At 61.6% G+C, this 60948-nt stretch overlaps 1 protein-coding gene across 7 annotated transcripts; it reads right to left on the bottom strand.

Moving 5' to 3' along the window:
* Positions 1-13978: 13978 nt before the first annotated feature.
* On the bottom strand, positions 13979-60641 carry Kcnq2 (potassium voltage-gated channel subfamily Q member 2). Of its 7 annotated transcripts, none has more exons than XM_077799676.1 (17): positions 60346-60641; positions 46663-46753; positions 44797-44923; positions 43529-43704; positions 42558-42683; positions 40399-40509; positions 39715-39810; positions 36658-36752; positions 35594-35623; positions 32875-32943; positions 29705-29734; positions 21310-21533; positions 20658-20766; positions 20195-20326; positions 18429-18536; positions 15410-15533; positions 13979-14852 (listed from the first exon to the last, which is right to left on the bottom strand). In XM_077799676.1, the coding sequence occupies exons 1-17, from the start codon at positions 60639-60641 to the stop codon at positions 14139-14141; spliced, it is 2658 nt and encodes an 885-aa protein (XP_077655802.1). In that variant the 3' UTR covers positions 13979-14138. The 7 variants fall into 7 exon arrangements, with proteins under 7 accessions (XP_077655802.1, XP_077655803.1, XP_077655806.1 ...); XM_077799677.1 differs by lacking the exon at positions 18429-18536 and adding an exon at positions 25123-25176; XM_077799680.1 differs by lacking the exon at positions 18429-18536 and having other exon boundaries at positions 20658-20763; positions 21310-21497.
* Between the last annotated feature and the right edge of the window lie 307 nt (positions 60642-60948).

The following is a 60948-nucleotide window of genomic DNA, read 5'->3' on the forward strand; positions in this document are numbered from 1 at the left end:
GCATGGGCTCAGGCAGCCCTGTGAAACTTCTTGGGAAGGAAGATTAGGGTAGCTTCATTGTGTGCTCATAGGAAGGATCAGGGAAATCCAGAGGGTCCTCCCGCTGGTGCAGTAGAAGAGGAAGCAGCCTCCCCAGAATGAGTCCAGACTCCGCCCCATGGCCTGGGGAGGCAGGAATTCAGTCCATGGGAGGGGAGGACACTGCAGCTGGGGGAAGGGAACAGGGAAGGGGACCCTGGGAGTGGCACTCCCCTAAGACAAGCTCACTGAAATGTCAGAAAGCACTCCCCACCCTCTGCTTAAGGCAAACAGGGACCAAAACACACAGACAAAACAAGACAGAACCAAGGGGAAGAGCTGAGGAATGGGAATGCCATCCACACCCAGACACAGCCCTCAGCCCCAGCAACTCCCGAGCTGGTCAACAAATCTGCTCTCAGGACCTGGGGAAGGACGGCCACCTGTCACCAACCATGCAGACTGCTCCCTCAGCCTAACGTTCCCCACGAGACCAAGAGCCACGAGGGGCAGGGAGGACACTGCCGAGAGGCAGAGCCATGATCAAACCAGATCGGATGTGGCAGAGGACAGAACCACCAGGAACGGAGCTCAAAACAGCCATGAGCAGTGCGCCAGCGCTCATGCAGATATGTGACAGTGTGCAGATATGTGACAGTGTGCGCAGACAGGTGACAGTGTGCGCAGATAGGTGACCGTGTGCACAGATATGTGACAATGTGCAGATATGTGACAGTGTGCAGAGATAGGTGACAGGGCACTCAGATAGGTGACAGGGTATGCAGATATATGACAGTGCACACAGACAGGTGACAGTGCGCACAGACATGTGACAGTGCGCACAGCGACAGTGCACGCAGGTATGAGACAGTGCGTGCAGATATGTGACAGTGTGCGTAGATATGCGACAGTGCACACAGGTATATGACAGTGCACGCAGGTATGCAACAGTGTGCGGGTATGCAACAGTGTGCGCAGGTATGTGACAGTATGTGCAGGTATGTGACAGTGTGTGGGATGACACGAGAATTTCAGCAGAGAGGCAGAAACCACAGATCCAGATGGAAGTTCTTCAAACAAAAGCCCAGCAGAGGCCGGAAGAGCCTTCAGCACACAGTAGGTAGAACCAGCCACCCAGAGAGCCGAGAACCCAAGGCAGACCAGCAGCACAGCACCCAGCACCTGAATTTTCAGCACAGCCCAGAGCCGAGGGAGAAGGGCAGGGACTCCTTCCAGGAAGAGTGGCCAGGCGGCTTCCGAAGTCAGAGACAAACAGCAAACAAGAGATGGAGGAGACCAGAGAGGCCGGGGAGGGTGAGCACCAGACAGGATGTGCAGGAGCCGAATCAGGCCCACCAGGCCACACCTCAGACCCAGGGCATGAGGACCACCCAGAGCCCCTGGGGTGGAACCAGCAGAGATCAGCCCGGACTTGACAGTCAGCAGAATTACCCCACGAAATACCAGGATGACCTCTTTCTCTAAAGACCTGCTCCCACGTGCTCTAGAAGGTGACCCATGGTGCAAAGCAAGAGCAGAAGCAACCAAGAACATGCAGGGACGCGGCTCACAGAGTCGTGGAGGAGGCACAGAAGGACAGAAGCAGAGGCCGAGGGACCAGCAACGGAACCAGCACCATGCTGACCGGTGCGACCTGTCAAGGCAGAGACAACAGTGGGAAGCAGGAGATGGCCAGACCAGCTGCGAGCCCTGAAGACTGTGATTCTAAAGTCAAGACAAGAGCCCCTCGGGACAGGATGGAGGAGGGCACTTGGGCCCACGTGACCAGAAGTCAGGGTCGCCCAGACTCCAGAGTAGGGCATCAGCAGGCAGGGGCCCGCACAGTGTGCGCACCTGACCTGTCTCAGGACACACAGGATGATCTCAGGAGGTCTGCGGCAGGGCTGACAGATCTGGCTGTGGCCAGAGAGTCCAACCTCCAGCGTCAGGTGACAGGACAGCTGTCTGGAAGTTGGTGACACCCAGAGGACCTGAACTGGAACCAGCCTGACCTGACTGCAGCCAGAGAAGGGCAGCCACCGACCCCCAGTGCACTCCACAAGACGCACAGGTCACAAAATAGACCTCAGCCAGTCTAAGAGGACAGAAATCACACTAAGGACGGGCTCCGGAGTTAAGGGAGTTAAAGTAGGAAATCAAACGAGGTTAAGTAGCAGCTTCAGGATAAACCATGAAAGGAAATCTCAAAAAACATTTGAAAATACTTGGAACTGAACTGAAAATGAAAAGAACAACATATCAAAATCTGTGGGAGGCGGTGAAGCGGTTTATAGAGGGAAATTTGTAGCTTTAAATGGTCACATCAGGGAGGAAGTAACGTTCCAGAGAAGCTGAGCGCCCGTCTAACGAAACTGGAAGACTGAAGCGGAGAGGAAGCTGCTGCGTGTGAAAAGCTAGAGGAAAGGGCTCGTGGAGAGACAGGAGCCAACGGGCAGGCGACGGGCAGACCTGGCTCTTTGGAAAACAAATGTGTTAAGCCTCTAGGTCGGGGCTCTGACCACTGTTTTAAAAAACACAAATATTAGAAATGGTGAATTAGATGTCACCATTGACACCATCATTACGGGGAGAGCAGGGGAAGAGGGACCCTCTATCAGGGATGGAACGTGTTCCTTGAAAGACCGACGCTCTGAAGGAGACCGAAGTCGGACTCGCAGTTCAGAGCCTCTGAGAGACAACGCGGGTCCATCTTGTTTTACTGGTAATTTGTAAAGTACAAGGGAGAAAGCACACCAACGTCACCTGCTGCCTTCAGAAAAGAGAAGAGAAACACTTTCAACTCACGGCCTGATATCCAGCCTTGACCCAACAGAGCAAAATTCAAAAGTCCTCAAAAAAGTTTTAGCCTATTGAAGCCAGCAATATATACAAAGATGACATGTCACAAGGATTCCACTGGTTAAACTTCAGAAAGCATTCGAGGTGATTCAACACACCAACAGACCAAAGAAGAAAAAATCATCTCTCCATGATTTAGAAAAAAGCATCGTAGAAAAACTGAAACCCACTCATGATCCAAGCTTTCAGCCACCTGGGAGCCCTCTGCCTACCAGCTCTTAGCACATGGCACAGACCAGCCTCAGAGAGAAGGGCAAGCTGGCCCAGCCCTGCCAAGCAGCTGCACCCAAGGGCTGGGATTTGCGTCTCCCATGGATCGGTGGCTGTACCTCTGCAGCGCAGCAGCTACCCTAAAGCCCTAATGGCTTAAAACTGACGTAGCTCTCAGGTTCTGCATGTCAGGGGTCTGCACAGAGCCCCGGAGAGACAGCTAGTCTCTGCTCCCAACATCCAGGGCCCAGAGGACCTGAAGGCTCCTTCTCCATGTGAGGTGGTTGGCACTGGCTGCGGGCAGAGACCTGGGCCTGGACAGGAACACCACACCGCTTCCAGCAGTGTACTCCAGAGAAAGCGCCAGACAGCCCCTCTGCCCCCCAGGACTTGGAGGTCAGCCAGGGCCTGCCCAGGAGGGCCACCCAGGCAGAGGGGAAGGAAGGCAGACCCCACCCACCTCATAAGGCCAGTAGGGTGAGTGCTGGCTGGCAGCCACACCCCTCTGTCCTGCTTCTCACCTGGGGAAAGTACCAGCAGGGGGTTCAGAGGACAGCCTAGGCCAATCCCTGGCAGCTCTCTGAGCAGAGACCCCATCTATGGGCCCCACCTCTGGAGTACCTGGCTCACTGGAGAGGGGGGAGACCCGTGCTGCAGGGCCTTGATGTGGAGGGCCACAGGGTGCATTGATGTGGAGGGCGTGGCCTGTGCTATGGAGGGCGTGGCCTGTGCTGCAGAGGGTGCATTGTGTGGAGGGCGTGGCCTGCGCTGCAGATGGTGCCTTAATGTGGAGGGAGCGGCCCTGCTGTGGAGGGTCGGGCCTTGCACAGAGGTTGGGGGCCTTGCTGTGGGACAGAGCCTTACAGAGAGCAGGCCTCTGCATTGCATTGCAGAGGAGGAGTATGGCATCTGCCCCACACGGCCCCCTGGACTATTTCTGGGGGTCTAGCACAGGGACACTGAACCCTAAACCACACTGAGTTCCTCATCTCAACCTGCATCCCTGTGGGTTGCCTAGCTGACCCAAGGCCACACCTGCAGGCATGGGTGGCCAGAAGGAGGAAGGCAGAGATGGCCAGAAGATTCCCTGCCCCCCGCCACACTGACCTATGGACCCCAGGACCCTGCCAGTCTGCTCTTCCACGAAGAGCACCCAACCTTCAAGGTGCCGTCTGAGACTCAAGGTGAGCCCAGTAGACAGGCTGCAGCTGGCTCTGCTTCCTTGGCACGGTGGGGGTTTCTTAACCTCGCAGCTGCAGGTCCTCTCCTGGGACAAGGAAAGAACCAGTTTTCTCAGGGTAACATGAAGGGCAGCCTGATGTGGGGGAGGAGCCAGGGGAGGACAGGCCTCGGGGGATGGGCAGGATGGGCAGGCCCTGGACTCAGAGGCTCCTGGCAAACCCCCAGGAGCTGCAAGCAGCCGTTGGGCACTCACTGCCTCATGCAGGGACCAGGGCACACTTCGCCTGGCCCTGGGGCCTGACAGACAGAGAGGCTGTGCCTGGGTCACATGGTGGCTCACGATGCTCCAAGGGCTGGGCCATGAGGGCTGGTGGGTGCCAAGCTGTACTGGTGCTGGTGCCCAGAAGGGATCCAGGCAGCCCTGCCCTGAGGGAGCCCACACAGGTTACTTCTGTGATTCAGCCAGGAGCAGAGCCTGGCTGGAGTCCATCAGGAGGGGGCCCAGTGACAAGGGTTGGCCAGGGACACTTCAAGGGGGAAGTGCCACCCAAGCAAGGTTTTGAGCAGGAGAGGGAGCTGAGCCCCTCTGGGCCCAGCAGCCCCAAGTCAGGGTGAGGGCCGAGGTTGGGGTGGGGTGAGGGCTCTGCACCCTACCTGAGCCCCCAGCCTCCTTCAGCAGGCGGGCAGTGACATGGGCCGTCCTGCACCCGCTACCTGAGCAGTGAGGACCTGGCTCCCTGCCAGCAACAGGGAGGAAGTGGCACAAATCCATCTGAAAGCAAATGCCAGGCTGGCGAGTGTGCACAAGAAGCCTCCGCAGCTCTGAATGTCAAGGGGAGCCGCCGCCGCTGTCTAGCTCCACGGTGGAGCGGGCCGAGCTGTGTTCTCCAGCTCCTGGGCTGGACCACAGCCACTGCATGGGGTGCGCTGGGGCCGCTCAGGGGTAAGGGGAGGGCCCTCAGCAGGGCCTTCTGCAGGGCTTTGGGAGGTGCAGAAGGTGGGCTGAGCCCTCCTCCCAGGGCTGAAGGTGGCCGAGGAAGGGATCCAGCAGCCACACAACACAATGCCTGCCAGGCGGAGCCTTGCCTCCTCCCTTCCTCACCCGCTCCCCACGCCAGGAAATGCATGCAGCAGGTGCTCCTGTATGCGCTCAGCCATGATGGAGGCCTGGGTGCTCTTCTCCATGCTGACTGCAGGCCTGGCAGGTCCCCGCCCAGGGTGGCTCCAGCCAGTTTCCCTTTTACAGCGCTGAGGACTGAAACCAAGGTTTCATTTCATTTTCATATATTTTCACGTTTTATTAAAACAGATATGGCTGCCACTGAGTGGAGATTCTCAAGGACCCAATGCCTGGATTCTAGAATTTCCCTGGTCTTCCCCACTCAGCGAGTTCCTGAACCTGGGAGCCCAGGACCTGGCCCCAGCTGGAAGGATGGGGTCACACGCAGAAAAACCCTCAGAGAGGAGGGAGGGGTCAAGGAGAGCTGCAGAGGGGGACACAGGGTTTGAGGTGAACCTTGAAGGAGCAGGAAGATTCTAGAAGGAGGTAGGGAGGAGGGGAGGCGTGGCAAGGGATGGCACATCTGGATATGGGTCGAAGATTGGGACTTTTCCCTGTGGGCAAGAAAGAGCCACCGAAGGCTTCAGAGAGGGAGAGTGTCAGAGTCCCAGGAGTCACTGAAGGGGACCCTGGGGACGTGGGAGGAGGGGAGCTGACCAGGTGGAGGAGGACCCAGAAGAGACTGGACGGAGACAGCACGAGATGTGGTGCAGAAGGTCAGCTCCTGCATCACAGAAGAAACCCAGCTGCAGCCAAGCCAGCGAGGAGGGGCCAGCCTGCAGGTCGCAGCCTGGGGCCTTCTGCTCATCCCTGGAGGCCTCTTCTCCTCAAAGTCCCCGTGTCTCATGGAGGGCACACACCTGCTCCATGGTGCCTGACCCCACAGGGTTCCAAGGACCTGGTGGTACTCCGTGTCTGCCCAGGAACAGAGAGCCAAGACGCCACCCTGGCTCTGGGCTTCTGCCCACACTCGGCCTGGGCCCAGTCACTAAGCTTCTCAGACCTCAGTTTCCTGTTCCTTAACTGAGCGATGGGTGCTGTGGCCTTTTCTACGACTCAGTTGTACTGCATCATGGCAGCTGCAGGAGGCAGGTGCAGAGTGGCAGCCGGCCCCGTGGGCACAGAAGCCGACTGCAGGGCTGAGTGCGCAGGCGTGAGCCCAGCAAGCACAGGAGATGACCCCAAGACTGCTCAGCTGTGAGGGTGAGGGAGGCCTGGACCCTAGACCTCCCTCCGTTCCCAGCCCCGATGGCCTGCGCGAATCCACATGGTCCAGAGGTCTATGGCACTAGTCACTTGGTGGTGGGGGGTGCCAGTAGGAACATCCCAGAGCTGGGCACGCGGTGGAGCAGGGCAGAGGGTCCACAAAGAGGACAGGGTCGAGGTGGATAGAGTATCCCAGGGCATGGAGTGGGAAGGAGTGGCCCATGGAGAGAATGGGGTGCTGACCCCATATAGAATCTCTCAGCACCCCTGCCCACCTCCACTCCCATCCCACCGCACCCCAAACTGATCCTACAAAAGAGGACTCCAGGAGTAGGAGCTGGGTCACCTCCAGGCTCCTCCCGAGCAGGAACGAGGCCTTCAGTGCTGAAAGGCCGGCAGACCAGGTCAGCTCAGCTGCCCACTGGCCTTCTCCAGGGATCTGAGCTGGGCCAGGAGGAAGTGAGCTTCTGGAAGAAACCATCAGCATTCCCCTGGGCAGCAGGGCCTCCGAGGTCACAGGACACCTCGATCCCTCCCCAAGTTGGTCCCCGTCCTTCTCCAGGCTGAAGTCAAGGTACGGCTGAGGACAGGGCTGCCCCAGAGACGCGGCTGCTACCGTCTGGAATCAGGCTGGCCTCACACGGTGCCCTCCTGGACCTGGCTCGTGATGAGGCAGGCTCCCTGCATTGCACATTTATGGGCCTAGGTCCATTTGGGATTCTGAGGGTCCAGGTTCAAGACTGTCCTGAAGCCACAGGAACCCCACCTTGTGAGTCTGTGAGCCCGCCAGGCCCTGGGCTCCTCCTCTGGCCCCTGGCCCTGCTCCAGGTTCATCAGTGGTCAGGAGACGGGGCCCTGAGACTGATCTGTGTGGATGTCCACACCATGCCCACCTTGCTGAGCCAGCTTGAGTACCAAGAAGCCGAAGGTCGTGGGAAGGCCAAAGCACCGCCTCTTGGCAGGGCAGGTCCTGAGGTCTGCTCTTGGGAGAGCCCCTCTGTAGGCAAGCACTGCCCCCTGGTGGGGATCCTGGGCATGGACTGAGCTCCAGGGGCCCTTCATCCCTGAAGAAGTTCCACGGGCAGGTGACTCCTCTGTCCCTCCTGCCCACCCCTGCTCTCCCAGATGCTCACAGGCGCCCGTGGACCCCAGGTCCTCTTCAGCCTCAAGCACTTTGGAGGCATCTGCAAATGTTCCCTGTCATAAAGGGGCCCTGGGACAAGTGCCAGAAGTCCAGGTGAAATATGGGGTCACAGCAAGAAGGGGCAGCATGTTTGTGCAGACAGATACCTCGGGCACCCAGGAGCATCCATGTTACCACGGAGCTCACATCTTAGGTCCACCAGAACCCAGAGGGCTTGACAGGGGCCACATAGGAGGGAGGGGCATGGCAGGCAAGAGCACAGGAAGACTGGCCAACAGGCAGGAGGTGTCCGTGTGGACACAGGGCGGGCAGACAGGCTGAGGGGCGGGAGGTGCCTGAGCAGAGCATGGTTGCCTCACCCAGTGGTCCAGGCTCATTGCTGCCCTGAGAAGAGGGTCTCTGGGCCTTGATCCCCCAACATCACCCCTGCCCTGGGCTCTGTGAGCCACCTGTTTGTTCCCAGTTGTCCAGCTCTGACACAACAAGCTCTGGCCTTTGTTCCCTATGGCTGCCTAAAAGAGACAGGGAACAGCAAAGTGTGACTGCCTGGGGGGGACCAGGGTCAGGAGGACCCAGGGACAGACCTAGAGACCCACAGGGGGGGGGCAAAGCATGGTCAGCCCCAGGGGGCTGGCAGGATGCAGCTCCTGCCCTTCCCTACTGACCACCTATGCCCTCTGTGTTCTGCTCAGTGGCAGGGGTGGCTGCTATGGTCCTACCTGACGATGGTGGCATGGAGCAGGGAACTCTGTGCAGGCACCCTACAGCCTGACACATAGCTTTGCGGCCAAGTGCAGACCTGGGGCAGCAGGAGGCCTGGGCACCTCAGGAGACCAAGGTCAGCAGAGGTCATACCTCAAGCAGGGGGCAGATGTGGCCCCAACTGGAGGAAGAAATCCTTCAATTCTGCTCTGCTGAGAGCTGCCAGCTGGCTGGCTAGCGTCCACCTCCAGGCCATGTGAGCCCTGCTGTGTGCAGAACCCTGGCTGGGGGACCACTGAGTCACAGGCTGCTGGAAGCCCCACCACGCTCCTTAGCCTCTTAGTAACAGACTACAGCTTTGCAGGCACACGGTGCCTGTTGTAAAGAATGTTTCCTGGTCTTACAATATGTGACAAGTTCCAGCCGGTGGGATATAAGTAAAAGTGGGAGGTCTCACTGCAGAATCACGACCTACAGAAACTTCTGGACACACAGAAGTGAGGCAAACAGCTCAAGAACTGCAGAGGGGAGTGGACAAGACTGTCCTCCCACTGCATGTGGGACTGGATGGAGACAGGCAGTACCACTGGGATCCAGGTTATTCACCTGTGCTCCTCCAGGGCCCTGTGGGGTCTAGGTCACAGGCAGGAAGACTTTTAGAAGCAGCCCAGGAACAGGGAGTGTCATGGTGACTCAGACCTCTGGCCTCCAGAATGCCAGGGAATAATAGCAACCTGGTTTGTGGCATTGGAAGGCAGCCCCAGGGCTTAGGGCCGAGGGCTGGGGAGAGGGCTTCCTCCCAGCCATGTCCCCAGCTCTCCAACCAGCAGCACAAGGCAGGAGAACAAAGAGGCCACTCAATCCAGGTTGAATCACTGCATTTATTAAGTGCACAGGCCCACTGGGCATCTGGACTTGGCCCCATGGCAGCAGAACTTTCCAGAACTGTCTATGTGCATCCCTGGCGTGGGATTCTGCACCCAGAGTCCCCTGGGCAAGCCTGAGCTGGCCCATTCATGTAACACAAGCATCAACCTGTCCGTGCTGAGTTGGCGTCTCGGCTAATCCGTTAGAAGACCAGTGCTTGTCCCCTGGTGTCTGTCCCTAGGAGATGGGGCACAAGCTCTAGTTCCGAGTGTGCAGCGGCAGCACATTCACAAACGAGCAGGGTGGAGGCCGCGGTCCGTAGGTGCACGCAGTGGGCAGAGGTGCGCGTCAGCACAAAGGCATCATGAAGAATTCTTTGGAGCATGAACAAAAGTGCAAAGGCGGCCGATGGCGGGAGGGTGCGTGGGGAGCTGCAGCCACCCTGGCCAGACAGACTGCAGCGCATGGGTGCGGGCATGGGGTGCACCAGGCTGGCCTGGGCGGATGGCAGCAGCAAAAGGGACAGCCAACGCGAGCGCCTGTGCATGAGGCAACCGAGAGACCTCTGCTGCTCGCGACTGCCCCATGCTGCCTGACCCAGAGGCGGGGCCCAGGTGTCCATGCCTGACAGAGGCCAGGGGTCTGGGCTGACCTCAGGGAGTTTCTGTCAACCATGCTTTTAAGGCAACGACTTTGTATAACCCAGTCCAAGTTAGATGTGCGGCGTTCAGCCATGGGCCCTCCTGCCCAGGAGACCCAGGAACCATTCCCTCCTCTCGGCCCCAGACAGAGGGTCTGACACTGCAGAAGTCTGGGGCAGGGCCACTGAGACTCAGCACCCTGGGTCTGCCAGGGTATAAGGCCAGCAACAAGTGCTCACTCAACCCTGCTGTGGGCACCAAGGTTGCAGAACTGCAAGGGCTTCACCTCCCACGGAGCACCTTCCCTCCGCTGCCCTCTCCCTCCCCCTCCTCTTCCTGAGCTGGTTCTTAGCCCCACTCACAAGACAGCAAACCACGTCCCCCTTCCTTCTGGCTCTGGGCACACAGAATAACTGGTGTGCAGTTGGAGGAGCTCAATCTCAGAGAGGGGAGAGAAAGTGGGGTCTTGCCCTTGAGTAGGGAAGCCCCCACCACCACCTCCCCTCCTTGGTGGTTCTGGGCCTCAGCTGGGGCCCAGGCAGAACCAGAGCAGCTGGCCTGGGCAGCAGTTCTGGCCTGTGGACCCTGAGGCCATGCCCAGCCCTCTGTACCTCACAGCTCACATCCCATACATAAGCAGGTAGCCCAGGAGGTTGGCACAGGACAGGCAGTCTGCACCATGGCTGAGGGTGCTGAGGGCCGTGCCAGGTCTGCCCCAGCCATGTGCACTGGGGCCCCACAGGGCCATGGGCAGAGCCTCTCACTCAGAAGCCAGCCCGCCCTGCTGGGACACAAGACGACCCAGACCCTCTAAGTCTACTCTGAATGGGCTGTGCTGTCCACCCCCACCATGTTTGCTTTACAGGGTTGTGACCATGGAGGGCAGCTGAAGTGTCATCTGCTGGCTGTGCAGGCCCAGATCCATCACAAATCCACAGCCTCCACTCTGCACACCACTTACAGCCGGGGTGGCCCAAACGCACCCCAGTGTTTCCAAAAGGCTTCCCAGCCCTCGGCCCATTTTGCCTTCAGGAAGCATCGGGGACGATCCCCACCTCCCCACCTAAACAGGTTTCCTGAGAACCTGGTGTGGCCCTGCCACCTTCCCTGCCTAGAGCAGGAGGTGGGAGAAGGTGGCCTGCCCTCCAGGTGTCCCAGCCACTGCAGATGGGGTGGACTTCGAAGTCTGTGACCAGGGGGACAGAAATGTCATGGTGGACATGCAATACCTGTTTGAGACAGGACCTGGGGTGACGAGGCCAAGCCATGTCTAAGAATGGCACAGGTGGCCAGCACAGCTAAGCTGGAACAGGTCTGGACACCAGAGGGTGCTGGAACCCCCGGTCCCCAACAGGTCTGGACACCAGAGGGTGCTGGAACCCCCGGTCCCCACCTGGCTTCCCTAGGCCTTCAGCAGGCCACAAGTGCTGGACAGCTGCCCAGCCAGCCCAGGGAGAAGGCAGCATGGGGCCCTTAATGGGCTCAAGGTGGCCCCTCTGGCACTGGTCCAGGAGCCTTGGACAGTGGGAACCCCCACCTAGTGTTCAGCATTCTAGAACCTTCTGTGTAAAGTCATTAATTCCTGTGGCTCCCTCCCTGGGCAGCCTAAATCAGGAAAAGTCAAAGAGAAAAAGGCCAGAGACAAAGGGCAGCCCAAGTCGGAGTCGTGGTGGGTGTGTGCATGTGTCTGCACACGCGGACTGTGCGCTTACATGTGCATGTGTGTGAGCATGTGTGGGCATGATTGTGTACTGGCCACATGTGGTTGTATATGTACATGTGCTGCCTGTGAATGTGCTTTATATGTGAGTATATGTGACAGTGCACCTGCTGTGAGCTTGCACTTGTGTGCACATGTGAGTTTTGTGTGTCCATGTGAGTGCACATCTCCTGTGTGTGTGAAAGTGTGCATCTGGCGTGCGTGGTCTGTGAGCATGCAGGAGAGTCTTATGCAGACCTGTATGTGGGCACGTGGGCACATGGGTATGCATGCTCTAACAATGTCTTGTCTCAGGAAACGTGGGCCACAGGGTGGCCACTGGCCCCAAGAAAGTGCACACCTTTCTCACACAAACCTCCAGCTTCCTTCTCTAAGGGTAAGACAGCTGCCCAGGGGCAGTGGACAGCTGTGCTGCTCAGGCCTGGGTCTGCAGGCCCAAGAAGGAGCTTCTACCTTTCATTGCCTAGAATGGGCCCCTAGACCATCCCACAGAGTCCAACACCTTCCCTTCCCCAGGGGCCAGACTGAATGGCAGGACACCAACCCTCCTCCCTGATGCAGAGTGGCCAAGAGTGTAGCCTTTACCCCTCCTCTTGCAACCTAAGGAATGTCATCCTGCTGTCTGCAGAGTGGCTGGGCTTCTAGAGAGGCCACTGTCTGCCATACTCACCCTGCAGAGCCCTAGCCCTGGAACCTCAGGTGCCCACTGTGTCTGAGGCACACAGCATGCTGCCACAGGTAAGGCAGGAACACACCTCCCTCAGGGAAAGAGTCCCTCCCCCAGGTCCTGGGGCCTGCACAGGCTGAGAGCATCCTGGGACCTTGGGCCCCAGCAGGGAGTGGGCTAGGGCTGGCTGACCTTGTCCTCCTGCCAGTGGGCCCAGCTGGAACCTCCCTGTGCCACACCAAGGAGGACTCAGATCCGAGGCCTGACGTAGCCAGAGGAATTGGTGTTGGGTGGCCACCCACACTGGAAGGGACATTTCTCTCCACTGGAGGGCTCTCTGCCACATGATACCGTCCTTGAAAAACCACAGTGCCATGTGGATCTGTCAGGAGAATGTGTCTGTGGCTCCTGACAGGCAGCCCATCCGTGTGCCCCAGGTAGCTCCTGGGTGCCCTGGCAGGGGCACTGAGGCTGCAACAGCCACTAACCCACTGCTGATGACAGTTTCCCAAGGTCCCCAAGTGCCCAGGACCTCCAATGGCCAGGGGCATGTTACCCCTAACCCTGCTTCAAAGTTCTTCCAGCCGGCAAGAGGGCTCCTTCCAGACAAGAGCTGGGGGTGCCATCGCCAGAATGCCAGAGGCTGCTAGGCCCCAGGCCACAGGACCAGAACATCCCCCTCTGCCTCCTGGTGGCTGGACACAGGCCCCTAAAGTGAATACCCAGTGGGCCAAGGCACCCAGGCAGGAGGGAGCAAGGTCCCTGCTCACTAGGGCCCAGGGAAGGGATGTCTCAACTCCCAAAACACTGGGAGGCCATAGCCAGGCACCCACCAGTGGAGAGTATGACCGGGGTGGCCAGCTGTAGTGGGAAGAACACACAGCAGCCCTCTGCAGTGGGTGAGCCAGCTGACCAAAGGGCTCTCCTGCCCAGCGATGGCCCCAGCCAGCCCTGCCTTGGTCTGCGGGAGCACAGGTGCGGGACCAGCAGGGTGAATCCTGGCTAAGGACAGTGTGGGTTGCTCAAAGGGCTAGCCACAGCCTGGTGACCAGCACCCAGCCAGGGCAGTGAGGAGAAAGGACACATCATCATGGGGACTCACCCAGAACTCCTGTGGCTGGGAAGCCGTGGCTCCTGTGGGCTTGGGAGACCCCGGGTCAGGGCAGATGGAACTTTGAAATTCCCTATCTGGGGAGGCTGCAGGGTGGGCCTTTCAGGAGGGTCCAGAGTGACTGTGGGCTTGGTTTTTGTCCCCAAGGCCTCACTCCTTTCTCAGCTCCAGGCAAGGGGTCCTGAACTCCAACCGGCTCCCTTGGCAAGACCCACGGAGCTGGCAGGGGTCGGGGATGCTGGCCGGCAGCTCTCCAGCCAGGCACCCAGGGGTGGGGGTCCTGCCCAGCTCTTCACACACAGAGGAACCTGGGGACAAGTGGTCAGGTGCCAGGACAGGCCATGCCCAGTGGCCTGTCACACCCTCCTGAACTGAAGGCCTCTCTAGGCACCCCCCAGAACTCAAGGCCACACTGTCAGGGGGAAGTCTGCCCCAGCCACACCCTCCTGGGCCCTGCTGCCGGCCCACACCCCCATAGCCATGCCCCCTTGGTCACTTAGCCCCCCCTCACTAGCCGGGCCAGGTCTGTCCCTGCTGAGCAGCTTGTTGCTGCAGGGTGCTCCTTCAGCCCCTGGTTGGAAAAGAACTTTTGCAAAATGTCACTGCACCAGCCAAGGAGCCCTGCTGCCTGCACCGGCAAGTGGGCCTGACACCCCACAGGTGCCCCACAGCGCACGTCACTCCAGAAGAGACCCGCAGAGCTCACGCCCCCAAAAGGGACAGGCAGAGCGCGTGGGCGGGTCCTGCGCCCTCACTTCCTGGGCCCGGCCCAGCCCACCTCGCCAAAGGGGCCCTCCCCCGTGGCAGAGCGCGGCGGAGGTCCGCAGGGCGTGCAGAGGTCCGAGTCTGTGTCGGACTCGCCCTCGGCGATGTAGGGCCTGACCTTGGCGCAGGGCGCCGCAGCCGCGTAACCGCCACTGAGGGCGTCCAGGTTCTCCCTGGACTGGGAGATGCTGAAACCACTGAAAGAACGTTCCAGCTCCTCGTGGTCCACGGACGGGATGGAGATGGACGTGTCGCTGTCCCGCAGGGCGGCCTCGTGGGGCCTGCAGACCGCAGCGTCCTCCAGCCTCAGGAACTCGGTGCTGGCCCGATTGCCCCCGCTGTAGGCGGACAGCGACCGCTCGTGGGCAGGCGGCGGCGGGATGCGCACCAGCGAGCTGTGGTCCCCCACGGGGGAGGTGCCATGGCGCTGGTGGCTCTGCTGCTGCCACGAGGTGGACGGCGGGCATGGGGCGGGGGGCGCGCAGAAGTTCCTCTGGCCAGTGGAGCTGCCGGAGCGGACGACTTTGACGATGCAGCCCTGCTTCTCCACGTGCTCCCGGCTGTCCTCGGGGCTGTGGTATGGCGGCGCTGGCTCCGGCTCTTTCGCCCCGAAATAGGCCTCGGTCTCTGTGGGCGGGATGCCCATGCGCTGCGTGTAGATGCTCACCAGGAAGTCCAGCTTCTTCTCCATGGACAAGACCTGCAAGAGGGTGCTGCCGCTGGACCAGGCTTCCGGGACCAGGGCGGCTCCGGGACATGGAGGGAGAGCGGGAGGGGCGAGGGGGGCCGGAGCTGCCCCTCCTTCAACCCGGACTCAGCAGCTGCCTCCGACCCCACCAGTCAGTTTGAGGCCCAGCAGACCCAAGGGCCTGGTGTGATGGTTTCTGATGAACCACCCCCAGGAAGAGGGCTGTGGGGGTAGGGTCGCAAGGCCAGAGGCGAGGAAAGGCAGAGAGGTGTGACTTCTGACAAGTTCTACAGCAGATTAATCCCTTCCCCCCACGGGACCCTCAAATGCAAATCCTGCCTCCCAGCTACCCCACCCAGGACATGGAGGGAAGAACATAAACTCTGGGTACTTCTGACTTAAGTGCTGACTCCAGAAATACCCTCCACCAGGACACGGTGGATTTGAAGAGCAGAGCCCCCTCCTGGCCAACAGGGAGGCTCCGACAGCAGGGGCCACACCCGCTCCTCCCCTCCCGCCCCAGCCAGCAAGGGTCCCCTACAGCAGAGGCCTGGTCCAGCCCCTCCCACCTGCTTCTCCACCTTGCCCAGGCGTCCCATCATGCTGGGGTCCTCTGGCAGCTCCGCCTCGGAAGGGCCCTTGGTGCGGTCCTTGTCCGTGATCGCCGGGCCACGCCCCACGATCTGGTCCACTCTACCGGGAACAGAGACCCGGCCCCCAAGCATGAGTTCAGGAGGATGTGGCTTGGCCCCTGCCCCTTCCACCCAGGTCAGCCCACAGCCCCCAGATCTGGGCTCCAGGCCCAACCCAGAGCTGACCAGGGGGCAGTAGGTGCCAGGACAGACGGACACTGGTGCCTCACGTTCCTGCCTGCCTTCTGACACCGTCAGGGTCCTGTTCCTATCCATTCCATTCCAGTGGGGTCTGGCACATTAAGAGGAGTAAAGTAAAGGAGCTTCCCCTGGGGCCAGTCCACCCCAGCTCCTCTGCAGCAGAGTCCCCGTCCTCCCTCGGGCCCCCATCCCACCTGCCCACCCAGCTCCCTCTCCTCCCTGGCCTGTGGCTTTTTGGCCTCCCAGCACACTGAGGCCCAGAAGTCAGGGAAGCTGGTGGGCATCCAGCCAGAGGTTGGGAGCATGGCGTGATGTGCCCTTGCTCCAGAAGCCACAGCCATCCCACCCCTGAGCTTTACTCCTACATAATGTGCCACGGAGGCCCTTGACCCCAACAGGGTCTGACAGGGACAGTTAGATGTCTGCAGCAGGGACAACAAAAGCAGGAGGCGGTGAGGGCTGCAGCTCCATGCACCAGGACAAGGATAAAGGGAAGAGAGCCACACAACCAGAGGAGGGCTGGGACAAGCCGCCACCAACCAGTGTGTGTATGTGTGAGAATGGGTGTGCTCATGCACGTGAGTGCATTGTACATGTGTGCACATTCATGGGTGTGCATGGGTATGAGTGCATTGTACACGTGCTCATACATCTATGTGCTCATGACCATGTGTCTGGGCATGTGTTCACAAGCATGTGTGTAGAGGCTATCCATGTGGGTGTGTATGCATGTGAACGTATCATACATGTGTCCACATGTGTGTGAGTGGGTGTGCACATGGACATGTATGCAAGTGAGAGTGCGTTGCGTGTGTGTTCATATGCAGGATGCGGAATTCAGCCGAGCTGGTTTTGAATGAGGCCCTAGGTCACTGATGCCATAAGAAGGGAAGGAGGCTCCTTCACCCTTGGAGACCAGCTCCTGTTGAACAGATCCACAGTGAGTCCTGCAGGGCTGGCAGGGGCTGGGGAGTAGGTGTGGGCCGAGAACTGCAGCTGTGGGACACCCACTCAGAAACCAAGATGCTATGCTGGCTGAGCCTACAAACCCCACTGGGCTAACGGCAGCTCAGGACAGGGTGACTGAGCAGGACCAACCCAGGCCAAGGCTACCAGCCCACCTAGCTCTGGACAGCAGCCTGTGCACAAAGAACGCCCAGCTGCTTTCTGCAGGCAGGAATGCCCTGCCTGCCTCTCTGGAGCCGGGCATATTCCTTCTGTCACATGAAACAGAACAGGGCCAGACTTGCGGCAGCCAGATGCAGCCTCCTCATGCTCCACGGGCTTCATGCTAGACTCATGCACGAGGGGAGGGGGCCTCTGGCTCCAAGCAGACGCCATGGCAATGGAGGGGGCGGGCCCTGGTGTTCCCGTGTCACATAGTCCAGGCACAGATGCACAGCACTTTCACCCCGGCCACATGACGGGCTGCCTGCCTGGTGGGTCCCAACAGGAGCCTCAGCCCAGGGCTCAGCCTAGAACTGCTGCAGCGGCATCTGGGAAAGGGTCTTCCAAGGACCCTGAACCACCTTGCCTCCTCCTCCTCTTGGGCTCAGCTGCGCGGAGTTGGACTCAGCCCCACATGCTCAATGCCCCTGGGGTGAACCTGAAGGTCCCTGGCTGCAATGGTCTGAGAGGTCTGAGGGCCAGCAGGGCCTTCCTGGCTCACTGGTTGGACTCCCAGGCACCATCTCCTGCAGCAATGCCCCAGGGACAAGGCTTAAGTCTTAGAGAGCAGCCAAGCAGTGGACTCAGCAGGTACTGTCAGGGACCACCCCGAGTCAGGATGCAGCAGACACCACCTTGCCTGCTCCCTGGGTCTCACTCTCTCATGATCAGAGCTGCTGGGCTGAGAAGAAGCCCAGCACAATGAACCTCAGCCTCCTGGGCAGCCACCCTGGCCAAGGGGGTAGACAGACGCTGTGCCTGTCAGTTCTGTCCAGATGCCCTGTTTGTCCTCTTGGCCTGCCCCAGGGGCTTCTCTCTCGCTGGCCTGTCTGACTTGTTGGAGTCAGAGGAAGCCAGAGGCCATGGAGGTCTCCCTGGACCCCTGAAGAGCCTGAGTGTGCCATCTGGCTGTTCCCTGACCTCCATTCTGCCTGTCAGATGGGGGGGGGCAGTCCTGCCGTCTTCCTTATCACTATTAATGACCATGACCACAACTTGAAGTAACTCCAGAGCTCACTTGGAGCACCCGCCGTGGTGCCTGGCAGAGGCTCCCTCGTTTTCTCCTCCTAACTGTGAGAGGCAGGCACCAGAGTCTGCTGCTGTGCCTGGGAAGCAGCCTCAGCTGCTCAGAGCACACAGCCCCAGGGTCAGCCAGGTGTGTCCGGGGTCGGCCCAGTCACAGGCAGGTCTGGGGGGCTTGACTCAGTGCCCAGGGAGACCAGGGAGGGCCTCAGCCTGGAGGGCAGGTCTGCAGCCAGGCAAGGAAGCACCTGTGTGGCCACTGATGTCCTCTGCTTCTGCCCAGGAGTCCCCCAGCCCCAGGTGGACCTCACAAGGACACCCACAGAGAGGAGCCCTGGCTGCCCCAAGAGGACTGCAGGGCACTGGGTAGTCCTGACTCCCTTCACTGCCCCTGGGGGCCCTGGTGAGAGAGCCTTCCCCTGTGCAGGGCACTTGCAGGAACAGAAAGCCTGGACGTGCCCTCTGTCCTGAGGAAAGGACAGTCTGCGGTGCCGCCGTCATGTGGCCTGGAGCGAAGGCACTGGCCGTTCACAAGACAGGTTGGGAAGAGATGAGGCGTCCTAACCTAGGTGAGTACTGGGGTGACTCTCTCGGAGGGGCCGTGGGTCCTTTGGTGGGGTACTTCTTGTGCCGGGGAGTTGAAGGGGGTGGGGGGCCCACAATCATATCTATCCTGGCAGCGTAAACAAGAAAAGAGACACCAGCAAAACGCATCGTCACGCAGCTCAAGAGGGGTCACTGGAAGCTCAGCAATGGGACAGCCCCACTCAGACCACAGCGGTTTTCCTAGGAACCTGTGTGCCCAGCAGAAAGGGGCTGGCCGCACGCATGGCCCTTGGGCATGCTGAACAGGGCTCGCTCCAGGAGCTGGTCTGTGGGCAGCCCAGCCTCACCAGGGAGCTCAGGTAGGTATGGAAATGGGTGCATGTGCTGGGAGTCAAATCCCAGAGAAGGTGCAAGGCTGCACAGCATGAATGGGGCATCACTGACGAGGGCCGTCCGGCTTCCCCAAGCCGACTGGTCTGTTTTTCAGACAGACAGGGAAGCAGAGGGGGAAAGATGGATGGAAGGACCTGCTGAGCAGGCAGCTGACCAGGCAGTTGACCAGCATGGGCAGGAGAGGCACAGAGTCCCAGCTGTTAGTTAGTCTGCTCTGGGAAGGCCAGGAGAGGCCCAGCCTAAGCCCAGCAGAGGAGGAGATGCCTCCCTGAACCCCATCTTGGGAGTAGCTTAAGGCCTGAGAGGCCCCACTGTCACCTGAAGCAGGAGAGGCCAAACCTCCCCATCAGAGCTGCCATGGCCTCCCGGCTGCCCTTCACTGTCCAGACCCTCTCCATGTGAGCTGGACCCCATTGCACCTCCAGGCTGGAAGCAGCCACAGCCTCTGTTGGAAGCCTTGGATGGGGAGGACCCCACCAGTAGAGTCTGGGACCTCCTTCAGGAGAAACTCCTGCAGCATGTGGCTCCCTACAGGTGCCACCACATGTGTGGCCACACAGGTGTGCATGTACTGGCTGTGAGCACCCTGGGGGGGTGTAGGCTAGAGCACAGGCCAGAATGTGGACCTGTGTGCCCATGTGCAGAGACCTGTGCATGTGTGTGCTCAGGCCCCCATTCATGCTGTGATACATGGAATTCCAGGAATTAGCTAGCCTCTTCTCCACACGGACACCAGTGGGTGCCCAGCTACCACCAAGCCTAGATGCACTCAGGAAGTGGGGCAACTCCTTTACAATGGGTGGACAATCACGTTCTGAAGAAGAGGGGTGGCAGTGTGTGCTGCCTGGCAGAGTCATCTCTCCGAGGGAAACTCCATTCCCAACGCGTGCACATGTGTACACACGTGTATGCACCAATTCATCCGTGTGCATACACGGCACAGCACACAGGCACACGTGCACACACCCGCACATCACACACACATGCATGGGCACACACATGCACACACACATGCACCTACACATACACGTGTGCACCCTCATCCAGAGACCCTCACATGTGCACATTCACACACACATGCATGTGCACAGATATGCATGTGAGTGTGCATGTGCACGTGCGCACACACACACACACACACACACACACACAAAACTTGCCCACCACAGTGCAGGGAAGTCGGGGGAGAGAGGGGAGACAGAAAAATATTAGAGACAGACTGCGAAGACAGGGCAGAAAGCTGGCAGACGCCGGCGGTGGGAGGCCCACCTTAGCACTGCTCCTGCCCTGCACCCTCCCAGGCTGGCCCCCAGGAGCCCTCTAGCCAGCCCTGGGCTTTGGCCCAGAAGGCCCTCGAAGGTCCTGGGCTGGGAGGCAGGTGGGGGCTCTTGCCTGGACTGCAGGCTTTTGATGCGGGACAGCATATCCAGGTGTCCAGCGGAGTACTGCTCGATGACATCCATCACGTCGTAGGGCCGCAGACTCTCCTTGAACTTCCGCTTGGACACCAGGAATCGCATGACACTGCAATGGCCAGGCAGAGCCATGAGCTCTGAGCCAGAGAACACGCTGGCCCCAGTGTCCACCAGCCTGTCACCCTCCCGGCACCTCTGCAACTGTGGGTGCTGGAGGGCCCCTCACCAGCCACTTCAGTGCCCGGCATCACAGACAACCTTCGTCTACCTGGACCTGCCAGCCGAGCAGCTCCCGACCTCCTTGCCTCAGCCCCCACTGCACCTAGGCCGTGTCTTCAACACCCACTTTGTGAACTCAGTGGCCAGGGCCCAGCACCGAAGGGGAGGCCCAGCAGAGGGGCTTTGCATGGGCACCAAGGGGGGTCATGCAGGTCCCTCACCACACGGCTCGGATGCTGACTTTGAGGCCAGGGGTCAAGTCCTCGGTCACGAACTCACAGGTACAGCTCTTGTTGTCCTCCACTGCGTCCTCCCCAGGGAGACTTGCTTCTAGGTGGAAGGATGTGCAGATGTGAGTGGTCATGGCCACCAGGCCCCTCACACTGCAGACCTGCCCATCACGCCTCTCTGCAGCCCTTCCTCTCCCACAGGTGTGAGGGCTTAAGAGGGCCTCCCTGGTACAGAGGCAGTTGACCACAGTGGCCCTTCCACATGCAGCACGTTGCCTAGCCACTAGGGGAACACGGCTCTGACAGGAGACAACATGGCTGCACCTGGGAACCTCGCTCAGGGGAGCAGCCGCCACCGTGGGTCAGGAGCTGCACGATCCCACAGGAGAGAAACCAAACAGGCAGTGGTGGCCAGGGCTGGGGAGTGGAAGGGAACTGCAGGAGGGCATGGGGCCCTTTGCAGGGGTGATGGTGGCGAACCCCAGGGTTTGAAATGCCACTGAGCAGTGTGGTTAAAACAGCTCCTTTTACGTGAACTTCCCCTGGGGTGGGGTAGGAACCTCCCTGCGGCAGAGCTGCTTCGCTGCCCTACGGCCGGCCGTGCTCAAGGCACTCCTAGCAGGCTCCCAGCCTGCAGACCCACCTTCCGAGTTCTGCCGGGACGCAGCGCCCCTGATGCGGAAAGCCTGGCGTGCCCTGCTGCGATCGCCGAAGCTCCAGCTCTTGGGCACCTTGCTTGGACTGTCCTCAAGGCTCTGGTCAGCGCTAGGTGACCGTCGGACCGTCTGGGCCTGGGGAGACCCTTTCCCCTTGGCGGCCACGCCTCGGGGGCTGGAGAAGACACGGTCTTTCAAACTGACCTTCTGGCTGCTCCCATGAGAACCGACAGACAGACAGACACAGAAAAACAGCAAGAGAAGTCACTCCGGAAAGAACACGGGCCATGTGTGCTCGCGACCAGTGCTGTCCCACAAGACCAGAGAAGACTCAGGTCCAAAGAACATACCACACCGTGGGGAAGCCAGGGCGCGCAGGGAGGGGCCGCACAGGTATGGCCAGAGCGCCGTGCCAGGGAGAGGGGAGGTGTCCCCCCGGCTCACATCACTCAGCAACCACCGCCAAGTGCCAGAGCCTTCTGCACACTGTCCTGCCATCCCCTCAAGGTGACACCCAGAGAGTGGCCAGGTGCCCAGGGAGGGGCTCGTCCCTGGGACCTTCAGTCTGCACCAGCCCTGCCTGCAGCTTTCCCACAGGCCCCCCCAACACTCCCAGGAGCAGCCCTCCCTCTCCATACAGCTTGCTGGGGCCAGGGGCCAGGCTCCTGCAGATGCTTGTCCAGTCACCAGCCTTCCTGATGGACCCTGGCACACCTGGCCTCCTCTAAGTGCCTGCCCTATCTTCCCCAGCTCACACCTGGACAACTACACATCTGCTCTGGGAAGACAGCTGGGACCAGGTGCCCCAGCTGGCCTTGGTATTCCCAGGCCTGCTCCCCCAAGCCCCAGCCCCAGGGCGGGCAGAGGCAGCTGCAAGGATATGAGGAAGTGGCCACTCCCAGAAAGTCCTTCCAGTCAGGCTGCTGTCTCCAGACTTGAAGGTCTTTGGGCCTCCCTAGACTTTGCACTTCTTGGTAACCATGGACACATGGCAGACACCCGTGTTCACGGGCTCCCACGTCCCCCAGGCAGCAGGAGACATGGATGTCCATGATAGGGCTGCTCCAGGCAGACATGGCCTCCAGTCTTCCTTCTGGGAACCATCGGGCCCTGGTTCCAGGACAGGCCCTCTCTCCTTCTGCTGTGACTCCGCATCGCCCCAGAGGAGAGCAGGTCCTGGTGAATAGGACCTGCTCGTGCCAGCCATGGGGAGCCACAGGTTCCCAGGATGGCTTACAGCAGGGCCCTTGCTGAGCACAGCAATCAAGGAGGCCTGATGAAATTCAGAGGCCTCCAAGAGGAAGCCCCAATGCCCAGTGTCACTTGCTAGTGTCTCTGACTCCACCCCCACCACAGCAGCCCCAGCTGCTACACATGGCCAGAGAGACACATGAAGCAGGCAGCAGAGGTAACCACCTTGGAGGAAAGACAGTCCCAGAGCCCAGTCCACCCAGCAGGGACACCGCAGATAGAGCCCATGTCCCCTCCCCAACCCACCCCTGGACAGCAGACAACCTCAGAGAACACCTGTGCCTGCTCAAGAGTCTCTAAGTAAGAGGCAGAGAAAGAAATCCCTGGGCCTGTGCCCTAGACAGAGAGCCCACTAAGGGCAGAGGGCCGGGTGGTCTTGAGGCATCCTGTGTCCGGTATCAGGAACCACTGGCATCTGGGTGCTCAGACACTGGCCCTGAGTCTGCCTCTGCTTCCACTGAGACCAACACAGAAGGGTAGGGCCCAGGACCCAGATGACCTTCTGGTCTCCAGCCCAAGAGAGACCCCCACTGGTCCAGGGAGAGCCAGATGCTGGAGCCATTTATAAATGACCACCCCAGGCTGAGGGACCACAGGAGCACCAAAGCCCATTGGGCACCCAGACTTGTCCTCAGGAGGATTCTGGCTTCTGGAATGTTCTTCTGCCTCCTATGGGCTCGTCCTCCACATTCAACAAACCACTTCAAGCTCAGGAAAACAAGCCCTCCAGGCCCCCTCTGGGCAGGCTCCAGGGCACGTGGGAAGCCAAGGTCTCCCTTCCCCTCCTCCCACTCCAGCCTCAGCAGTGATGGGAGGGGAAGGAACTGGCCCTTCCTCTTCAGTCACCAGTGAAGCGCGGTGCCCCACACCCTCCTGGGTTCCTGGGTCAGGAATGTGTCAAGGGTGCGCATCAGATTCCTGCTTCCTCCGCGACGCAAGGCACAGATCCCTCCGCCACCCAGACCACGCCTTGCCCAGAGAGGGGCTGCGCGGAGCTGCGGGAAGCACGGCTGGGGGGCACTGCTGCAGGCCTCTCTAGGCAAGAACCCCAGCGCGACCTCCTTCCCACAGTCTCTTCCTCCCCGCCAAGTCAGAGGCAGCAGGCTCTCCAGACCCACGAAGGCAGAGCTCAGCTCTCAGCCTTGCTTCCACCTGAGGCCTGTGGGCGAGGTGCTGGAGGAAGGGACAGTGGGTTTGACACTTGGGGGACACTTGGTCCCCACCCAGCTTCCCTCAACTTGGGCAGGAGGGTAGCCAAGAATCTTGAGACTCTGCCTCCCCTCCCAAGCCAGGACAAAGGAAGAGCTCCCCCCACCTGCCCTGCCAGACTGCCCACGGCCAGGGTCCCCTCGTGTGTCAGGCTTGGTGCTTTGGCATTTACAGGGCAGGAAGAACCTGGGACAGAGAACAAGGCCAGCCTGTCCCTGCCTGTCACCCTCTTCTCGGTGAGATTCAAGTGGGAACCAGTGGCAAGACGGCCCTTGTCTGGTCAGCACACAGGGGTCCAGCTCAGCAATGCAGTTAGCGGGCATCCACAGAGAACTACCCAGCCTGCATCTGGACAGAAGATGCCCAGGGAGGGCAGGTGGCATTCTGTGAGAACACACACAGCAGGGCAGAGCTTGGCGGGGCTCCTGCTGCCCACACTTCCAAACCCTCTTGGTTCCCAAGCAGCCTGACTTCAGCCCCTGCCCCAAGGGTCCACCTGTGGCCAGAAGCGCTCTGGACACAGACACTCTGGGCAAGCAGGAGAGCTTCAGCCAGGGCGGAGCAGGCCGCCTCCCTCAGCAGCCCTTCCTGGGCTGCTGCAGCCTCCCCCACAAGCGCCCACCTCCAGAACACACAGGCAGCAGAGGGGCCCTGTGGGGCAGGGTGGGGCGACCCTGCAGCCTCTCCCGGTGGAGAAGGATCTGGAGCATGCACGGATGCAGATGCACAAGCATGCTGCCCGGCACCGACCGACCTCATGCACAGGACAAGGTGCGCTCCCATCGGTGGGCACCTCACAGCTGCCTGCTGGTAGCTGGGCTGCACCAGCCAGGAAGGGGACGGGTAGGAGAGGAAGACCAGGGGCAAGGGGCCCCCAGAGCAAGCAGGACAGATGCCTTCACACACCCAACAGCAGACAGGGACAGGAAAGGTGTGGTCAAGGTGCAGGGAGGGGCCTTTCACCGTCCTGTTTCCAGCCTGCCCTAACCCAGACCTGTAAGTCAGAAGGGGGAGCCAGGGCCTCTGTCTCTGGGGTGGGGTGTCACACAGTAGCTGCCTCCCCCAGCAGGGCGCTAAGGATGGGCCTCAGTGCCTAGTAGAGGTGCTAGACTGACCAGCCAGAGGAAACTCGCCCAGGGCAGGAACTGTTTCCAAGGCAACAGCCCTCGGGCAGGGCGGGGTCAGTAAGGCGGAAGGAGGCGCCTGCGCTCGCTCCGGGTCTGTGGCCCCAGGGAGCGGGCAGAATTGGGCAGGCGCCGGCCCGCTGGTCCCAACCTCTAATAAGCAGGGAGGGCAGGAGCGTGCAGCGGGGCACCAGTCCGTGCAGCATCGCGCGGTACCTAGAGTGTCCGGGGCAGCATCCACACAGGCACCCTCTGCACGGTCTGCCTTTACTGGAAATGAGGAGAGCAGAGTTAGTCCCGGGGTCGGCAGCAGGACCCAGCGAGCAGGTACCCTGAGGCGCCCCGAGCACCCTGGGGGCGGTTCTGGGCTCGCAGACCCCCGGCTGCAGGGGGAGTTTGCGTCTGAGCAAGGAGAGCGAAAGGGATTTGCTGGCGAAAGTCTCCCGCAGCCTGGAAAAGAGAATAGTCCCCTATTTTTGGAGAAAAATAATTCGTGGGTTTTTTTTTTCCTCCAAAAATACCTTTTCCTTCCAAAGCCAGAGTTTGAGCTCATGTCTTAAGAGATGTATTATTTTTTGCTATATTCATGCCAATAAAAAATAATACACGTGCTAAGATTTTGCAAAGAGCTGGTTCTGGATGGACACGATCCTGGAAGTGACCCCAGTGAAACATGCAGTCTAGGGAGGAAAAACGTGAGGTTCCCACAGGCCAGTCTGTCGCCCAGTTGGAAGTGGCCTCAGTTTACCCAGGAGTCAGTGGCTGCCCCTATCTGGAGGGAAGACAAGGAAAAGGGGACTCAGGGACACCTAGATTTAAAAGGACTTTCTTCACCGAGTCAGTTCATCTGGGACCTCACAAGGCGCCTCTGTGCTGAGGCCCTTTGCAGGCAGAGCTCTTCCAGCCTGCGGAGGGTCCTCAGTTCAACTTTCCCAACAACCTCCCCCGTGCCCTTGGATTGATTTCTACCAACAAACGTTCAGGTGTTTAAATAAAAACGGAAAGTAGCCATGATTACAGAAATCCTTCCCTTTCTTCCAGGCCACTGCTTCCCCTTCACATCCAGGTCCCTCTGAGACAGCACCTTGGCACCTGGGGACCCCAGTGTTAACGACGGCCTCAAGTCAGAAGCGCACATGCCCCAGGGGGAAATCGCCCGGCTTGTTCCCCTTTGCACATTTATTTAACACTGATGGTGGCCCTCTGTGTTGCCCACACACAACTCTCTCCACTTAGGCATGAAGGATGCAATTCACTAACTCGTAGGTGATTGGCTGGGAGCCTGCTCAAAGGGCACCTGCTGCCCAGACAGGCCAGGAGCCCCGGACCGTCTCCCAGCAAGACTCTGAGCAGGAGGGGCTTCTACCCAAGCCCTCACATGGGTTAGCTTCTAAGTAGAGAGGTGGCTGAGGCTCCCCAGTCACCCTGAGGATGGAGGGCCATGGCTGGACTCCATGTGCTGGCCACCTGCTATAGGAGGATTGTCAGCAGAGCACCCAGTCATCTGGCCCCAGGTGGTACCCACAGTACCCCACCACTCTCAGAAACCCTGCCAGCCTTCATTCCCAGTTGCACCCAGGCCTGCCAAGCAAGCAAAGCCCTGAACCCTCTGCCCACTGTGGTCTTCAGGCCATAACACAAGGCTGCTGCCCAGGATCCTCAGGAGGCCTTTCCCACCCCATGGGGAAGGACGGCGAAGGAGGTTCCTGGTTCCCAGCACCCTTGTAAGTCCCCAGTTCTGAGTCCTTGGGCACTTGGCTCACAATGCACCTCCAGGCCCTGAGGCCCAGTGCTGGGGAGTGGAGAGTATGCTCAGCAGCTGCACACTCTGATGTTGTGGCCACTGGACACTGGGGACTCAGGAATTGTGCCCAGTGTCTTACACACAAGTCCTGTATAGACAGCAGGGTCTGAGGTCCCCTCCTCAGGGCCTCAGCTGTCCTGAGTAATAGCCCTGCTCAGTGGGGTGCTGAGGGTCCCGACTCAGGCCAGAATGATGCTGTGCACTCCCCTGGGCCTGAGGATGGCACTGGCCCTTCCCTGCCCCCATCACTCAAGTGGGGCTTTGCCCATCAGACCTCCAGTCCATAGGCAGGAGCAGCAAGCAAGACCACGGGAGTTCTGGGGCACCCTGGGGGCAGAGATGCCCACAGACACCGGCCAGGACCAGACAGGACAGACAGACACCACACACAGATGCCTCCACCTGGGAAGAAGGGGAGGCCCCCATGGCGAGGGGCAATGCTAGGGGACAGGGCTCCACAGGCATGGGGGCAGGAGGCAGTAAGGAAGGGGACAGGGCCACAGAGAATGGGGCAGAGCCGCACAGGCCAGAGCCCCCGCCTACCCTGGCTCCCGACCCCCACCCCCAACAACCAGCCTAGTCTCGTGGGTCTCCTCGGGAGCCGAGGACCCCAAGAGATCAGGGGTGTGCCACCATCGCCAGGCTAAGCACCCTGGGCTACCTGGACCAGGACTGGAGAGCGTGGCTGATGCGGCCCAGGTCCTGGCAGGCAGGAGCAGAGGGGCACGGACTCCCACGGCAGGGCTGAGCCTGGGGCAGCAGAGAGGTTGGGAGCCAAGCTCCCTGAGCATCTTGTGGGACAGACACCCCTGCTTGTTACCCAAGTAACAGGCTTCCTGAACACCTACTGTGGCCGCTAGAGGGGACTGTGGCTGCCCCAGGCAGGGGGACGGACACCACCCACCATGACCTGTCCAGCAGGAGGGCGTCCCAGGGAAGGGTGCCCTCATCCCCACAGCGCCCAGGGGCCTTCCTGGTGCCTCCACCCCAGGGAGCCAGGTGCAGCGGCTGAGACCCTGGGAGCGCTTCCCGACAGAGGAGCCCCAAGTCGACTGCCCCAGCGGAGCACTTACCAGGGGCGTCCCAGGAGGGCTGTTCGCAGGCGCTGCCCTCGGGGAAGGGCGTGGGGAGGCACAGGCAGGCAGGGACCACCGACAGGCGGGGAGACAGAGGAGTGGCGGGACAGGGAGCAGGGAGCCACGGAACATACCAGAGAGCCAGGGGCTCCGTGGGTCCTCACCTGGAGTCCTGCTTTCAGGGCCAGCACCTCATCCCAAAAGACAGAGCAGACGAGAAAGGGGCCCAGAAGGGCAGTGACAGTGATTAAAAGCACTTGGGGACAGCAAGATTTTCCAGATGGGGCGGGAGAGGGAGAGAAAGAGAGACAGGCTGAGACGGGGAGAGCCCAAGCCACGGCAACAAGCGGGAGGTGGGGTGCCCAGGAGGCCCCAGGCCAGTCGCTCCCCGCCAGGGTCAGCCTCAGCCTCCATGGCTGCGCAGGGCTCCCCCTCCAGCCAATGCCCAGCCCCAGGGCAGTGGAGGGCAGTGTGGGAGAGGCCAGCCACAGCCACAGTGAGAACGGTGCCCTCTGGACGGCAGCCCAACGTGAACGGGGTGCCCCTTCCTGTTTCACCCCCTTCTCGTCCCTGTTCTGTCGACAGCGCCAGCCACAGACCAGCCAGCACCGCCGGGGGCCGACCCTCCTCCCCTCTGGCTCCAAGGGCAGCTTTCTCGGCCTCTTTGGGGGCTGTTAGGGTTGTTGTCAGCGGATATCAGGCAACAGTGTTGCCCGTGTTTCCAGTTCAGGGCACCACTGATTCCTCCCTCTTGTGGGGCTTAGAGGGTAAAGGGTCAGCTCCTTTTCCAGGGGACAGAGGGGAGGGGTTTGGCCCAGTCCTGCCTTTCCCCCACCAGAGCAGCTCCTGGACATCCGGCCAGCTGGATCACCCTGTGGTCCAGCAGGGCATGAGGGGGCCAGGCAGGTATCCATCCTAGTCACGGGGGCTGGGTGTCGGGTTTATTCTACCATGTGTGGACAGGACACTGAGTGGGGATGGGACACTGGGTGGGGATAGGGCACTGGTGTGGAAGGGCCACTGGGTGGGATGAGGCACTGGGTGGGGACACACTCCAGCTCAGAGGAGCTCAGGAACGGGTGGACAGGGCACTGGGTGGGGATACAACTCGGCTCAGAGGAGCTGGGGACGTCACAGGGAGGCATGGTGGCTCCCGTGGTGTTCTGTGAAGTACTAGGAAACAGCAGCCAGCTCTGGCCTCTCTCTACCTCTGCAGCACTGGCCCCATGAGCCCTAACTTCCTGGCCAAATAGCCCCATAGTGGCCAGCAGAAGTCCAAAGGGAGGGAGCCAGGCTGAGCACCTGGATGCCCCTTGGCTACCTTGACCTCAGCAAAGAAAACCCAGTGAGGTCAGGGTCTCCAGCGAGGAGGTGTGAGATGGGGAGAGAGCAGCCCAGCCCAGCCTCTGCAGGACAGGAGGAACGGACTCCCACTTGCTCCAGACTGTCCACGGAGAAAGGTCCTCCGCAAGGCTGGACTTGAAGGCCCTCCACCAGCTTCTGGCCTGGCTTCTCTTCCATGCCTGGTCTAGAGTGGCAGGAGGGGCCACCCACTCTGAGTTTTCACCTGGGGCTCAGCTCAGACCAGCTGCAAATCTGGGCTGAGTGCTTGGAGGGAATAATCTATTAGAAAACCCTGCCTCAGGGTCCCCAGGAGGACTGGTAGGCTGGAGGCCCACCAGAGAAGCCCTTCAGGCCCACAGTGCTGCAGAGTACATCTGAAATCCCGGGAGAGGGCTGTGAACAAGGGGTGACTCAGGGTGGGCCAGGACACGCAGTCACGTGGTCGCACACAAAAGCACACACAGGGTCCGCCCAGCAGCCCTTGCCCCAGGACACGCGGTGCACACAGAGGGAGCAAGGCCAGACGGTGCGCGCAGCAGACACGCCAGGCAGCTGGAGGCAGGAAGGCACTGACCTTGGAGAGGGCTCAGGCTGGGGCTCCTTCCTTCAAACAGAGAACAAGAGAGTTAGCAGTTGCCCCCTCGGACTGGCCCCCACAGAGCACCTGTGCCCAGAGTGGGGACCTGCACCCACCCAAGGGCCTCCCCCATGGCCCAGGCCCCATCCTCCCACAGGTTGGAGGCACAGAGATGCTGCCCTCCTGAGAGTACCTGCCCTGCGAGAGAGCAGTGCCTGGGGACCAGGGGAGGGTCAGAGGGAGCAGGGACCCCAAGGGGCCCGCCACCTTCCCACCCAGAGTGCACTTCCATTGGGCATTCACAGATCTCCAAAAGAGAATGTTTGCGGAAGAAAGCTGCTAATGCCATTTTTCTTTCATGTAGTTTTCTAGCGGTGGGTTGAACTGGCCAGAGATGTGGCCAGTTGACCCCAGGTCCTGCTCCCAAGGCCCTCTTGCTCATGGTGGTTCAATTTGGGGTGGATGTGTCTGCTGGTAATGTTAGTTGTAAACAGAACATTAGACCAGTGGCTCTGGTGTCCCCCCACTGAGCTCAGAGGCTCCGGGGTGACCCCTCAGAGCACTCAGGCCAGTCTCCTGCAGTATTGGGGCTCCTCTGTGAACAGCTGGTGCAGATGCCACAACCTGGGCCTAGCGAGCAGCTGCAAAGGAAGAGGGTGTGGCCAGGCTCCTGCCTGGCCAGGGGTCCTCAAGGAGGAGCCCAGAGCACCTTGGTGGGCCTTGGTACCCCAGGAACAACATGCCTCACAGGAGGCCCAGTCCTGGGCACGCTAAAGCTCAGGTACCTGGAGCAGGCTGAGGGTGCTGGGCTCCACAGGCAGGCCCCAGCCTCCAGCCAGGAGCTCAAGTCACCCCTGCACTTCCTGAGGATACTGCAACAAATTGCCCCAAACCTGACCTTAAACAATAGACATTTCCTCTCTTGGTCCTGGAGGCCACAGACCCAAGGCCAAGGTGCCAGGGGCAGGGCACCTTCCCTGTGTGCAGGCGAGAAGCCTTGCTGCCTCTTTCAGCTCCGGGCCCTTTGTCCCTCGGCTCCTGGCTTATCTCTCCGTCCCTGCCTCTGGCTCCCCCAGAGCTCTCTTCTGTGCCCTGTGTCTCCCGTCTTTCTGAAGGATAGCTATGCTTGAGCTGAGGCTCACTGGACAACCTCACCTCAGGGCCCTTAACTGATGACCTCCACAAAAACCCTCCTCCAGGAGGAGTCACATCACAGGCTCTGGCCAGGATCCTACTGGGGGTGCTCCCAGAAGTCCCCATCCACCTAGGTCCTCAGTGCACTCACCCCATCCCCACCCTGAGGTCTCTGCTCAGTGCAGTGCCAACTCCCCATCTAAAATGTCATCTAAATGCCACTAGCATAGGAAGTCCCAAGTCTCAACTAAAACCACGTAAGCCACGTAGGCAAGGCTCCTGTGAGCCATCTGATGGCCGAATGAGGCTCCTGCTTAAAAGCTACAGTGGAGAGACAGCATGAGCAGACATCTCGGTTCCAGAAGGAGAAGTAACAGAGGTCCCTGCACCCAAGGTGAAAGTGTGACTGGTAATGTCCGGGCTTCGAGCTCTGAACCACCATCGGCTCCCCCAGCTCTGGGAGGTCCCTGTTCTGAAGGGCAGCTGGGGTTTGCAGCTGGGCAACTGCAGCAGCCGCACTCCTGCTGGACGATCCAACAGCTGGCAGCCTTTGTTCCTTTCATGGGTGCTGGCAGTGCTCCTCTGGCTCCTCTCAGGGCTCCTTCCTGGCTTCCTGTGGGTCCACGAGCCACACGCCCACTCTCCTTACAGGTTGTCCAGCCTCACCTGCGGGCTTTGCTCTGGGAAAGCTTGCCCAGAGTGCCTCCTGATTTATGAGGCTTGCTCCCTGGATAGCTGGGAACTCCCAAATCTTCAGGTTCTGGCTTCTCTTAGCAGCACCCCCTGGACGTCTCTTCTCCAGCCTCACTGTTGTTAGTACAGAGCAGCCAGGCGGCACTTCCACATTTGGCTAGGAACCCTCTTTGGCCAAGTCCCCAAGTTCATCACTGATTCTGCTTCCACAGAAAAGAAGACCCAGCCACGCCTCTGCCACCCTGCAGTGAGAACCAGCTTTCCTTGGTTTGCAGGAACTCATCCTTTGCTCCCTTCCTTCTGAGCAGCACCAGAAGCACTGCAGGCAGTCAGAATTCTGGCAACATCCATTTGTATGTAACAACATACAAGTAATTGCTCAATGACACAAAGTTTCTCCTACGTTGCTCACCAGAACCACCTTCAGCACAGCTTCCACCCACCACCTTCAGGGAGCAGGGCCTGCTCTACTGCACCTAGGACCTCTTCCCCGTCACCTACACGCTCTGCTGGACCTCAGAGCCCCCTGCCCCTCACCTGTCCCCTGCTCTGGTGCACAGCAGAGCCCCGCCCCCCCAGGTTTGTGGAGCTGCCATAACAGAATGCACAATGGTGGCTGAATATTGGAAGCCACCCTCTCATGCCTGCGAGGTTAGAAGCCAGACACTGAGGTTGGCAGCTGTACTCTCCAAGGAAGGCTCTACGGGGGTCCCTGCTGCCTCTCCAGCTCCGGTGGCTCTGGGTATTCTTGTCTTATGGCAGCATCACCTCAGCCTCTGCCCACGTCTGCCCCTCTCTGTGTCCTCAAATATCCCCCTTGTGATCAGGACATGCCACTGGAGTCTGGGCCCCCTTGGCCAACCCAGGTGTGATGCAGATGCTAAGGATCGTATTTACAGGACCAAAAGCATGAACCCACCTCTGCACAGCAGAGGCTGCCACAAGACACACCACCACCCCACTGCCCTGCTGAGGACAGACGGCGCTGGCCTGCACACAGGCCCTCAGCACATCAGTGATGTGCCAGAGCACTGCAAGAAGTGAGCAGTAGAACTTGTGATTAAAGGTGCCTCCACCTGGGTGCCGAGCACAGCCATGAACAGAGTCATGCACGCTCCACACTTCACCCTGTATCCCTCCCATTATGCCCACCCATCTTCTCTGGGACAGGAGCTGAGTAGGTCAGCAGAAGCAGAAAGCACCAATATCACAAGACCCATGGCCAAGCACATCCCAGGAGGCTTCCTGCCACTCGCCAGGGCAGCTGGGACCCTCAGGAGGCCTAAGCTGCCCGTCCTGCCCCACAGCTCCAGCCCCTGCCTGGGAGACCTGCAGCTGACCTGAAGGTGAGTCCCGATTTGCTTTTGAGGTTCCTCAGCAGCTCCAGCTGGTTGAGAGGTGGGATGAGTCTGAGCAGGAGAGGAGATGGGAGTGAGTTTCCTGTCCACACTGGCCTCCAGGAAGGCTCAACCCTGCACCCCAAACAGGTGCAAATGCCAGAGATGTGGGGTGTGGCCAGATCTCCAAGGGCTCTGTGTCTCCACCTCTCTAGGCCCCAGTACTACCTTCACTCTGTAGCTGTCCCTGGGGCCTCGTGACCTGGAGATGGGCAGTGCCCAACATGAACAGCAGAGGGGAAGGTGCCAGGCTGTCTGTGAGAGTCCAGCACTGCAGCGTGGAGGGGTCAAGAGAACAGGCCCAGGTGAGGGTCCTCCTCCTCGCCCTCCCGCCAGGGGCAGCCGGCTGCACGTCTGCACCCCAGCACATTCAGGCCCTCAAGTCCTGCCGCAGAGCCACGTTCCCTGTGGAAGCTGGGGCAGGGCAGGAGCCAAGGCCACTGCAGGGCTTTCCTGGTCAGAGAAGCTCATCTCTAGGTCTGAAGATGAGTGGCCTGGACAGCCAGGGGACAAGCCCTGGGAACTTTTGCAAGTGACCCGGTTCTGCTCCCCTCTCCCCAGATCTGGCCACACACCGCCCAACAGCCTCGCGCCAGCCCTACATCCAGCCACTCCTGAGCCCCGGAACAACCAGGGACAGGTCCTGCAGACTGACCGGGGAAAATGCACTCAGGCCTGGGAGGCGAGGCTCCTCCCCGCATCTGGGTGACCCTCTCCCTCTGCACCCACCTCAGCTGCCTGGCTCTTGGCCTCCGACACCCCTCACTCCTGGCCTGACTCAGCTCCACCCTGATCTTGACACCCTCACTCAGCCCCCAGCTCCGTGGAGCCCCGACAAAGCTCCGAGACCCTGGCCCCGAACCCTCACCCCCTTCTCACCTCTGTCCTCCTGGTCCTCAGTGGCAGAGCAGGACTAACCTCCCTGCCCAGCCCTCACCCAGTCTGACACCCACCTGGCCTCAGTGTCTGCTGGGGACACCCTTCCAGAACCTCCTGGTTGCTCTGCCAACCCCCACCCAGACCCTCCCACCACTGCCACCTGCTCTGCCCAGCCCCACCCGAGTGTGTCCTCCAGATGGGCCCACATCCTTGCCTCTCTCACTAAGTGACTCCCCTGGCCCCAAAGCCAAAGGACAATGGATCCTACTGGCCCAACCAGTCACCCCCTCATTTCACATCTGCCCGGCTCCTCCACGCAGAGATCCTCCCCCGCTCAACCTTCAACAGACACTGCCATCCCTACAACCCCTCGGCTCCTGGCCCGGCTGCCCCTGTACCCCCAGCAGAGCCAGGCCCTGGAGGGGTGGTCCTGCGAGCTCTCCCCCTGCCTGCCCCCCCCCGCAGGCTACCAATGTCCAGTGGCTCTGCCCAAAGCTGGGGCCACCAACCAGGTGAGGCGGCAGGGTGCAGAGTCTGTCCACAGGGACCCAGCTGCCTCCCCACCCCTCCCTGACTACCCCGCTGATGCCTGGAGCAGGGAGCCGGGGACCACTGTGCCCTGGGCCCCCACCCATGCAGGCTTAGATAAGAGAGGAGACACCACCTTGGAGCCAGAGGTGTCTTGCCTGGGACACCAGGGGCAGGGCACCAGGTAGGCAGGTAGAGCCAGGCAGAGCCCAGGGCGCTGGGAGCAGTCATGAAGGATGAGGGCACTGCGTGCTGGGGAGGGGTGGGGGCGCCCCGGAGAGCACATGGGCTGGCCAAGGGCCTCCAGCCTTCGGGGACACCCCGTCCAGCCAGGGCTCTGCAGACACTGGTGCATTTTACTTCTGGGTGCAGTCCTGGCTAGACAAGGGCCGAGGGAGACAGGACACCGTCGCTCCAGGGAGCAAGGAGCCCAGGGGTCCAGGAAGAGGACACTGGGGGTGATGCCCCTGAGGCCTGACCCACCTCTGCCCAGCACAGCAGCCCCACTCTTTAAGCTTGACCTCCTCACCCAACCCCACGCCTGGGCAGGCCTCTGTCCACAGAGGGGATCTGGGCCCACTGACCAGGCCCCTGCTGGCCTCTGGAGAGGGGCTGGACAGGGACGTGGTTTCATCCACCCAGGCCCACACACTTGTCAGGGGAGGGCCCTTGCACTGGCACCGTATGTGAGGAGGAGCTTCCTGTGGTCACTCCACAGCACCCCACAGGGGCCAAGACTCAGCCAGGGTCATCCGGTGTGGGCACACCGATCCAGTAGGGAGGCTCCCAGGCCTTGGACTCCACCCTGCAACTGAGAGGCTCCGGGAGGCGGGGAGAGCCCAGAGGCAGGCTGCCAGGGCAGGTGTCCTGGTGTGCGTGGCCTCCCCTGCCTAGGGTTCTGTCTGGGATACGCTCCTGGCCCTGACACAGTCCCCAAGCCACACGGTGGCCCCACATCCACAACTCTGTTCACAAGCAGGGCCGTGGGGTGCAGGTGGGGGCAGGGACGGGGGACCACAGCTATGAGACAAGGCACAAAGCAGAACAAGAAGGAAAGATGGCCAGGGACACAGGGGCCAGCAACAGGAAGCAGCTCCAAGGGGGCAGGGCGAGGGGTGAGGGGTGGGCTGGGCTCCAGGCAGGGAGGGCCACAGGGAGCAAGACCTGAGGGTGTCTGCGTGAGGACCCCGCCCGGGGCTGGCCCGGCAGACTGGAGGGAGGCGTCACACACACAGCTCCGCCATGCAGTTCCTACCTGGAGGCCCCGTAGGTTTGAGTTTGTGAGCTTTCAAGTTTCCACACACACAGGGGAAAGGAACCGAAACGTGGGAGAGAACGGGGTAAGAAAAAGAAAACGAAAACAAAAAAATAGTCGGGGAAGAGGGGGACAACAGAACAGAGAGAATTAGCACCAGGCCCAGCCCTGCCACTGCCCGGCCCGGGCACGGCGCACGGTCGCTGCATGCGTGCGGTCCAGGGCGCAGGCTCCCGGGCTCAGCTCCAGAGGCACCAGCGGGTGGATGTGAGGGCAGGGCCAGGCCACCCATGGCAGCCGGGCCCTCAGGTGAGCCCCGCCCCAGATCCCCACCAGGCTCTCTGCACCCACCCCGGTGGGCAGGGGGGCAGAAACACCCCGGAGCAGGTGAGAAAGCTGGAAGGACCCCATCCTGCCGGATGGCCCTCGGGGCAGAGGGACTTAGCCAGCAGCACCCAGAGGCACAGACGCTCTACGCTCCCAGAACCTCTCACCCAGACCTCAACCCAGCAAGAGCCCAGCACAGACAGATCCTACCCTGACAGCTGACCAGCAGGCCAAGGGGCCCATCTGCCTCCTTCCCAGGCCTGGGTGTCCTGTGCTCTGTCCTGTTGGGGGCACCTGGGACCCCTGGAGAGTGTGGTCTCCTAACCCAAGTGCCCTCCTGTGGTCTGGGGGTCTCTCCCCTCCCTCACACAGGACCCCTGCTCCTTGCTGGGGGTCACCATCACCCTCCAGATCTTGCAGCTGGGGCCTACCGCCCATGGAAGACTCTGCACCCAGCACTGTGGTCAACACTCAGCTGGTGGTACTGGGGACACATAGTAGAGGACAGAAAGCAAAGGGGCGGGTGAGGTGCAAAACAAAAGCCGAGACACGGAAACAAGGAACCAAATAAATGCTTTGAAATAAACCACACACGGTTCTTTTTTGAAAAATGCATACATTTTAAAGAAAAAGAGAAATAAAAATCCGTCAAAACAATGAGCAACAGAAAACGGGGCTTAAGAACAGACAGAAATCAAAACCACGCCTGGCACGCGGGGCGGGGCTGGCACGGGTACCTGTACATGGGCACGGTGACGGTGCGCTCGTAGTACTGCCAGGTGGAGTGCAGGTCCGTGCGGGACAGGTTGGTGGCGTAGAACCTCCAAGCCGACTGCGGGGGCAAGGCCAGCTCAGCGGCTCCGCTCTGGCCAGGCCGCCCGCCCCACCCGCCTCCGGCCACCCTCCTAGACAGGGGGACGGTGCGGGCCCAGGCTGTCCTGCCCTCCTGAGCCGATGGGCGTGACCTGCAGTGTCTCACGGCCCACCCCAGCAATCACAGGCCACCACAGGGACCAGGAAGGCGCACTGAGCGCTAGGCTGTGGGCCTGTCCTCCAGGCTGACCTCTGCCTAGCGGTGTGCTCCCTGCACCTCCTCCTATGGTGGCACCCAGTGTGACCTGCTGGTCCCCGCAGCTGCTTCACCTTCCGGGGGCCACAGTACATGCCTGCTCCCGTCCCCTCCCCAGGACCCACAGCCACCGGTTCCCACTCCTTCTGGACATTGCCTCGTGTGAGACCACACTCTGGCTTCCCCGTGTGGTTTCGGCTGCTGAGCGAAACGTCCTCAGGTGGCCCTGTTGAGGCCCAGGCTCTGCTCCCTTCCTTTCTTTCTTTATTCTTTAATATTTACTTTTTAGTGGTAGTTGGACACAACACCTTTATTTTATTTATTTATTTTTATGTGGTGCTGAGGTTCGAACCCAGGGCCTCACACGTGCCAGGCGAGTGCTCTACCGCTGAGCCCCAGCCCCAGCCCCAGCCCCTGGGTACTGTTCCTTTTTGATGGCTGAACAGTATTCTACTGTGTGGAAGCACCACTTCCTGACCACCTGCTTGTCCACTGACAGGTTTGTCTGCCCCCGGGGCTACTGTAAACTGCTTCTGTGCTCATCTGTGCCCTTGCTTTGGGCACGCCACCTGCTGACTCAGTTCTCCTGGCCAGTGGCTAGAAGTAGCTTGCAGGGTGAGCCACAGCTTTCTGCCAAGCTTCCAGGCAGCCCTGGAGTGGCTCTGTGCATCCCACCAGCAGAGGGCAAGGGCCACCTCCTCCCACCCACACTCAGCCTCCCCTGTGGGCGGGGAGTGGCCCCGGACGGGCAAGGCCTGCACCTTCCTAGCCACCAGCCACCTGGCTTGCTGGCCGTCCACTCATCCTCTTGGAAATCCTCTGCTCGTGACCCTTGGGGCTTCGACCCTGCTGTGTCCAGTGGATGCTGGGCCCTGGACTATGGTCTCCCGCCCTCCCCACCCAGCACACAGCTTCCAGGGGCCTCTGGCCCTTCCCTGCTTTGCTGCTGTGTCGCAGGAAGCACAGGCCAGGGGGCATGACTGTCCCACGGACTTGCGGTGGCCTTGGCTCCTGCGTTCAGGTTTCTGATGACCGTTCCACGGATCTTTGTACATGGTGTGAGGTAAGTGACAAGTCCCATTCTTTTAAAATGGATTTTTGAAAAATCAGCCAGGGATACAGCTGAGTAGCAGAGCACTCGGCCAGCACATGCAAGGCCCAGGCTCAAGCCCAGCACTGCAAAAGCAAGGCCCAGCCCCAGGACACCAGCTGTCCTGGTAGCATGTGCCAGGACTCTTCCTGCCCAGGTGGACATGGGGCTCTGGCTGGAGATCAGCCCCTCAGACAGAGGGTGGGCAACAGACTGCTCCGCTGACCTGTGCATCCCCACCAGGGCAGAGAGCTTCCAGCTGCAGCAGCGAGTCTGGCTGTCCTGCTTCCAGCCTGATGGGGCTGGCGTCCACAGCAATTCCACCTGAGCCTCACAACCAGCCTCTCCAGCTCCAGACAGGGCCCTGGGCTCGGGGCAGGGATGCCACCGAGTCCGTGACCAGTCTCACCAAGACCAACCCACGGGACTGTCTCCAGCCACAGACGTGGCGCGCCCTTCACTTAGCACTTGACACTGCCCAGTGAACCAGCACCGTGGGCGAAGACAGCGGGACGGCGGCCCGGCGGGCTGGCTTCCGGAGGAGCAGCCCCTGTGCCTCGGGCACAAAGTGCCTGGTCTCCTCCAGAGCTTCCCCAGGGCGTCTCCTCCCTGGGAGCTGGAGTCACCAGGTCACGCACCTCTCAGAGGGCGGTGCTCCCTGTCCCCACAACTGGTCAGCTTCCCCCAGAGGAAGAACCCTCTGACCCGCTGCTCTGCCAGGGCCTCCATCCTGTGCCCACTCATCAGACCCTGGGAACAGCCCGGCGTCGTGGGGAGCCCTGATAGCCAACCTGAGAGGTGAGTGTCCTCTCACCTCTCACACCCAGGGGGCACAGTGCGTGGCGCTGCCCTCTGCTGGCACGGGGTTCTCTGGCTGCTAAAGTGACCTCCAGGAGCAGCAGGTGGGGGCTGCTTACTCTGCCCTGAGTGACCTCTGAGCCCCGGTGCACATCCGCTGTGCCAAGTGTCACAGGCAGCGGCTGACTCCGGGTGTCTGTTCTTCTTTTGCAATTACAAACAAAATGGCCATGTGGAGTTTTCGAGGTAAAAGTTGGGCGCACACACACACACACACACACACACACACACGTAAAAGCAGGCTGGACTGAGAGAGAGCCACATCTACAGAAGGAAGCAGCAGAGGCAGGCCACGCCTGGCCGGCCATAAGCTCCCGTCACCCCAAGGGTCCAGCAGGAACCTCTGCCCTTCTGCCCACACATCCAGGTGGCCGCCACACCCACCTGCCCCTGCGTGGTGGGACGGGCTGGCCGCACTCGGGACACGCCGCGCACAGCTCAGGCTCAGAGGTGCACAGACACCGCCGGGACACCACCTGCCACCTGAGTGACGACCCACCAAGCATGGGCCCCACAGCTGCAGAACAGTGCCTGGGACAGCCTGGCCTGGCAGAGCACCCCCGGGACAGGGCCTTGGGCTGCGCAGCCTCAGGCACTGACCCGTTTCACAGTGGCCCAGGCCACCTTGTTGCCCCGCATGTTCCTGCAGAGACAGGGACTGTGGTCCTGTCCTGGGGACAGCCACCCCCAGGCTCGCCCTGAGCAGGCTCCACTCGGCACCAGAAGGGCCAGAACAGGGGCTGTCCCTAGTCCCCAAGGTGGGAGGCTGAGACCCACCTGGATCAGGCCCGCGGCCGGGTTCCGCCTCTTCTCAAAGTGCTTCTGCCGATGCTGTTCTTGCACTTTCAGGGCAAAGCCAGACCCCAGAATGCCCTGCAAGTCACCAGGGTCAGAACAGGCCTGTGGGCCTACACCCCCAACCCACGGCCGACACCCAGGGGAACCCCGCTGCTCCCGCCGGCCCACAGAGTCCCACCCTCCATCTCCCAACCCCAAACCAGCTGGAGACCAGGCTGGGCTAGCCTTCTGTTTGGGGCCAAGAAACACACTGGCCGACAGGAGGCACAGCATGCCCACACCAAAGCCAAAGGACAGCCCATGCCACTGGCCACTGCCCACCCTGGTGCTGTGAAGGCTCAGCAGAGCCCCCACCCCTCTGCCTGGGGTGGGCCTGGAGCCCAGGGAGCCCTGACAGGGGAGCTGTCACCATGCTGCCGTGCTGTGGGTCCCAAGGACCTCTCTATCCAGATGTTTGGACAGAAGTCACAGTGACCATAGAGCTGGTCAAAGTCACAGCATGGGACCCCGGAGCGCACGACAGGGAGGCTGCCAGCTCAGGGTCACGGGGTCCTAGCCAGGGCAGCCTCCACTGCAGCCCGGGGTGAGGTCCCCACAGGGTGGCCTGTTGTCAAGGGTCCTGGGGAGCCTGGCCCCTCCCCACAGGAAGACGGGGAGGTTTACCGCAGGAAGGGCGAAGAAGGAGACACCGATGAGAGTGAAGGTTGCTGCCAGGAGCCTCCCGTTCCAGGTCTGGGGGTACTTGTCCCCGTAGCCAATGGTGGTCAGGGTGATCTGTCGGGCAGGGGCTGGGTCAGTTCGCCAGGCAGGCAGTGGCTGCCATGGAGCCCCCCACCCTGGGCTACTGAGCACTTGGGGACTCACCCAAAGGCTCCTTTACACCCCGGGGGACTACTCAGAACCAGCTGGACCAACAAGGGGCTTCTGCTGCCTCGGCACCCACCCAGTAAGGCCCGGGCAGCGGGAGTGGCCCCTCATGACAGCACCCTGAGGGAAGCCTGGTGACCGGGGGCCAGGGCAGGAGGTGCTTGCAGGTAACCGGACAACCCTGCCACCAGGACCACAGGGGCCAACAGAGGACATCCCTAAATGGAACCAGGGGTGGGCCCCTCCCACCCTGAGAGGGTGGCGCCTTCACGGGGCCCAGGGGCCCAGGCTCCAGGCATCTGCCCCAGGCAAAAGAGCAAACTGGGCAGTCTGAGGTCAGGGACAGCAGCCCAGGTGGCCAAGGAGGCTGTGGCCCTGGTGAGGGTGCAGAGCAGTGAGAGCAAGCGCACCTCACAGCCAGCTGCAGGACCTGCAGAGGAGGTTCTGGACACCAAGGGCACTGGGAAGCTGGTGCAGGGAACAGGTGGGCCAGGGGGACACTGCCCACCACAAACCCGCCCAGTTGAGGCTTTGCCACAGACTTGGGCCTCACGTGCAGCTGTTTAACATACCAAGACTTATTTATTGCCACTCCCCAAAAACGTGGCTACGTGGCAGTGAAAGGTGACAGAAAAGCACGAGTGGAGGGACAGATGGAGAGAGGCCGGGGGCTATGGACAGTGCGGAACAGCAGTCTGGGCACCAGAGCAGCAGTGGGACCAGGAGGGTGGCCCTGGGGAGGGGTGGCCATGCAAGCAGGACCACCATCCCCAGGGTCCACACCACCCTGCACAGGGCAGCCTGGAAGGCTGAGCCAGGGAGGCCACAGAGAGCAGTGTCCCTTTCACCATCGGGGGCAGGGCCAGGTTGCGAGTCCAGAAAGGGGTGTCCTGGGACAGTGCACCTGACCCTGGGAGGCAAGCCTCCAACCCTACCCCAAATGGATGAAAGGTCATGGGTTTGGCCCCTGATCTGGGAGCCTCAAGACAGCCCCACCTGTCCAGGGCTCTCAGAACCCCCATCCTCTCTCCTCCCACGCACCCCGGCACACAGGTAAAGAGCAGGTGAGCTGTCAGTGGGCAGAGAGCCCAGCTCTTCCCAGTGCTGGTGCATGCACACACACACACACACACACACCACACACACACACACATGACTCATGCACATACATACACACACATTACACAAGCACATGTGCATACACAAGCACACACATGCACACACATTACACAGGTGAATGCATGCACATGTATACACACATACAAACACATACACACTGCACACATACACACATTACACTCATATACGTGCAAACATACGCATCACTTACATATATGCTGCACACATATGCTGCACACATATGTGCACATGTATATCTGCACACACACAACACACACTGCACATGCACACATACAAACACACTCACTACACACTCATTATACACCTGTGCACACACAGTGTAAACATGTATGTTATACACATGCACATGCTCACATATGAATGTACATACACACGTGCACCCGCACACACACACATACATACACAGCACACACTGCACATGCACACATACAAACACACTCATTACACACTCATTATACACCTGTGCACACACAGTGTAAACATGTATGTTATACACATGCACATGCTCACATATGAATGTACATACACACGTGCACACACACACATACATACACACCACACACATATGTGCAAGTGCACACGCCAGCACATCCACAGCCACCCCCAACCTCTGCCACCACCTCCACAGGCTGTCCATGGGCAGCCACAGGTGGCCCCCAAGAGATGTGGCCAGCCTACTCTTCAAGGGCAGATGGGTCTCCCCTGCAGACCCTGAGGGTAGGCGCAGCCTCTGGACTGGGCAGGAGGATGTGAGGAGGTAGTTGTGCGCCCTCAGGGAAGCAACGCTGACCCAAGGTCCACAGGCTGGGACTCACCAGGCCCCACCAGAGTGCGTCTGCGTAGGTGTCGAAGTGGTCATTCTCGCCCTTCTCGGCCAGGTACACCAGGAATGAGGCCAGGATGAGGCAGAGAAAGCCAATGTACCAGGCAGTGACCAGCTCCTGCAGGGGGACGGGCACATCACTGCAGTGCTCAGCTAGCCTGGCCAGCGTCCAGCCCAGGGGCCGACTAGTCTCTGCATCTACCGAGTTTGGGGTTGACCCCCAAGGCAGACCGGCACTGCCCTGCATCTGCACATGGAGACCTGGAAGAACAGCAGCCCTGGCCAGTGGGCTAGCACTCACCCAGGTCTTGGGTGTCTGCCAACCCAGGCAGGCCTGGAGAAAGCCCTCCAGACAGCTCACAGGGGAGGCTGGCCCACCCAGCTGCATCTCACCACCCAACACTCAGGGAGGAAGCAGGGGCCGGGCAATAGGGAGCCCACCTCCCCCAGGGCCTGACTCCTGCCCCTCAGCTGTCACGGCCCCGCAGGGCTCTGGCAGGTAGGAAGACAGGAAGGGACCACTTAGGCAGGTAACCCAGCCACACAGGCCACTAGGGGCCTCAGGCCCCAGAAACACAGGCACGTGGCTGCAGCCACCCCACAGCCACGCAAGCCACAGCTGAAACAGCCAGCCGGCAGGTGACTCCAGCCGTGTATTGATCCAGGCGCTCAAAACCAGGAAATGAGACACCAACCACAGAGCCAGCGGCTCCAGGAGGGGCCCAGCCGACTGGCCATGCAGGAAAGCAGCTTTCCAGGGGCAGATGACAAAATCAGGTGGAGTCACAGAGAGAAACCCCAAGACGGAAGGGGAGGGGGCTGCTCCACACCTGAGCGGCCCAGCCCTTGGCCCTTCCTCCCAGGCCAGGAGCCCTGCAGCGGGCCCAGGGCAGAGGGACCCAGGAAGGACTCAGGTGGCAGCGGCCTTGGGGCAGGCTGGGCCCTGCAGCCTGCGTCACTCACCTTGCTGTGCGCGTAGACCACAGAGCCCAGCAGTTTCCAGGTGCCCCCCCTCCGGTCCATGCGGATCATGCGCAGGATCTGCAGGAAGCGCAGGCTCCGGAGCGCAGACGTGGCGAAGACATTGCCCTGTGAGCCCGCGGCCAGGACGGCAATGGAGGCGATGAGCACCATGATGTCTGCAGAGACGGCAGGGTCACGGTCTTGCCCGACCCCGAAGGGGCAGGTGGACACGGCCTCCCTCAGAGCCTCTGCCCCCACCGTGAAGGGACAGGTGGACACAGCCTCCCTCAGAGCCTCTGCCCCCACCGTGAAGGGACAGGTGGACACGGCCTCCCTCCCCCAGAGCCACCATCCCCCACCCCGAAGGGACAGGTGGACACGGCCTCCCTCAGAGCCTCTACCCCCACTCCGAAGGGACAGGTGGACACGGCCTCCCTCAGAGCCTCTGCCCCCACCGTGAAGGGACAGGTGGACACGGCCTCCCTCCCCCAGAGCCACCGTCCCCCACCCCGAAGGGACAGGTGGACACGGCCTCCCTCAGAGCCTCTACCCCACCCCGAAGGGACAGGTGGACACGGCCTCCCTCAGAGCCTCTGCCCCCACACTGAAGGGACAGGTGGACACGGCCTCCCTCAGAGCCACCGTCCCCCACCCTGAAGGGACAGGTGGACATGGCCTCCCTCCCCCAGAGCCACCGTCCCCCACCCTGAAGGGACAGGTGGACATGGCCTCCCTCCCTCAGAGCCACCGTCCCCCACCCCGAAGGTACAGGTGGACATGGCCTCCTCCCTCAGAGCCACCATCCCCCACCCTGAAGGGACAGGTGGACATGGCCTCCTCCCTCAGAGCCACCACCCCCCACCCTGAAGGGACAGGTGGACACGGCCTCCCTCAGAGCCACCACCCCCCACCCTGAAGGGACAGGTGGACATGGCCTCCTCCCTCAGAGCCACCATCCCCCACCCTGAAGGGACAGGTGGACATGGCAGTGCATGCTGAGCCTCGCAAGAATCTGGGAAGCGCCAGGCCCTAGGATGGGCAGTTACCACTGTGCACCCTGCCTGTGGGGTCTGGGGCAGGCTGCCTGGCTCCCGTCCCTCCCCTGACACCCTGCCCACGCCAATCATGGGCTCTACCCATGGGGAGAAGAAACTTCCAGAAGAAGCTGGTCCTGGCATCTGGCCAGCCTGCTGCAGCCAGCATGGACACCAACTCCTTCCAGGCCAGCCCCTGTGCCCACCCCACCGACCCCACCCCATGAGCCTCACCAATCACACAGAAAGGCTTCCGGGCGAACTTGAGTCGCCCCCGCCAGCCGCGGTACCGGCAGCAGCAGCCCGCGGCCCAGATGCGCACGAAGTACTCCACTCCAAACACCACGATGGTCACAATTTCCTGCAGGGAGCCCACAGTTGAGGCCCCAGCCTGATGGACACCCACAGGCAGCTGTGCCTAGGGAGGAGCCTAGGCAGGAAGCCCCCAGGGCCCAGCAGCAAGGTCAACCCCTGGACAGGACACAGGGCCCCATGGGGCCACAGCCATGAGCACGTGGGGGCCTGAAAACCACAGAGGTCTTCATCTGCCCTGTCTGGGCTGGGGGGTCCTCCTGTCTGGGCTGTCTGGGCTGCGGGGGTCCTCCCTGTCTGAGCTGTCTGGGCTGGGGGGTCCTCCCTGTCTGGGCTGGGGGGGTCCTCCCTGTCTGGGCTGTCTGGGCTGCGGGGGTCCTCCCTGTCTGAGCTGTCTGGGCTGGGGGGTCCTCCCTGTCTGGGCTGTCTGGGCTGGGGGGGTCCTCTTGTCTGGGCTGCGGGGGTCCTCCCTGTCTGAGCTGTCTGGGCTGGGGGGTCCTCCCTGTCTGGGCTGGGGGGGTCCTCTTGTCTGGGCTGCGGGGGTCCTCCCTGTCTGAGCTGTCTGGGCTGGGGGGTCCTCCCTGTCTGGGCTGGGGGGTCCTCCCTGTCTGGGCTGGGGGGTCCTCCCTGTCTGAGCTGGGGGGGTCCTCCCTGTCTGGGCTGTCTGGGCTGCAGGGGTCCTCCCTGTCTGAGCTGTCTGGGCTGGGAGGTCCTCCCTGTCTGGGCTGGGGGGTCCTCCCTGTCTGAGCTGGGGGGGTCCTCCCTGTCTGGGCTGTCTGGGCTGCGGGGGTCCTCACTGTCTGAGCTGTCTGGGCTGGGGGGTCCTCCCTGTCTGGGCTGGGGGGTCCTCCTGGCTGGGCTGAGGGATCCTCCCTGTCTGAGCTGTCTGGGCTGGGGGGTCCTCCTGGCTGGGCTGGGGGGTCCTCACTGGGATGGGGGGTCCTCACTGGGATGGGGGCCTCCTCCCTGTCTGGGCTGGGGCCTCCTCCCTGTCTGGGCTGGGGGGTCCTCCTGGCTGGGCTGGGGGGTCCTCACTGGGATGGGGGGTCCTCACTGGGATGGGGGCCTCCTCCCTGTCTGGGATGGGGCTTCCTCCCTGTCTGGGATGGGGGGTCCTCCCTGTCTGGGCTGGGGCCTCCTCCCTGTCTGGGCTGGGGGGTCCTCCCTGTCTGGGCTGGACTAGGCTCTGCCTGGTCAAAGCTGGTGACAATGTGGGGTGATGGCAGGGCTGAGGGAGGGTCCCAGGTGACAGTGAGGAAACAGCTTCCGCGAAACTCAGGCAGCCCTGGGACAGAGGGTGGGTGTGGGAGGGGGCCTCCTGGTGGGCCCACTTTCCCTGAGAGCCACCCCCGTTACCAACAGCAACAGGAATCACACTCCCGTTGCCTTGGTGCCCCCCTGCCCTGGCACAGGGCTGCTGTGAGCATCACGCCCCACCCAGGTGCCACATCTGCTGGGGAGCACCCCACACCTCCAGTGGAGCACCCCACACCTCCAGCACAGCCAAGAGGGTAGAGAGGAGAGGTGGGTGGTGGAGGGGGCGCTGTCATCCAAGGTGGCGTCACCAGTGCTGGGGACTGAGAGCCTGGGAAGGGCCTCGAGGGCCGCCTCATAGAACCCACCTGGAAGGAGCAAGGCCACATATTTGGGTGCCCCCTGGACCAGGGAGGCCAGGCGCACACGGGCAGCAGGGCTGAGGCCAGAGAGCCGGTAGGTTCTCCAGCCCCGGGGGCCTTGCCTGCTGGGCTCAGCCCCACCCTGTTCCCCTGGGCCCAGGGGCTGGCTCACCAGGATGTAGAGGGCGCCCTCCGAGCTCTTCTCGTACTCCTTGATGGTGGAGAAGACGGACAGCACCAGGCAGGAGAAGACCAGCAAGAACCTGGAGGACACGGAGAGCCGCAGGTCAGAGCCCACAGCGGGAAGAGTGAGGGACGTGACCCACCACCCGCTCTGCCTCCTGGGCCCCTGCCGGAGGCCGCCACACCGGCTCCTCTTCCTGGGAGCCACAGGCAGCTAACCAGAGGCACCGTCAGAAGCTCCTCCCAAGGAGGCAGCTCCTGCTGCCCTGAGGCCGCTGAGGTGGCCACTCGCCATCGGAAAGGGACGTGTCCCCATCCGGGGGGTATCCTCACCATGAACGTGCTCTGGTCACACGGCAGAGAGAGGCTCTTGAGGCTCCCCTTGGCCACAGTGGCCCTTGCTAACAGTGACGTGGAGGGACCAGAGCCCAGGGCACAGAGCTGCAGTCACAGCTGCATGTCAGCGTGTCTGGGTCGGATTCCCTCCACACAGCGTCCCTTTCCCAGGCCTGCCTGAAGCTCTGGCCACACTCCTCTGCCCAGAGACCTCTGGCACCCTCCACCTGTGGATCCGGGGGCTGGCCTAAGCTCCCTTGGCTGCGGGGAGTCTCTCCCAGCCCCACACACCCCATCATTCAAGCCACTGGTGCCAGAGAGGCGGAACATGCCACTAGACATCACCCTGTGCAGCACCCACCACCAGCCCCTCAACCAGCCTCTCCAGCCAGGGTGCAGGGTGCTCCTGGTACCAAGGCTGCCAGCCAGCACTGGCATCATCAGCCCCAGGACCTCTGCTCAAGTCAAGCCACATGAAAAGAGGCCCCATGACCCTAGGTTGCAGCCTGGGGCTGGTGCAAGGCCCCAGGCACAGGCCTCCCCAAGGATGAAGCCACAGGGAGGTGGCAGTGGAGGACAGAGAAGGGCCTCAACACTCCTGCCTTTAGACAGCATCCAGCTGTGCCTGAGCCTGGACTAGGGAAGCCTGCAACTTCATGCCCTTGGACATGGTTTCTGCCCCTGGCAGACAGAAGACCAGAGCTCTCCGGGCTGTGAAGGCCGAGGCATGGAGGGTCCTGCTGACCCCGTCCCATGCCACCGTGCTGCTGAGCTCTCTTCATCCCTGCAGGCAAGCCACGCTGCAGGCGGCCCGGCAGCCTTGGGTCAGTGGGAACAAGTCCTGGGTGTGTGGAGCCTTTGGGCACACGGGCTGGAGACCAGTGTTTGGTTACCTGACCTGAGCTGCTCTTTTCCTGCTCTGGGAAGAAGGCGCCCTGGGGGCTGATCTCAGCCCAGTGCCATGCTCACCTAGCACACGAGGGGCCCTGGCTTCATCCCGGGACCACCCATAAAGAAAAGAAAGCCCTTGAAGCACCACGGGAGCTGGCCCATGGGTGTCTCGGGAGACCTGGTGTCGGCCCAAACCCCAAAGCTGGGCTCCCTGCCCAGGAGACTGCTGGGGCCTGGTGCAGCAGAGGTGGACGGGCAGTACAGACCCAGGGGTGTCAGCCATGCAGCCCGGCCCCAGCCCAGCCTCTGCATCCCCAGCCCAGCCTGGTCCACAGGGAAGGCAACTCAAGGAGGCCACTGGACAGTGCCACACACAGTAGGTGTCCGGGCCCGCCCTCCTGCACTGTGCCACCTGACTTCCCGCAACCCAGCAGGCAGCCCTGGGGCCCTCTGCCCACTTGCTCTCACAAGCCCACTGCCCTCTGTGCAAGCCCACCGTGTCCAGGCTGGTTGCCCATGCTGGTCCCTCGCCGTTCCCTCACCCCAGGGCCTGCACCATGTGAGGGTCCTCAGCTCTGCTCAGAGTCACAGCTGAAGTGTCAATCACATTGGAAAGTACAGCGACTCCTAGGCCATGTTGACACGACACCCCAGCCACCATGAGAGGACACGGCCGCAGCCAGGGCCTGGGCCTGCCGCTGACTCAGCAGCTCAGGAGGGAACACCCCAGTCATGCTCTAGGACAGTTGCGGGCACGGAGGCCTCTTGCCAGGAGCGTCCAGCCCAGGTCTCCAGGCACACCGGCCTTCACCAACACCCACCGGCACACTGCTGTTGGACCCGCACAGGCTCCCAAGAGGAACACACAGCTGACTGGGGGGCAGGAGCCTCTGCCAGGCCAGCAGTGCCTGTGCCCAAGGTGAAGAGTGGGGATGGGGCACTCGGGCAGAGTCCCTGCAGCCGAGGCCGAGGGGCCAGGGCTGCACAGGACGCGCCAAGCTCCAGAGCTGCATGCAGAAGCTGGAGGGGCCCTGGGGGCCACAGGGGAACTGCCCCTTGCCAGCTCCACTGCCCGCTCAGAGTGGGAGCCACTAGTCTCCCAGTGGGCCGCTGAGGACCCCCCATATGGCCTGGCCTGAGCTTGGCCACAGGGACCTGGGCTTGGGCCCGGGTCCAGCCCTGCCCACTGGTTCCAGGGCAGGGGGAGCACACCATCACCAAGCACTCTGAGACCAGCCTGCTCCTGAAGCCAGCACCTGTCCCCTGGGCTAACCCTGTCACACGCACTGGCCCTGAAGCACAGCCACGGGAGCAGTCCCCTCCCCCAGGGCGTGGCCCCAAGGACAGCTCCTGGCAGAGGAGCGGGCAGCGGGCAGCAGAAGCACAGGCGGGGCCCTCTGGCACAGACAACACACGCAAAGAAACGGCACATTTCAAAACTGCAATTAATTTCCTCTGCTCATTAGTCAATTGATTCAATTAACTGAGCCCTGAAAAAAAAGTGCAGACATCTCGTGTGCCTTCTCTGGCCACTGTGCCCGCCTGATGGTGTGATCTCCTGAGGGAGGACAGGGGCTCCTGGGCCTGAGCCAGGTCCCCAAGGCTGGCGCCCTGAAGGCACCCACCCCATCACAGAAAGGGCTCTGGGACCAGCTCAGCCCTGCAGACAGCACAGGGAACCCAGGGAGACATGTGCCCTGGGCCAGAAGCAGCAGCGGAGGAGGAGGCAGGGTGTCCCGGCAGAGAGAAGAGCAATGCCCAGAGGATGGGGAGGACAGGTATGTCCAGCATCCAGCAGAGGGGGATCTGGCCAGGCCTGGAAACAGGACAGGGGCCAGGACAGCACACAGACCGGATCCTGAGTCCACAGTGTCTCAGAACTGCATCACAGAGTCCAGCTCCTCACACGGAAAGAGTCCTCTAAGTTAAAGCACAGGGGCGGCCTCGGGCCTGCTCTTAGGGGGCTCTAGCTGGGCATCTCAGAACCTTCAGGAGACCCTAGAGACAAGGGGCACCTTTGACACCGCCATGACTTGTGGATCAGAGCCCTTCCAAGCAGCCTGGAGCCAGCATGGAGCCAGCACAGAGTCGGGGCGCAGCAGCTCAGCCCCTGGAAGGCCCCTGTTCCAGTCGCCCAGGAGGAGAGCAGGGAGCACCTGGCCACCCCACGGAGGCGGTGCTGGGAGCCTCGAGCAGCCTGCCCAGAAGTGCCCACCGTGCTTCACGCTTTGTTTTTACGTTTTCTGAACAGACGGCACAGATGGCTCCGCGGGGGAGCTGGTGCAGGGGTGGCTGGCGGCGGGCACACAGGGAAGTGCTCCCACGCACTCCTGGAGGCCCGGAAGAGGAAGGAGCATCCACTGTGCCGGCAGGGCCTCCTCCCCAGCTTGAGGCTCCCCAGGAGAGGCCCTGGCTGCCCGGGGCTCCAGGCCCAGATGGGTGGGGAGATCATCCCAGGTGCCGCCAGGGCCCTTCCCTAGACTACGGCTCATCCCACCCCACATCCAACCCTACGTCCAGCTGAATGTGGGAGAAGCTCTCCGGGCCCCTTCCCACCTAAAGGTGCCTGGGTGACCAGTGCCAGCCAGCAGCCTCTTGACATGGCCTGAGTGCAAGGAGGCCCCAGCACAGAGCAGGGGACGCCCACCCCAGCCAGATGACAGCCGTGTGGGCAGCTTGCAGCAGGGACCAACAGTGCAGGACTCAGGCGTGAGGGCAAGTGGCCCCACCTGGTGAGGGACAGCCCCTCTTTTGTCCCTTCACCTCCCCCCACTGGTCTGCTGCAGCTGATGTTTCTGGAAAACCCAACAAAGCCGCTGCCGCCTCATTCCGACCCCTCTCCTGGCAGGGCTTGGCTGGGGGACAGAGCCCGAGGCTGTTCCAGTGGCCCGCAGACACTGCCCAGACCCCCACTGTGAAAACTGTGCTCCCGCCAGGCACCTTCCCAAAGACCAACTCCAGATGGCCGGGGCTCCACTCCCATCTGACATATGTAATGTGGTCAGACTGACCGCAGGAACAGCAGGACAGGCCCAACCCAGCACCCGGCTCTGCTCCCCAGCCCGGGGAGTGCCCTCAGGCTGCTGTGGGATGGGCGGGAGGGGCTGGCCGGAGGGCTAAGATCCTCAGCACTGTCCACTCTGCAGGGCACACAGTGTCCCCACAGGAGGAAGGTGCTCCATCCCCACTTTTCAGAAGGAAATGGAGGGTCTGAGCCAGTGGCCTGGCCCTCTTCTGGCACCCCTCTTCCAACAGAGGCTGTGTTCTCACGGGGTCCCCTGCAGAAATTGCCCCTGAGAACAGGGCTCATTCCAATAAAGTTGTACCCCCGGGCTGGGGGCTGGGAGCACCGCCGCGAGGTGGGGGTGAGCAGCCAAAGTCCCTCCCTCTGGCCCACACTCAGGGAGGCTCCCCAGGGACATCCTCCTGCCTTGTCCACTGAGTCGCAGCCGGCACTGCCGCCTGGAATCTAATTTCCCCTAATAAACTGCCCGGCTTCCAGGACCTCTGCCTCTCTGGCCTCAGGAGTGGGGAGGGCGGAGTGCTGACGGCCGCTCCGGGCACCAACCGGACATGAAGGATGGCTGCTGGGTCTGCGGCCAGGGAAGGGCAGCAGCCACACTCCGCTGTGGCCTCTCCCAAGCACACCATGCAGCTGTCCTACCCACAGGCTGCGTGGGCCTGAGGCCTGGGGTACACCTCACACAGAGGTGCTCAGTGAGGGCCTGGGCCCCGCAGGTGCAGCTCAGGAACCCTCAGGCCCCACAAACACCCCTGGCCCACCAGCCCCCATCCAGCCCTCCTCCCAGTGGCCTCTCCAGGAGAGGGGTTCAGAGGTACTTCCCTGGGCCTCGGCTCCCAAACTACGCATCCTAGCAGAAACTCAAGGCTCACGGGGGCCACTGTGCTGCTACAGCAACCTGTGCCCTCCCCAGACAGGGGGGTATCTGGTGCAGGCGGGGCCGGGGCTGGCAGGACACGCACCAGCTCAGCAGGTAGGGACGGCCTCCAGGTTTGGCTCCTGGGTCCCTGGAGACAGCAGCTCCATGCACTTAAGCTGCTCCCTATTCACCACAGGTGCTGGACGGAGACCAGGGTGCACAGGGCAGGGCTGGCTGGATGCTCTCCCCAGGTCCACCACCCTCTCCACCCAACACAGGTGGTCTGGACCCTCCCAGAGTTTCTCGGGCTCTTGCCTCCAACATGCTGTTCCTGTGTCTGCTCCACGGCCCCGTCAGGCCACCTGCATCCGCCACTGGACCCCACTTCAATCCCAGAAGCACAAGGAGGCAGCCCTGCTCACACCCTTGCCCTGGCCTGGCCTCCCCACATGCCCACCTCTGCCCCTCACTCCCCTCCTGCTCTGAGCCTCACCAAGACGACTCCCCGCCCAGGGCCTTTCCTTGCCTCTGGCTGCTGCCTGGAGTGCCCCTCTATGTGGGCACAGGAAGGCCTCCTCCTGGCGGCCGCTTTCCTTCCAGACTGACCCCACCCAGCACTGCCCAGTGCAGGTATGTGCTCACTCACCGTGGGCAGGGCCTCAGCCCTCTGCCTCCCCACCTGAGCACCTGAGCAGCAAGACCCTGCCCTGCCCAGGTGACTACAAGGTGCAGCCCAAGCCCAGCTGCAGCCAGGCCCCGTGAACAGGAAGTGGAGGGAGGTGGGCAGGGCCCGGGAGCCTGGCCAGCCCAAGCCTGCAATGGGCAGAAGCTTCTCACTGAAAACAGGGCACGTCCCCAGAGAAGCAGCGTTCAACCAGAGCACCAGCACACCACCCACGGCAGCGCTGCCCACCGCAGCCCAGGACAGGGACAACCCATGTCCCTGGGCACAGGGGATCCAGGCTCCAACGCACCACAGAGGGGACACTCTGGAGGGGCCCCACACAGGGAGATGAGCTGGACACACAGGACCGACTGGTCGGAACGTCCAGTACAGGCCCATCCAAGAGGCAGGAAGGAGAGCACAGTGCTGGGGCCAGGTAGGAGCTGCGCAGTGACCGCCGGTGGGGACAGGTGTCTGGATGGGGCAATGACAAAGTTCCCTGAGGGATGAGCGGGTGGCCCAGGCCATGGAGCCATTCACTTCCCAGAGGCTCTCAGGAGACTTTCTCCTCCATTTTTAAAAACAGTCAAGGCCATGAACGCCACCCACAGCTGGGCCACCGCCCGCGTGCCAGCGGCTCTGGATGCTCTGTGCCCAGGCAACACCCACTACAGGTGTCACTGGGGGGTGTAGGAATGGCCCCTAACTGAACAGGACGCCGAGGACAGGCACACATGCAGGGTCCTGGCACGGCACCCTGACTCACACCCCACCTGACCCCAGTGTCTCAGGCCAAGCCATGGCACAGCCAGTCCAGGAGGAAAGCCTACAATGTGCCCTGAGCACGGGAAAAAGTCAGGGCCTGACGCCTCCTTGTCCAGATGTGCAGAGGGCTGCGGCCAGGAAACCCGTCAGGGAGGCCCAAGTGCTCCTTCCCAGACTCCCCAGCATTTCCTTCTCCTGCGAGGGGCCAGCGTGACTTCTGTAACCAGAAGAAACAGCCACAGCCAGGAGCTGCTGGGAGAAACAAGCAAGGCTGGCCCCGGGGAACGCAGTGCCGCCTGCCCCCAGCGGTGCCCACCAGCAGCTCCGACCCACTCAGCACTCGTCAGAGAGCTGCCCCCACCCAGGCCCCTGTCATGGCCCCCAAGGTCCCCAGGGCCTCCACCAGGCAGGTGAGCCACACACACTGGGGTTGGAGTGGGGCCTTCCACCCACAAGGAGGGCCACCTGGGCTCGGGACGAGGACCACGGGGAGCGCCCTCCCTCCACTACGCCCAGCCCTACCTCCTACCTGGCAGGCCTGCCCGTACCAGCCACTGGAGCAGGAGGAGAGGCGGCGGGGTCCAGAGCCCTGGGCCGTCTCCTCTCGGACACTGCTCCACAAACACATAACAGGCATCTGCAACTCTCCACATCTGGACCCAGAAAAACATTTTGGGACAAGAACATTCTGCAGTAGGCAGGCAGCTCCCAGGAACGGGCCCCAGGCCTGGACACGCATCAAGAGGTCTGTGGGGGTCTCACGGCAGCACTTTCTTCCCTGGTGGAATCCCAGAGGCGGCCTCTGTGTCTGCCAACAGGGGACCCTGGATGTACCCTGGAGCAGGGGTGCAGGGACCTTGGAGGGGCGCAGGTGGCTCCCCAAGCTCAGGGAAGGACAGACAAGAGGCTGTGGCCAGCACAGAGCTGTGTGCAGCATGAGGACCAGCAGAAGGCACCGCAGACCAGAGGCAAAGAACTTCTCTGGAAGAAAGAAGAAACCAGGAGCCACAGTGGACCTGGGCAGAAGACAGGAGGGGTACTGGGCTCACTGGAGATGGTTTTACGTACTCCAGAGTTTTCCCTGTGTGGTGTGTGTGTGGTGTGGGGTTCATGAGGATTTGATGTACTCTGAAAGGAGGGGACAAGAAGAGGATAGCCTCCCCCCACTGCTGGCCCTAATAACCCTCCTGGTCTACAAAGAGAACCCCAGACTGCCTCCCACCCCACCCGGGAGGCCCACTGCCCTGGTCAGTCTCCCCCAGGGACACGAGCACAGGCGGGCTGAGTCCTGCCCCCGCCCTGGTCTGCTGCTCGCGGTGGGCGGATGGGCTGCCCAGTCTCCAGCGTGTCCCTCTCACCGCCCAGCTCGGGGTGTCTGCAGCGAGGCTCAGAGCCACCAGCAGGAGCAGGGCTGCAAGTGGAAGTCCTCCATTCCACAGCCCCTCTGAGCAGTTCCCGGCAGTTCTCAGTCCTGACCTTGCTCCTGGGCTTTTCCTCCCCAAACCTGGGGCCCCAGGAGGAACTGGGTCTTTCCCTCCTACTCACCCCATACATAGAAAAGCAGCTGTGAAGATTCGGGGTAAGGGCTCAGGGGTGGGACGAACCAGCAGGCCCTGGGCCAGGGTGGGCCAGGAGAGAACACAGCCCCTCCACAGACAGCAGGGCGCCCAGAAAGGACCCTGCCTGCATCCGGGGCAGCTCAGAGCTCATGCAGCAGACCACGCATGAGGCAGTTGAAGCATCTCTGCAGACGCTGTTTCTAAGCAACTCCTGTTAGAATATTCTGGAACAACTGCTCTTTTGGACATTCAAAAAATTCCCAGTCATCCTACAAGAGACGGAAGACCTGGTTTTGTTCCAGTGGGGTAACCAGCAGTGCCCGAGGGAGCACATCCCCCTCCTGTTTGGCAGCTGCTGTCCTCGGGCCTCACTCTTCTGCAAGAAGCTGCAGCTCTGCTGGAGGATGGGGAGGCTCAGAGCGCCCCCTAGTGGGCAGGTCTCTCCACCCCGGCTGAGGAGGGCCTGCTGTCCCAGGGGGCCCACTCCTTCGCCTTGGGCACCCTGGTTCCCTCACAGCAAGAGGCACCTGGGGATGGGATGATGAAGGGAATGCAAATCTCCCAGAGGACATACTACACAAGGCCACAGCCTTGGACGCTGGCACGTCCTGGCCCCGGGCCCCACTGGCCATGCTCACACCACCCACTCTTTTTTATTTTAATTATTTTATTTATATCTTAGTTGTTGATGGACCTTTATTTTATTACTTTACTTATATGCAGTGCTGAGAATTAAACCCAGGGCCTCACAATGCAAGGCAAGTGCTCTGCACTGAGTCACCACACCAGCCCCCACCTGCCTACTCTTGACAGGAGCACATGTCCCGGTACTCAGAGAAGCAGGGCTCCTGGGCACAACAGGGACAGCAGGAGGGCCCAGCTGGCACAGGGCAGGCCGCAGCACGCGGAGCATAAGTCTCCTGCAGCCCTGGCCTTCCACCCCTTCCCCAGGTCCAGCCAACTGCTTCAGCTGCCGCCGGGCAGGCCTCCTCCTCCACCCGGCGCCACACGTCACCACAAGCCAACGCTGTCTTAAGAAGCTCCCGGAGCTGTCAGCAAAGCATTGTCACCACAGCTGAGCTCCCGCCACGCAGGAAGCAGCCCTGCTTGGCAGGCGCCTGCACTTGGGGGCAGGCTCGTCCTAAGGTGGGCTCAGGCCTGCCAGCCAGCTACAGGGCTGTGGGGACACAGTCTGCACAGGAACCAAAAGTCCACAGGTTGGTCCTGCGAGGTCTGAGGGGCTCCCTGGCAAAACCTACCCACAATGGCACTTTTCAGGCCAAAACATGCTTCTCCATGCCCCAACCCAGAGGATGCAGGAACACGGACCACTTGGAGCCCAGCAGGAAGACGTATCCCAACACCCATCCTAGGGAAATGGCCAGAACCTGAGGCCAGCCCTGCTGGACAAACAAGCAGCTGGGTCAGGTCCAAATGTGTCTCTGAGCAAACAGCAGCCCAAACCAACCAACCCCTCAGTGCTCACCATCACCCAGTGGGACCAGAACTCTCCAAAGGTCAGGCTGAGGGGTGGAAGGCTGTGGGAGGCTGCTCAGAACAGGGCCAGCCATCATCCCTCCTGGCCCTCCACATCCCAACCAGGACCAGGTCCTCATTCTGCTGGGGGCCAGCCCAGCTCTCCCACCAGCAGGTGCTTGGGGTCTCTCATCAAATGGACACTCTCAGCCCAGACAGTGGTCAGCCAGGAGCACTCAGGCCAGCAGAGGTCCACTGTTTCATTCTTGGCTAACACAAAGTGGGAAAACACTGAAGACGCCGTGTCCACTGTGGGACTCTGCCCAGGATCACGGGCGCTTCAGGACCATCCTGGGTTCAAGAACATTCAGAAGTAGAGACAGGCCCCCCGTCCACGTGGCCGGCATACGGGGGCCTCATGGGGGCCACGCAGGGTCCACATCAAAGGCCTCCAGGTGTGCTGGCTGCTCTGTGTGACCTCCTGAGTCTCTAGAACCTGGCTGGAAGTCTGACCCACCCTGAGCCACACACACACATGTTGTCCCCACTCTGACTTGTGAACCTGCCAGAGAGCTTCCTATCCGCGGTCAACTGTGTGTTCCAATCCTGTGCAAACTCAAGAACGTTCAGAGGCTCCCTCCACAAGTGAGCAGAGAGGTTAAACATATCCCACCGTTCCGAGCAATTCCACTTCAAAGCACTGGCGAGGATTGGAAATCCTGTGAAGAGGCCACGCAGTCGGACAAGCTCAGGCCCCCCAGAAATGCAGGTTCCCTGGAAACCACAACTCTGAGGCATTTTTGCCTTGGGGGAAATTTCCATAAGATTCTCAACTCCTCAGTCGATAGACACTTCCTCCCAGGAGAGCCGCAGCAAGGCCTGGGGCCTGGAGAAGTTGACAACACGCCATTCAGTGACTCCGGTCTCTTCCCAGCACACCGGGTGCTGGGTCAGCAGAGACCAGAGAGCCTGCTCCTGTAAGCGGCCACCTCTCCTGCGTGTGCTGCGTGCGGCCTGGCCTGCAGTTGCCCCTAGCAGGCAGCCAGATGGAGGACATGCAGACATGAGGGCCTGCATGTGGGGCTGAGGCTGTACCTCCTGCTGTGCGGGGCTTGCCCACCGCCACAGGCCTCAGAGCTAAAGGCAAGCGGGGCTGAGGGAGGGGGCCCAAGGGCAGCCTGGACTCAGCCCCACTGTTATCCTGGGCCAGGCAGAGGAAGGAGCCCCAGCTGGGTGCCCTGACCCTGGGATCTGCTCTTGCTGTTGTGAATGGGAGATGAAGATGGTGGGGCGTCCACAGCCACAGGCCTGGGACCCCAGAGGCCTCCACAGGGAATCGGGACACTGGGGATGGAGGAATTCGTGACCAGCCCAAGCGCTGAGCTGGTGCATTGGGTCCAGCCCCCAGGCACAGTACCTCCCCGCTCCAGATGCTCCATCTGGCCTGTTCTGAGTGCCACTCTCCCAGGCCACCCATGGCACAGGTGTCCTTGTCTCTGAGGTGGAGGCCCAGCCTTGGGCAGGACAGGCTCTCTCAGCCTGTTTCCCACACACCCCTCTGGGGGGCTGGCTGGGGGACCAGTGACTGCCCCTCAGGAGCAGCATACCTGGCAGGCAGCCCAGGAAGGACCACCCTTTGCACTCAGGCTCCAAGGGGCCCTACAGTGCTGCGCAGACGGGAGCCCTTCGGGAAAGGGCTGGGGGCAGGTGTCCACCAGCTGGGAAGTGGCTCTGGAGACACACAGGTGGCGTGCGATGCCTCTGCCAGGGGCCTGTCAGAGTCCTGTGGCTGGTGAGCCTGGCTGACCTGGCCACCAAGCCCTGGGGCCAGAGAGCAGCTGCCTCTTCCCACCCTGGACAGCAGCTGTCCTTCAGGGGCCCAGCAAGGATGGCCAAGAGACTGACAGAGCTCCACTCCTTAGAAACCAGGCTTTGGTGGCCGAAGGCAGAAGGAAGTTGGCCTAAGGGGGCCCGACACTGCCCGATGTGGGACTAGCTTCCACTGTGAGCCACAGCCCTGTCCTCCACGGGCCAACCAGGGCCAAGGAAGGACTCGATCTTCATTATGAGTTAATGGACAAACCGATTGGCGTCTGATACAGAACACGGGCCAGTCGTGCGAGGCCAGCAGGGGACACGAGGACTGGCCACCTGGTCAGGAAGCTCAGACCACCAGTCCTCCCGAGTCGGGAAGGGGCATGCTGGGCATGGAGGGTCCCACCCTGGAGACCTGGGCATGGGTGATGAGCCACAACAGCCATACAAGATGTCCCACCTGGCACAATGGGTCTGAAGGCCCCTGCAGAGGGTGGACAAGCCCTCTCAGTGGGTCTTCACAAGGCCCAAGAGACAGGGCCTTGTTGTACCAACAAGAAGATGGAAGCCTGTAGAGGTTGAAAGCAGACCCTAGTGTGTGGCCTGGCACCTCCCAGAGGCCCTGTTCTCAGACACTCTCCCTCCTGCCTACCCCCTGCCAGAGGAAATCTCCCTGCCAGAAAGGCACCGCTGCCCATCAGCCTCCCCTGCCAGGGAGCCGCGGAAGCCCCATGCCTCAGTGAGGGAGCCCAGCAGAGGCCTGAAGCAGGCTAGAGCGGCTGCCTGGGGAAGGTCTCACCCCCAGCACCCCCAGCTGCATGGCAGAAGCTGCTCTCTGAAGGGGATGGTCCTGACTCGGGGCTTTCCAGAGGAGACGACCCACAGACCCCACAGCCTGCCACTCACCCAGGATGCTGCAGCTCTAAGGAAGGACCCAGGGGTGGGACCCACACAGGGCTCCTGACCCAAAGGGGACCCTGGGGAAATGCTGATACTGCCTGGGGGACTCTGTCCCGTCCACACCCCAGAAGTCTTCTCTGGCCATGACCTGGATGGCCAGAGCCGGTCCCACAGAAGCCTTTGAACCCCAGACAGGCAGGGAGCAGGGTGCTGCTGAACTAACAAGGACAGGCGCTGGACCCTGCCTGGACCCTGCCTGGACTCTAGACTGAAGAAGCAGCTCCCTCTCACTGAGGGAAGTGGAGGCCACACTGGCAGCACCAGCCCTGCCTACTGGGGGCCTGAAGGCAGTGGGGTTCCCTCTAGGGGCCTTCCTCGTCCCAGAACCACATTCTAGCACCCACACAGGCACGCACACCCTTCACGGCCCAAGCAGGCAGCTGGCCCAAGACTTCCCAGAATCCGCTCCTCACTCCAGACCCAAAATGCCTCTTCCACACAAAATGGCCGAGTCTCGGGGCTCTTTCCTGTCCCTGGCTTGGCTGGAAGGGGAGAGCAAGCGCCCTCACACTGGAGGCTCTGCTCACTACCTACACACACTCCCACACACACTTGCACACCCAGCAACTCCCACAATACCACACTCAAAACAGGCAGCCCCCGCCAGCCTGCGCCAGGCCCCACAGGAGGGGCACAGCCAGGTCCTGGTTGGGCCTCCTCCCAGGGTCTGAAGGTGCCGGGGGCACTGGCTGCTGTGCAAAGACTGTGCTCAGTGTGAGGATCAGGGATGAGGGCTGGCACCAGTGGGGCACTGGCCCAGGGCTTGGGCTGGTGAAGTTAGACCCCTCCCCATTTCAGCAACCCAGAAGCTCCCAGGGAGAGTGAGAAGTTGGAAGGATGGCCAAGGAGAGGCCAGCCCCGCTGCACCGCTTGGTTGATGGGGGCCCAGCTGCAGAGCCCCCCCCCCAGAGTCTTCTGGACCCAGGACCACGCAGCCCTCCTTCCCCGCTGGCCCTTTGTTCAGCGAGCGAGCCGGGCTGTGGGGAGGGGCCTCCCGCTAAGGGGGGCTGGGGCGCCAGCGCAGCTCGTCCTGCGGGGGAGGGGCTGGTGCAATTCAGCTGGGCGCCTCCGCCCCACCTGAACCGCCCTGACCCCGAATTTCTTCCAGACTGCTTTCCAAAATCACTCTCTGATCTCTGCCCTTCGCTTAACCAAGGGACGCAGTGCCCCGACCCAGACCCCTGGCACACGCGAGACTCGTGCGGGCATGCGGACACACACACAGGGGACACTCCATCCACGGCAGCTCCACGCCCGCAGTCCACCCGCGGCCGAGCCGGGGTCGCCCCCAGCCTGCTGTGCGCAGCGCCCCGCCGGACACTCACACGTAGGCGTGGTAGATGAATGCCCAGCCACGGGGCCGCTCCAGCACGTTGTAGAGGAAATTCTGCAGCTTGCGGTAGAAGGCGTTGCGCTTGGGGGGCTTCCCGGCACCTGCGCCGCCCGCGCGCGGCTTACTAAGAATGCTGCCGCGCTTGGGGGCCTCGGAGCCGGCGATGAGCAGAGCGCCGTCCCTAGTGGAGTCGGGCGCGCCGGGGTCCAGCCCCACGAAGCCCACTTTGAGCTTTTTCTCCCCGCTAGGGCCGGGGTACACGCCACCGTTGCGCGACTTCTGCACCATGGTGCCGGGTGGCGCCCCGGCCGGCCGGGCGTGGGCTCAGCGGGGGCGGCGTGCTGGGGGAGGCGCAGGCCCCAGGCCAGGCCCTCGGCCTTGGAGCCGCATGGCCGAGGCGGCAGAAGCGGCGGCAGCGGCTCCGCGCTCCTGCCGGTCCCGGCCGCGCGCGGGGACGCTGCGGCCACCTCGATCCGCGCGCGCCTCGGTGCCCAGCCCGCGGCCGCGCCGGCTCCGCCTGCTGCCTCGCCCCGCCCCCGTTAACTCCTGCGACACCGCGCGGCAGCGCCCCGGAAGGGAGGAAAGGAAGGGAAGG

This window comes from Urocitellus parryii, chromosome 6, assembly GCF_045843805.1.
Source record: "Urocitellus parryii isolate mUroPar1 chromosome 6, mUroPar1.hap1, whole genome shotgun sequence".
NCBI classification, from domain to species: Eukaryota; Metazoa; Chordata; class Mammalia; order Rodentia; family Sciuridae; genus Urocitellus; species Urocitellus parryii.

Coding starts and splice junctions, on each gene's coding strand:
- Kcnq2 (XM_077799676.1), bottom strand. CDS start 60,641: ATGGTGCAGAAGTCGCGCAACGGTGGCGTGTACCCCGGCCCTAGCGGG. Junction 35,624..36,657: donor GTCACCGTGCCCATGTACAG/GTACCCGTGCCA, acceptor GAAACTTGAAAG/CTCACAAACTCAAACCTACG. Junction 20,767..21,309: donor GTCCCGGCAGAACTCGGAAG/GTGGGTCTGCAG, acceptor CCTTCCACCTAG/AAGCAAGTCTCCCTGGGGAG.